The sequence below is a fragment of the Salmo salar genome, chromosome ssa22 (genome assembly GCF_905237065.1).
Source record: "Salmo salar chromosome ssa22, Ssal_v3.1, whole genome shotgun sequence".
Lineage (NCBI taxonomy): Eukaryota > Metazoa > Chordata > Actinopteri > Salmoniformes > Salmonidae > Salmo > Salmo salar.
This window is the reverse complement of record NC_059463.1, coordinates 47758936-47818743: the sequence shown is the minus strand read 5'-3', so window position 1 is coordinate 47818743 and position 59808 is coordinate 47758936. Positions and strand designations below refer to the sequence as shown.

The window sequence follows — 59808 nt, the reverse complement described above, 5'->3', positions numbered from 1 at the left end:
ATGCTCTAAATGACCATATTTTTATTTGGAATTTGGGAGAAATGTTGTCAGTAGTTTATAGAATAAAACAAAAGGTTAATTTTACCCAAACACCTACCTATAAATAGTAAAACCAGAGAAACTGATCATTTTGCAGTAGTCTGTTAATTTTTTGCAGAGCTGTATATAGAGAGATGTGGGGTCAAGGGAAAACTGGGCACAGACGTCAGTTCAACATCTAGTTTTGATTTACATTTGGGTGAGTTGTCAACTAACGCAAATTCAACCCCCAAAATATCCCCATGTCATTGGATTTAGGTTAAAAGTTTGGTAAAAAAAAAAGTTCAGTTTTTGCAAATCCAATCAGTTTTCCCTGTTAAATGGCTTAGAAACAATATTGATTCCAAACAGTTTTCCCTGTTAAATGGCTTAGAAACAATATTGATTCCAAACAGTTTTCCCTGTTAAATGGCTTAGAAACAATATTGATTCCAAACAGTTTTCCCTGTTAAATGGCTTAGAAACAATATTGATTCCAAACAGTTTTCCCTGTTAAATGGCTTAGAAACAATATTGATTCCAAACAGTTTTCCCTGTTAAATGGCTTAGAAACAATATTGATTCCAAACAGTTTTAGCCCAGTGGGTATTCTATCTTTATAATCAGACCATATGTCACTAAGCATATTCCTGAACTAAATGTGAATGATAGACGAGGTAGAAATGAAACATAATACCTCCACATGCCCTGAGGAACAATTTGACTTGTAATTCAGTCTTTCTAAAATGGGATTAACCCTCTAATATTTCTTAGTGCTGTTTAGCACAATTACTTATGAAATGTAATATTTTTATGGATGAGAAATACAATGTGAAATGATATCCCCCTCTTAGAAATAAGAAATATTGACGTTATGTTGTAGCAGTTGGTCGACACTGGTAAATCTACCAACAATGTTTTGAAATTGTCTACACCAGTGGTTCCCAAACTTTTATAGTCCCGTACCCCTTGAAACATTCAACAACTAAGCTGCGTACCCCCTCTAGCACCAGGGTCGGTGCACTCTCAAACGTTGTATTTTGCCATCATTGTAAGCCTGTCACACACACACTATACGATACATTTAACATAAGAATGAGTATGTATTTTGTTACAACCCGGCTCGTGGGAAGTGACAAAGTGCTCTTACAGGACCAGGGCACAAATAATAATATAATAATCAATAATTTTGCTCTTTATTTAACCATCCTACATATAAAACTTTATTTGTTCATCGAAAATAGTGAATAACTCACCACAGGTTAATGAGAAGGGTGTGCTTGAAAGGATGCACATAACTCTGTAATGTTGGGTTGTGGAGAGAGTCTCAGTCTTAAATCATTTTCCACACAGTCTGTGCCTGTATTTAGTTTCATGCTAGTGAGGGCCGAGAATCCACTCTCACATAGGTACGTGGTTATAAAGGGCATCAGTATCTTAACAGCGCGATTTGCCAAGGCAGGATACTCTGAGTGCAGCCCAATCCAGAAATCTGGCAGTGGCTTCTGATTAAATTCAATTTTCATAGAACCGCTTGTTGCAATTTTGATGAGGCTCTCTTGTTCAGATATCGGTAAGTGGACTGGAGGCAGGGCATGAAAGGGATAACGAATCCAGTTGTGTCATCCGTTTCGGAAAAGTACCTGCGTAATTGCGTACCCAACTCACTCAGGTGCTTCGCTATATCACATTTGACATTGTCCGTAAGCTTGAGTTAATTTGCACACAAAAAAAAATCATACAATGATGGAAAGACCTGTGTGTTGTCCTTGTTAATGTAGACAGAGAAGAGCTCCAACTTCTTAATCATAGCCTCAATGTTGTCCCTCACATTGAATATAGTTTCAGAGAGTCCCTGTAATCCTAAATTCAGATCATTCATGTGAGAAAAAACATCACCCAGATAGGCCAGTCGTGTGAGAAACTCGTCATCATGCAAGCGGTCAGACAAGTGAAAATTATTAAAGAAAAGTTTAAGCTTGTCTCTCAATTAAAAAAAAATATGTTAATACTTTGCCCCTTGATAACCAGCGCACTTCTGTATGTTGTAAAAGCGTTACATGGTCGCTGCCCATATGATTGCATAGTGCAGAAAATACACGAGAGTTCAGGGGCCTTGCTTTAAGAAAGTTAACGATTTTCACTGTAGTGTCCAAAACGTCTTTCAAGCTGTCAGGCATTCCCTTGGCAGCAAGAGCCTCTCGGTGGATGCTGCAGTGGACCCAAGTGGCATCGGGAGCAACTGCTTGCACGCGTGTTACCACTCCACTATGTCTCCCTGTCATGGCTTTTGCGCCATCAGTACAGATACCAACATGAGCAGCAGCTACATTTGGCTACATACGGACCGTTAGTGGAATTCCCACGAGAGAGTAACGGTTAATGTGATTGGATGATAATTATTTGACTAGGCTACCTGTATTTGACATTGTGTTGTTATTTCACTGAACACTAGATGGTTTCATTTTATTTTGGCCAGTGAAACAAGGCTACAGGGCTATCACCCAAATGTATAGCACTGTTGGAAAATATAAATGGACTGTTTGAAATTGTGGAGAAAAAATAAAGTCATTTTAATTTTTTATTTTATTACTGTGAATCACATTTTTATTTGACGTACCCCCGAAGGCATAGTTTGGGAATACCTGGTCTACACAATAGATGTGTTGTGTTCATGGACAATACTGGATGACAATTCAATGGAACTTTATGAATGATGATCTCCATATCAGAGCTGGAACAAGCGCCTTTTTCTAGTTTTCCTGATTCATTAAAATCACCAAGGTTTATACAGTAATATGACTGGTCTTTGCCTCTTACATATTCCATTTGTTAAATTGCTAATGCAAATGTACTTTGGTGGACTGTATCCAAGGGACTGTATCCAAGGGAGAGGGCAGGCTGAAAAGACAACGCCGGTCATGGAGGAACAAGTGAAAATTATTTTCTTAAACTTAAACACTTCCCTGTGGCTCAGTTGGTAGAGCATGGTGTTTGCAACGCCAGGGTTGTGGGTTCAATCCCCACGGGGGGCCAGTACGAAAAGAAGAAAAAAAAATATGAAAATGAAAAGTATGAAATGTATGCATTCACTACTGTACGTCGCTCTGGATAAGAATGTCTGCTAAATGACTAAAATGTAAATGAATCCTGGTTGGCATGTGTTTGTTTGTGCATACTTGCGTGTTAGACAGTTTCACACACCAATAATGATCTTCAATGGAGGTCTCCTGCCCTGTCTTGGACTAATAATAAGATAGATGAGGAGAACGACAAGTCCAACAGAGAGCTACAGGTGGTGGTGCTGTAACTTGAGGTTGGGCTGGGGATGATGACTGCAGGCATAGTTCTGGATGCTGTACAGGTGGGTGAAGGGATTGTAAGGGCTGCATTCAATCTGTATCGCGGAAGATCCACATTAAAATGTAAAGGTCACAGCTCAGAGAGAAGCTGGGACATTGTGGGGGGTCACAGGGACCTAAATGGCACGCCACCACTAGGAACATGTCAGTCTTGGCACAATGGGATGACAGAGGCCTATTAGTGTGGACATTTACACTTCTCTCCCTTTTTTCACCCTCATAAGACTGGCCCACCGGCCTAAACATGGACTGGCCCACCGGGCATTTGCCTGAACTATCCTTTGGCCAGTCCCTCTCAGGTTGGAAATGACAAACAGGCTATCTGTGTTTTTACTCAGTGTTGTTGTCCATCTTAATGAAGAGTTTACATATGTCAAAGCATTACACTTTTGACGGACCACAGTCCGACAGAGAAGGTAGTACAGTATAACATACACATGCATCACATTCGTCTCGGTCTGTACAGTTCCTAATAAAAAAATGCAACCACGTCTACAACAACCTCGGTCTAAAGACAAGCTCTGCATAGCAAGTGCCAGACAGTCTTTCATTATGTAATCCTGGATCCAACTCAAGGTGTGTAATGGGTTGTCTAGCCTGTCATATTGAGTCCCATAGACTTGCTATTTAACAACAAACCCGAAAGGCCATTGCTATCAATATGTCAGTGTGGACTACTACATGTATAGCTTGTAAGTTTCACTAAACTTGTTTTCACTGCACACACACTGAGGATTATATGGCTCAAATAGGCCAGGTTCACACTGAAGTTGTACAACTGTTGTACCGCACATTTGACAGTGGTTTTGATAGTTTTTCTTCACAAAAAGAATTACACAAGCATTGTGGAGACTGCACAATGGTTGTGTGTATAAAACTGAAAGCTTGTCTGCACATAAATGTATCACAAAAATAGCAGTTGTACCAAACCATTGTGTCAAATGCGCTGTACATTAGTTGTACAACCTGTGTGTGTACAGGGCCATAGATCCTAAAGTGGTAGGAATTTTGGCATTTCAGGTCAACAATTGGAAAATCAGAGCAGGCATTATCATATAAATAGAATGATTCATTAAGTAATTATATTTTTATTGCCATTATCTTCTGGGTATAAGCAACAAATAATCTCTCAGTTATAAACGTGTCCCATAGTCCTGAGTTTACAGTTTAGCTCCGTTTATACCTGGAGCTAGCTTTGTCCTGATCTTGTCTACATTCTGATTGTGCCCACATTTCCAGGATTGTGTCTACTCATCACTGGAGGTTGGTGGCACCTTAATTGTGGAGTACAGCCTCGTGGTAATGGCTAGAGTGGAATAAATAGAATGCTATCAAATACATCAAACACATGGGTTCCATGTGTTTGATGCCATTCCATTTGCTCCTTTCCAGACATTATTATGAGCCGTCCTCCCCTCAGCAGCCTCCACTGCTACTCATGGTATTAAACTGTGTCTGTTATCCATCCACTGTGTCTGCATTGTGACCAGACTTCCTGGTTCCTTCCTTTATGCAAATTTGTTCACAGCTATTCATTCAAAGTAATATTTATTTACTGTAAGACACTTATTGATGTAATCAGTCAATAGTGCCATCTGTCAATGATTTTAGAGGGCAGAATAATGATGATTTAAATGGTTTCTCCGTCCAGATTTGTCTACACTTGTAAGATATCCAGACACAATGCGTGTCTGACTACCTCCGGAGGTGGGCAGGATGATCTGATCGCAATGTGTCTTTTGATTGTGTCCACATTTTTAGACAGGTGTAGACAATCAAAATGTGTATAAGATCAGGACAAAGGACGCAAGTTAGAACCAGGTATAAACGGGGCTTCTAAATTCCAACAAGGTGTCAGTGGCGGAGCAGGAGGCAACAGACTGTCCACGTCACGTCTCAGGGACGCCTCAGCTGACTCACTTTCACTGTGTGTGTGTGGGGTGGGGGGGCTATAGGACAAGGAGGAATAAAGAGCTGAACTCGGTTCCTTCTCTCCTCTCTGGATAACAGCATGCAGGTCTCAAATGTCTGTCATGGTCATGAATGATTAAGAAGCTATTGATATTTACTTCACTTCCAGTGTTTGGCAAATATTTACTAAATGTCTCTCTAGTCAATGTAGTGTTTCAATCTGAATTTAAGTGAGAAGGGGGATAAATAGAGAAAAAGACAGGGGGTGAGGGGGGTGAGAGACTGGCTAATAATACTAACAGGTAGAAAGAGCCAAAACCCCATAAGCTCAGAAGGTGTTACACAAATGGAGAGGAGACAGTCAGGAAGGAGAACAGATGTCCTTTAGAGGGGACCAGGCTAAATCCACGTGTTGGTGACAGGTACAGCACATGCTGGCACTGAGGATGAAACAACGAGGAAGAAAAGAGAGGAGAGAGAGGAACAAGATGGAGTTATCATGAGACAGAGGGAAAGGTAGAAAGAATGAAAATAGAAAGAAAGCAAAGGAGAGAGAGGGATAGAAAGAGAGCTAGAGAGAGACCCCGTTTCAGTCTGATAGCCCTGCTCGCACAGAAGACGGCAGCACCCCTCCTTCTCTCCCACCCGTTTCAGTCTGATAGCCCTGCTTGCACAGACGACAGCAGCATCCCCTCCTTCTCTCCCACTTGCACAGAAATACATCACGACCCAATTTGTTTGCGTCCCAGAGGAGAGGAAACCCCTGCCAGCAACTGGACAGGTACTCTTAACGCTTCGCCTCGGGACTCACACCTCATCATCCTCACTCAATGTCACCCTGCAGTCCTTCGCCTTCCGAGCCTTAGAACCACGGACCGTCATCTATTATCACCTCGTTTCTCATCTGCGACTCACCAACCAGCGCCCCACGTCACGTCTCTCCAGCCCAACATGAGAAAGGGACTCCAGGCCAGCCAGGCTGCTCACACAGGGCAGTGGGACGAGCAGAGGCATCACGAGCAGCGGCTGGGGAGGGCAGAGAAAAAGTTAGCAGCCTTCTGGTTGTCCTTGTCGCAGAGGACGTGGACGTTTTTCAGGCCCCGCGGCGGCAAACGCACTGGCTGCTTCCAGCGGAGCTCCTCGGCAGCTCGCCTACTGAAGAGCGAAGTGTGAGGACTGTGTGTGTGAGTGTTTGTGTCTGTCTGTCAGCGGCGGGTGTCAGAAGAGTCCTGGCAGACACCCCTATCTGGAGGACCCATATCTGCGTGTGTATGTGACCTCCACCCCAGAGGTCAAAGGCAGTCTATGTCGTTCTTCAGCCTTCTCCACCATTGGCATTCTTTCTTTGTTGTGTTATCTTAGCAACATTGACTAAAGATGGAAGGACAAGCTGTCATTATAATGTCATTCTCATTCAGAAGGACAAACAAACTGTCATTCTAAAGCCTCTGAAATACGTCGAGCCCAGTGGATTGGTTAAAGAGCGTTTGGCGATTTGCTGCTGTCGACTGGAAGGAATCTCCCCTCTTGTTGTCGTCAAAACCAGGCTTCCCTCCTCAGAAGAAACTTTCATTCACTAAACTATCAAAGAGGAGACCATACCACAGAGAAGACATTAGTGGTGGAGATTAGTGTGAAAAGGGGCAACTGTCACTCCCTTAACCTCTACTGGTGACTTTCCAGATGGGGTAACTGGGACCTGCGGAGACCATGGTGGTCACCCATTTAGAGCTAGAGCTGTGCTACCAGGGGAAGAAGCTGAGGGGCTTCACCTGTAAGCTGACCCGCTTCCCCCATGGCTATCTGCCCGAGAGTGCCTGGCTCATCGCGGCTCAGATCCTACTGCCCTACCTGGTGGCTGGCCTGGGCATGGTGGCGGCAGGCATGGTCATGGACTTGGTTCAAGTATGGGCTAGCTTTGAGTGTATGTGTATGTGTTTGTTTGTGTGTTGTATTTAACAGGGCATGCTGTGATGTGTTGAGTAAATCCCCTTCAATCTAAGCAAAAAACAGGTGAGAGAGAAGCGCTGCCACAGAGGTTTAGGTGTCTACATTGGCAGATTGCTTTGTATTAGCGATCCCCTTTATAGTGCACTACTTTTGACCAGGGACTCTGGTCGAAAATAGTGCACTATATAGAGACTAGGTGGCCATTTGGGACGCAGACACTACTGAGTCATCTCCGGCAACGTGACGCTTGTGTCGCGAGAGGAGCCGAGCTGTTTGCTATGGAAAATGTAGGAAGAAACTATCAAGAAAGCATTGAGAACTGTGGGAAATGTAGCATGAAATGATAAAGAGGCCAATTTAAATGTAGGAGGTGGTTTGACATGCATGGTATGGAAAATATAGGAGAGACTGATAAACAGACGACAGGAGGATAGCAGCAAATCTATCTGGGGACTTCAAAGCTGTTTCAAAGAGCAGTCAGAAGACCCCTGACAGTGGCTATAAATGACAGCTAGAAAGAGCATCCACGACACGATTGGGCTGCAGCCATTTGGAAATGTGTGTCAATATCGAATAGATCATGCACTTGAAGTTTAGCCCGAATCCCAGATCTGCTTGTGCTGTCTTGCAAACTCCTATGTCATTGTCAATAGGAGTTGGCACGACAGCACAAACAGAACTGGGACTCAGGCTAACTTGTGGCTATACTCCGTGGTACATTTTGAGGATGGATGACCCACTTGACTGATGAGGTCAGTACCTTGCCCTTCAAAGTGCATTCTATAAAACATGCAGATAGGCATTGTGTATAGATAGTAGAGTAGCACAAATGACATATAGGCAAATAAGTTTAGAGCAGCAAAATAGCTTTTTCCCTGGTTCACCCTTTGGAAAGATCCCAGCAGTCGCATGGCGTGACTGACTCCCTGAATAATGGAATAGGTTAGTGGGTTGGGTAGTGACTTTGACTGAAGTCAGCCTTGAAAGCTCAGGGATTTTGTTCCTTTTCAATTGGAAATGAAAATGTGCAGAAAAAGAAAAAAAAAACATAAAAAATGTTCACCTGTAATCAACAAGAGTTATTGTATGCCACTAAGTTACAGTAAGACTGTCATTATAGTGTCACATACTTAACATGTTCAGATTATTGTTATTAGATTATAATGGGATGACAACAGCAACAGATTATGGTTTTAATCTGAATAAAGAAATGATATAATAGCGGTAATAGTCTTTTCCTGTTACAGTGAATTATTCTGGTTGCCAGATCTGTTTGTGCTTGATCCAACTCCCTTCTGTTTTGGCATGACAACGACCAAGCAGTTGGCTAAAGCATGAGTACTGTATATTTGGCAACCAGGCTGGCAGTGTTGGGAGGGATTGTTATGTTTCAGCACTGGGAGGTGCTTGAGGAGATCATTGTGTATGTTTCAGCACTGGGAACTGTTTAGGGAGATCATTATTCATGTTTTAGAACTGGGACATGTTTAAAGAGGTCATTGTGTATGTTTCAGCATTGGGAAGTGTTTAAGGAGATCACAGAGGTGTTTATCTTGGTGCCAGCCCTGGTGGGACTGAAAGGCAACCTGGAGATGACACTGGCATCCAGGCTGTCTACAGCAGTAAGTGTACACACACACACACACACACACACACACACACACACACACACACACACACACACACACACACACACACACACACACACACACAACACACACGCACGCGCACGCATGTAGGCATGCATGCACACAGACACTGCTGACACACATGCACACATTCAATGCTGCGACAACATGTTTGAATGTAAAACTAAAATTAGATTTTACATACAAACTCACACGCACACCATTTAAAATGTTAAATATTTCTCCTAACCGGTCTATGTCCCTATCAGGCGAACACCGGGCAGCTGGATGATCCAAAGCAGCAGTGGAGGATAGTGTGTAGCAACCTGGCTCTCATTCAGGTGACACTGACCTCTCCTTCAGCAAACACAGGCAATGGCATTTTATCAAACCAGTGCTGTCACTTTGGCTAGCCTGTAATGTCAACCACACGTTATTATAAAGTACGTTTATCTGTGAATCCAACAGAGGGCACAAGAGGGTTCCCTGTATCAAGGCAATGACATGTCTCAGTGTTATGCCTCGTTCTCCCTCCCTCTATCCCCCTACATCTCCCTCCTTTATTTCCTGCCCCCCCTTTCCTCTTCCCTTGCTGCCTCTTCTGTTCATTCTTTCTCCCCTTCGCTGCCTGCCTCTCTTGCTCTCCCATCCCTTCCCTTGCTCCCTTTTCACTCTCTCTCCCTTTCCCTCCCTGCTCTTTCTCTCTCTCTCTCTTCCCTTGCTGCATCTTCTGTTCTCCCTCTCTACCTGCTCCCTCTCTCTCTGCTCCCCTCTCCCTCTCTCTGCTCCCCCTCCCCTCCCCTCCCTACCTCTCCTATTCTCTCTCCCTCCATAGGTTCAGGCCACAGTGGTGGGTTTCCTGGCTGCAGTAGCTGCAGTGGGGTTGGGCGCGATGACCAGGGGTCGTGTAGACCTGCTGCAGGCTGCTGTTTTATGTGCCAGCAGCGTCACCACAGCCTTTGTAGCTGCCCTGTCATTGGGCAAGTCAACCAGACAAAACCACAATAGCTGTCATGCCACTAGCCAGTGATAGTGTTAGGTAGTGTCACTTCCATCGTTCAGATGTTAATTAAGTTAGTGTTTCTTAGCATAGCTAAATCAGAGTACAAAATTAAGATGGCAATCTCAGTGGGCATTTCAAAGAATAATGTTTAATATTTTGGCATTTTTGCAATTATTATGGATTCCTGAGTTTTGATTTTCACAATAGGGTTTTATCCAACAAATGTATCTACAACTAGATGATTCTAGATCTAAAGTCCGCTCTCTGTGTCGGTAGGCCTGGTGATGGTGGGAGTGATCATTGGCTCCAGGAAGGTGGGCATCAACCCTGACAACGTGGCCACGCCCATCGCTGCCAGCCTGGGTGACCTCATCACCCTCTCTCTGCTGGCTGGGGTCAGCAGCTTCCTCTTCCGGTTTAAAGGTCAGATCATTCACAGCAGAATAACTGGTATGTGCCGGAGTCTGGTCGAGCGGTAACACTCGACTCCCAGACCACACATGCTCCCCCGGCGACGGGGTTCGAGCCTCGGCTCAGCCATTGTTTGTCCCCTTCCTACCCGTCATTGCTTTGTCATTGTCTATCCCCCTGACTTTCTGTCCAGTCGAAAAAATATATAAAAGTAAGAAAGGATGTTTGACATCTAATAGGCCCAAATGTTATCTGAATCTTAACCCCTATCACTGACTCGGCCCATATTGATGATTCCTTGGGCTGGATGCAATATTGAGCAAAGCCTTGGTGGAGCCATTTCCATTATGCCTGGGTTCTGATTCCCTACACTTCCCCTGAAATGGGCACTTGTTCACTCCCCCTCATGGATTTAAACATTTTGAATTGATGTATGCTTGGGGTGGACTAGATAGAGTTTCCACAATATTTCTTACACCAATCCGTTCCATTTAAATCCATGAAGCACTCTTTGACGAGAAGGGTAAAGAATCAGACAGTAGGCCAGTTCTTTCAAATGTTCAAAGTATTTAGTAGAATGTGTTGGTTTGAAACTGATCTCTCATTATTTCTAACTGGAATAGACTATGAGCACCAACAAGATATCTTACAGAACTTCACCATTATTTCATTTCATTTCACATGCATTTTCCTTTCCAGGCATTAAAAAAATCATATTGATCTTTATAGTCAATAAAAAATCTCTTATTAGTTTCCAAATGAAATATCCTCAAATCTCACGAAAGAAAATTAATATTCGGTACTTCAATTGTGTCATCGATAGAGGGCAGCACAGTCTCTTTCACGACTAGTTATTTCAGATCTGCTTAATAAATGTCCAACACAGTACATTGGGTGGGCTCCAGAAAATGTACCCGGGCAATGTTCTCGAATGTCCAAATCCCTAACATTACTTGAGCAATTTCTATTCAGGTCTGCCCAGATTATAGGATCATTTTATCATGTTGACATACAATATTTCTTGTAACACTTCTTTTCTACCTGCATAGAAAATGTGAATGTGGAATGTGCCCACTTTCTTACACACACACACACACACACACACACACACACACACACACACACACACACACACACACACACACACACACACACACACACACACACACACACACACACACACACACACACACACACTTGCTACCTTTCCTGTCTTCCAGAGATGTGGTACCTGCCTGCTCTGGTGTGTGGCTTTTTCCTGGTTCTCATTCCGCTGTGGGTGGTCATCGCCCGGCACTCTCCTCCAATCAGAGAGGTGCTGAGGTCTGGGTGGCAGCCCGTCATCATGGCCATGTCCATCAGCAGGTAAATGCCTGGGGCTATCAGCATTCTATCAATGTTCAATCCATGAGCTTTCAACTAGATTTCGAAGAAACAAACATGCAGTATATTCACTTGCAGTTACGAGCGCAACTTGAAGGTCTTTTGTCACCTTTATCCAAACTGATTTTACAGAACTGGACAGGTGACAACTACTGGTCAGTAGGCTTAAATGAACCATATCACATTCACCTAACCTCTCCTTTCAGATCAGTGCAGATGGAGGACACAGAGTGGAACTTATCACATGCCCCTTAGACAATCTACAGCTTTGAACATGTTAAGTGACGTTTGTGTCCCATTGTATCCTTGTAAACCACAGTATTGGGGGCCTGATACTGGATAAGACAGTGAGCGACCCGAACTTTGAGGGCATGGCGGTGTTCACTCCCGTAATCAACGGTGAGTGGACCGAACCTAACTCCTCAGATCAAAGAGTGGGGCATGTGTGTAATTCAATGCTCGGATTTCAATTTTGTCTCAATATTATTTAAATGTTGAAGAGTTCTTACTTCCTCCTTACTAACAAATATCCTCAAGGAGCCATCTAAGAAACAGCTGCATGGGCAAAACTAGAAACAGGTTTACCCCATTTGCAATGCTGCTTACCATTGCTTAATATGTATCTTGTAAAACCGCCATGAAATCTCATTTGGACATGTGTACGAGTCGAGAAGCCATAGCTTTATTGGTCTCAAGTGGTTATGAAAAGAGCATTAAGTTCCACTCATCCCTAGCCTGTCCACTACTGTAACATATGATGTAAGCTTAAATGTAAAATCTGGTATTCCTTTCCTTAGAAGACAACATCTGGTTGTCTTGGTGGAAAGATAGATGGCATGTTTGACAAAATAATAGACAGGCGTGGTTCTTGTCCTGTTACATTTAAACAGTCTTTGAAGTATGACAGTAAATTACTATAACTTGTGTTACTAATTACATGAAGCCACTGCGCTATTGTAAACAATGTCATTTTAAAGTTTAATGTTTTAACGGCGGCAGGTAGCCTAGCGGTTAAGGGCATTGGGCCAGTAACTGAAAGGTTGCTGGTTTGAATCCCTGAGCTGCCAAAGTGAAAGAAATCTGCTGTTCTGCCCTTGAGTAAGGTAATTAACCCCCAACAACAACTGCTCCCTAGGCGCTGATGATATCGATTAAGGTAGCCCCCCCGCACATGTCTGATCCAGAGGGGTTGGGTTAAATGTGGAAGACACATGAATGCATTCAGTTGTGCAACTGAATAAGTATCCCAATTCTGATATTTCTCCCACTCATTGGTCTTTTGACCAATCACAGCAGATCTTTTCACAGCATATTTTTTCAGAGCTGATCTGATTGGTCAAAAGAACAATTAGTGAAAAAAAGATCAGAATTGGGCTGCCTGTGTAAACACAGCCTAAGACTAGCATGACAATGTTTGTTGCCCACGGTTAGTCACCATCGCTGGAGAAGACTAACAATAAGGTTTACATAAACCTCTTTAGAATGACAACTATGTACTGTCTGCTTCAGAGGATTTCCTCTATATCTTTGCCAGCCTCAGCTAACGCTAGCAAAACTTTTCGCATTCATCGGCATTTCAAGACAGGGAGTACATTTGCATTGCCATTCAGTGGGGTTTTTTCTCTCTTACGCGCTCTCTCTTTTTCCCTCCCTCCTTGTTTATTCTTCTCTTACCTTTCTCCCTCTGCCTCCCTCCCAATCTTGTTCTATCTTCTTCCCTCTTTCCTTCTGCCTATCAATCTTTCTGTCCTTCTCCACCTCTCTCCCTCCATCCTCCTTACCTACAATGGACACAAGATCATGCAATCTCTACGCACAAACTCACTTTAAAGATATGCTATTACATTCACATCAGAATTATCCCTACATAATTAACTAGAAAGAGTTGCAGAAAAAACAAAATCAACTAAAATTACCTTGAAGACGCTTCATCATAACCTTGAAAATACCTATAATTTACTAAACCCAAAGCTCAAGCCTAAATATGTAAATAACGAATTATAATATTTCATAGAGCAGACGCTTTTATCCAAAGTGACTTACAGTCATGTGTGTATAGATTTTACATATGGGTGGTCCCAGGAATCAAACCTAGTATCCTGGTGTTAGAAGCACCATGCTCTACCAACTGAGCTACAAAGGACCAACAGACAACTTCAACAAAATACGATTATAAAAATGCCTACTGGTATTTCAACGACTGTTTGGCTCCTTCCCTTCACCCAGGTGTGGGAGGTAACCTGGTAGCCATCCAGGCCAGCCGCATCTCCACCTACCTACACTACTGGAGTATGCCAGGGACCCTGCCCTTCCAGATGACACAACAATGGCCTGGCCCCTGCCTGACCTTCTGCTCCTCAGGTCAGCAGTCAAAACACACTTCAAATTAAAACGTACACAAACACACAAGATGACACAACACTGCCCTTGCCTGAACTTCAGCTCACAACACTTCCCTGACCCCTGCCTGACCTTTAGCTCACAACAATGCCCCTGCCTGACCTTCAGCTCACAACACTGCCCTGACCCCTGCCTGACCTTCAGCTCACAACACTGCCCTGACCCCTGCCTGACCTTCAGCTCACAACACTGCCCTGACCCCTGCCTGACCTTCAGCTCACAACATTTCCCTGACCCATGCCTGACCTTCAGCTCACAACAATGCCCTTCCCAGATTTTCAGCTTACGACAATGCCCTGACCCTTGCCTGAACTTCAGCTCACAACACTGCCCTTGTCTGACCTTCACAACACTGCCCTGACCCTTGTCTGACCTTCAGCTCACAACCATGCCCTTGCATAACTTTCAAACCACAACACTGTCCTTGCTTGACCTTCACAACACTGCCCTGACCCTTGCCTGTCCTTCACAACACTGGCCTGACCCCTACCTGACCTTCAGCTAACCAGTCAAACAAACTTAAAAGAAACACAAAACTGCACACATCTACACACAATATTACTATCCCGTAACAGTCGTCAGTACCCTGCCCTCTCTTGTACACTTCCTCCTAGACATTAAAAGGGTTTTGGAAGTTTAGCTTATTTTCTGCTTAAGATGTCGTCTAAGTCTCCTGTTTACATCAACAGGGGTCAACTCCAAGTCAGCGAGGGTTCTAGTCTTCCTGGTAGTTCCGGGTCACCTGCTTTTCCTCTACACCATCCACTTACTGAATGGCGGCCATGGCGCCCTCACGCCTGCCTTTGTCTGCCTTTACCTGTGTGCGGCCCTGCTACAGGTCAGAGGCCAAACTGATATGTACCACAGACATGACACACTGTACCATTCCTACTTTAAAAGGTGACATATGGCGAAAAATGAATTTAAAAAAAAGTAGTGACCTTGGTGAAGACTGAATATGGCCCCTGGGGAATTTATTTTGACACTTCTATGCTATAGTATTTTATTCTAAATAATTTAATTTAACCTAGTTATTCCATAGTGACACTGCAAAAATAAAGTCCTATGTCTGTATTGCCATAAACATGTGAACTTTGTGATAAATTAAGTGAAAGTTCATGTCAAATTTATGTCAATTATATTTATTTATTTTATTTTATTGAACCTTTATTTAACTAGGCAAGTCAGTTAAGAGCAAATTCTTATTTACAATGACGGCCTACCAAAAGGCAAAAGACCTCCGGCGGGGCTGGGATTAAAACATTTAAATACAATAAAATAAATAACATATAAATATAGAACAAAACACACATCACGACAAGAGAGACAACACTACATTAAGAGAAACCTAAGACAACAACATAGCAAGGCATCAATACATGACAACACAGCATGGTAGCAACACAACATGACATGGCAGCAGCGCAACACAACATGGGAGCAGCACAAAACATGGTACAAACATTATTGGGCACAGACAACAGCACAAAGGGCAAGAAGGTAGAGACAACAATACATCACGCAAAGCAGCCACAACTGTCAGTAAGAGAGACCAGGATTGAGTCTTTGAATGAAGAGATTGAGATAAAACTGTCCAGTTTGAGTGTTTGTTTGTTTGTTTGGGGGTCTTGCGACTGGGGTATAGAGAGATGACCAGTTTACAGAGGAGTATAGAGTGCAGTGATGTGTCCTATAAGGAGCATTGGTGCAAATCTGATGGCCGAATGGTAAAGAACATCTAGCCGCTCGAGAGCACCCTTACCTGCTGATCTATAAATTATGTCTCCGTAATGGGTAGGATGGTCATCTGAATCAGGGTTAGTTCGATTGAGCCTTGGGGTACTCTCTTGGTGACAGGCAGTGGCTGAGACAGCAGATTTTCAGACTTTATACACTGCACTCTTTGAGAGAGGTAGTTATCAAACCAGGCCAAAGACCCCTCAGAGACACCAATATTCCTTAGGCGGCCCACAAGAATGGAATGGTCTACCGTATCAAAAGCTTTGGCCAAGTCAATAAAAATAGCAGCACAACATTGCTTAGAACTAAGGGCAATGGTGACATCATTGAGGACCTTTAAAGTTGCAGTGACACATCCATAACCTGAGCAGAAACCAGATTGCAAACCCAAGAGAATACTATAGACATCAAGAAAGCCAGTCAGTTGATTATTGACAAGTTTTTCCAACACTTTTGATAAACAGGGCAAAATAGAAATAGGCCTATAACAGTTAAGATCAGCTTGATCTCCCCCTTTAAATAAAGGACAAACCGTGGCTGCCTTCCAAGCAATGGGTACCTGCCCAGAAAGGAGAGACAGGTTAAAAAGGTCAGAGAAAGGCTTGGCGATGACAGGGGCAGCAACCTTAAAGAAGAAAGGGTATAAACCATCTGACCCAGATGTTTTTTGGGGGTCAAGTTTCAGGAGCTCCTCTAGCACCTCGGACTCAGTGACTGCCTGCAGGGAGAAACTTTGTATCGGGGCAGGGCTAAAAGAGGGAGAAGCATCGGGGATAGTCGCATTATAAGGGGTGGGAGATGAGGAAATGTTGGACGGGCAAGGAGGTATGGCTGAGTCAAATAGGAATCCTGACTTAATGAAGTGGTCATTAAACAACAACCACATCAGTAACAACCACATCATCAACTTTAAGGGACATGGGCAGCTGTGAGGAGAAGGGTTTATTCTCCAGGTCTTTAACCGTTTTCCAGAACTTCTTGGGGTTAGACCCACAGAGAGAGAACTGCTCCTTAAAGTAACTAACTTTGGCCGTCCGGATAGCCTATGTCAATTTCACGGACAGATGTTCCTTTACACTACGCCTCTCTTTTGTTTGGATCTCACACATTGAGGGTTTGGGTCGAGTAAATCATAGTTTTACACTACGAGAGCCATTGCCGATATAAACAGCAGCCTTAGTAGAAATGTTAATAAAAGATTTACTGTTTTCAGGCCTCTTGCCAAACTCCGGCGCTGCAATTCAAACCACACGTCGCTGAAAATGCTGACCAGTATACCGATACATCTGTAGAACACCAGCCCAGTGTTTTAGTCCTGCTACTTATCAGATTAAACATATTTTTCAGTAGAGTTGATATGACCTGTGGTGTCATTAGCAACTTTTTAGATACTTGAAAAAACTAAAATAAATGTATACTGACAGTGTGAACCATGTATGCGTTTTTGCCCTTAATGTTTATTGTTCACATGACCTCAACTTCTTTTTACTTGTTCACATACAGTGTGTGTTGCCAGTAATCTACATAACAATGGGATGTTACTAGACAGTATAACAGAGAAGCTATTGAACATGGCCTATACATCTTTCCCAGGTTGAAGGGACATTGTGTTTCAGGTTCTGCACTGTCCAACTTCCCTCAGTTACCTGCACTAGTGGGTTACTCATCGTGCTGTCAACTGATTCACAGGTCGTGATTCTGCTGTACCTGGCTGACCTGATGGTGCGCTGGATGTGGCGGAGGGGGCTGGACCCGGATAACTACACTATCCCGTACCTAACAGCTCTGGGGGATCTGTTAGGGACCAGCTTCCTGGCCCTGAGCTTCAGGGCCATTCAATCTATACCAGCCCACCATGTCTAGTGCGACTGAAGTTAAGATTTAACAACGTGGCCTACACACTGTAGTTTCACAGGCCTCCGACAACCACCAAGCTTGACTTCACATACGGTCTCTTGGCTCCACAGAAGCCCTGTTTATGCCTGCCGTTAACATGCGTCCTTCGTCCTGATCTTGTCCGTCTACACTTATAAGGTCTGATCACATTGCGTCTTTTAAAAGTCTACACAATCAGAATGTGGAAAAGATCAGGGAAATGGTGGCATGTTAGAACCAGGTATAAACAAGGCTTAAGAAATTAATGCTGCTAAGGGAGTACCTGTATACTGTAGCTCGACAGTCTTTCAGCACCCAGTAACCACATAGAAGCTACCTGTTGAGATGTCCTCTGTAAACGCTTTAATGGTAAAATGGCAAATGCACTGTACTAAAGCAATAATGTTGTCTGCGCTTGTTTGCTTGCTGACTGTCTATACATTTATCCTCATGCTCAAAAATGGTTCACTTGTGAGTTTAGTCACAATAAATGTACTAATGCACTCACGGGATATACACACTATAAACCAATAGAGGACATGGGATTAATCCATGTATCACAATTTCAATGATCGACCACTGCTATTTTCATTTGTGCCTTCCAACCATTACTGTACAAACTACAGGAGTCATGTGCAGTATTTCTGTTTCTTATTATTAGTCAAGTAATGACATCGGCAATGTTGCTTGATCGGCAATTAGTCTGCTGCAGTGAATTGGTTTGAAAGTGAATGTTTGTATCAACGTCTCTAACACATACTGTACCACTGTTGCCCACATTTTGTTATTATTTTTTTGTGCCAAAAGTGTTATGCTTATCTCTTCAAATAAATGGGGCCTTTTAAGTCAATTAATATATACTTTTAAAAACAGGCTTAAACCATCTTTGATGCTCTGCAATGACACAAACAATATAACTTTCACCAAAGATTTCAACAGTTAGAATCATGTTTTCAATTGTACAGGACACATGTTGACTTAGTATGTATGCTACTGTGTTAACAATAGTCAGATTGTACCTAGTGAGCAAGTTATTTTAGTAACCCAATTTGTATCAATATGTTCCATTGTTGGAATAAAACCATTCACATACAATGTCGGTCTTCCATTTTATGACCCCACATATCTTACAGTAGAATCAATGCATGTCATGTGATTTTACAAAACAGATCAATAAAATGTGACCTCACCACCAGCAACATTCAAACACGTCCTTGTAGCGACCCTGCATTTCAACACCACGGCACCCTGGCTGGTCATCTGATACGGGGGGGGGGGCATAAATACCTGTGTTGAACACTCCAACCGTTATTTCTCACACACACACACACGGTAAAACGTTACCAAAACCACAGATTTCATAAAGCGATGCAGGTGCTGTAGGGATAGACCCGTGTCGGGGTCAAGGTTCGTGTCTTTCGGCTGTGGAGCACATACTGTAGAAGTGCTGTGTTGACATTGTGTCAGAGAACATGACAGGTATCCAGATTGAGTGAAGCCTGTGACAAATGGCTAGACCTTTACTTAAAGGGATAGTTTGGAAAAAATTACATGTTACGATATTTATTTATTTACCTTGAAAGTGGTTTGTGGACAAGGAGTGACAGCATTACACACTTTTGGTTTTGTTAAACTAGCCACTGCCAACAAATGTAATTTCACTGAACTATCAAAGTAAGCCCCATGTTGTCTTAGGTAGACTTTATCAGACAGGTGTCCAAGCCTCCAGAAGGGTCACTGTTGGTACTAGCATAATGTGAAGAGTATTGACGTCAAGACTGATAAAACTATTGCCTATACAATTGGACACAACTCTGTTTTGAATGCAGTGAAAGGGCTCTCTTCTCATACCTTTGTTCACAGGACCTATAAAACTGCATGATTTGACCTCAATATTTCAAACATACACAGTAAATTCAACATATTGCACAGATGGATTCTTACCCTTTGTGTTGACTGCTACGCCAGCATTCCAGACACAGACACATAAAAACTGCTTAAATGTGTTTATTTGACTGAGGTTATGGTAGTTATTCCAAATGTCTAAATGTGTGGTCTATCTGCAGTTTGTTGACATTGGGACACAAATATCACAATAAATAAACCGTCCAATGAGAGTCAACTCTCTACAGTATAAGGAAAACACTGATGTCATACACCTTTAAGTCATAAGGCCCACTCAAAGGCACTAATAAAGATACTTTCAGCACCCCTATTACTTCAGATAGCTTGTGTTCCTTTTAGTCTTACTCTAGAATGGTGGTGACTAAATAAACTTTGAAAGAAAAAATAATAATTGTAACCAAAGTTTGTTGGTGGTGTCAAAGTTTGGTCATTTTGAGTTAATGTGCACTATAGGTGCATTTTACACATACAGAGGCAATCATTTCATCTCCATTGGCTCATTGCTAACAGTACAAAATCTTCATCTTAAGTGTCCATTCCCGTTGTCTCATCTTAAAGCCACTCTCACTTTTGATATGAAAGATATCTATAGTTCCTTAGATTTCACCAGGTTAGTCCTCTCCGTAATAAACATTACTGTGCTTTGAAGAGTCCCGGGACCCATGTTAAAAGTGTCTGTACCACTTCTTTTGAACCCTCTGTCATAGGTTACAATGTCACGCTTCCAACTACATGACGTAGTGCTTATGATAGATGGTTCAAACTAAGGCTCCTCCTAAGAAGCGTAACGTCATCAAAACTTCAGGTACTCCGGCGTGGAGTAGTTGAACAGCAGGAAGTCCATGTGGTAGAGGTTATACAGCTTCTTCTGATAGAAGGGGCTGATGTTGTTGAAGAACTGAGCGGCCATGTCTCCCGTAGTCCTGGTGTTCTTGGCCGAGGAAGGGAAAGTCACCTGGCCCTCCACCCCAGCCAGCTGCAGCACGTAGCGGGAGTCCTGCTCCAGCGTCTCGTACTTGCCCACCACGTTGTAGTGGATGAGGCAGGGGTGGCAAAGCGAGTGCACGCGCGCCCAGTGCTCGTTGAAGGGCTCCTCGCGCTGTGTGGCCGGGTCCACCAGGTAGTACACAAACTCCTCGAAGGAGACGTCGTCTCCCCGCTCCAGCGCTTCGGCCTGCGGGTTGGGCCGGTGCCGGCGGATGATCTTGGTGCCATAGCGCTTGTGGAAGGCCGTGTTGTAGCTGCGTGTAAACTTGTTGCGGTAAGCCGAAACAAGCCGCTCAAAGGGCTCACGCACGAACACAAACTTTAGGTAGGAGCGCAGCCGCTGGTTGATCTGAGAGGTGGAATACTCAGAGAGGGTGCGCAGGTTGCCAGACACGTGGGCCTCATTGGCGGGGATGGAGAGGGGGTCGCGGTGGGGGCCGGCGGCACCTGTAAGGACCATTAGGACACGCTTCCAGTTGGTGCAGGCCACCTTGGGCACATAGCAGTAGAGCAGGCCGTGTTGGTCATCCACAATGACGTGCTTGAGGTCCTCGGGGATGAGCACGTGACGCTTGCGCGTGTACGAGCGGCAGGCGTCCTCCAGCAGCTCCCGCCGACCCTGGTGGGTCACCTGCACCGTCGACTGCTCCAGCTGTAAGAGAGGAGAGGATTCCAGACACTGACACAAATGGTAGACGGCTCAGCGTGATTTAACAGTTAATTGAGCTTGAGGAGAGTAGGAAATTAGATGGCTAGTGGTTATTGCTCGGGGATACGTTATTATATCCATGTCACTGAACACATTGACATATTTTAACATGTTAACACATGAACAAGTTTCAACATTTTACCTCATTAGATAGGAGACAGGAAACTGGTCTGGAGAACACCAAAAATATGTCATGTCAGGAGGCTGAGCACAAGCGCTGAACAATCTATAAAGGGTTTTGTATCCAGAACTAAAATGTTTTGTCTCCAGAACTAAAGTGTTTTGGCTCCAGAACTAAATGAGTTTGGCTCAGGAACTAAATAGTGTTGGCTCCAGAACTAAAGGAGTTTGGCTCAGGAACTAAATAGTGTTGGCTCCAGAACGAAATAGTGTTGGCTCCAGAACTAAAGGAGTTTGGCTCAGGAACTAAATAGTGTTGGCTCCAGAACTAAATAGTGTTGGCTCCAGAACTAAATAGTGTTGGCTCCAGAACTAAAGGAGTTTGGCTCAGGAACTAAATAGTGTTGGCTCCAGAACTAAAAGAGTGTTGGCTCCAGAACTAACCCCTATGGCCAGTCATGTACAGTGCATTCGGAAAGTGTTCAGACCCCTTGACTTTTCCACATTTTGTTACGTTACAGCCTTATTCGAAAATTAATTAAAACGTTTTTTTCCTCGTCAATCTACACACAATATCCCATAATGACAAAAAAATAAGGTTTTTAGAAAATGTTGTTAATGTATCATTTTTTTAATTGAAATATCACATTTGCATAAGTATTCAGACCCTTTACTCAGTACTTTGTTGAAGCACCTTTGGCAGCGATTACAGCCTTGAGTCTTCTTGGGTATGACGCTATAAGCTTGGCGCACCTGTATTTGGAGAGCTTCTCCAATTATTCTCTGCAGATCCTCTCAAGCGCTGTCAGGTTGGATGGGGAGCGTTGCTGCCATTTTCAGGTCTCTCCAGAGACGTTTGATCGGGTTCATGTCCAGGCTCTGGCTGGTGCACTCAAGGACATTCAGAGACTTGTCCCGAAGCCACTCATGCGTTATCTTGGCTGTATGCTTAGGGTTGTTTTCCTGTTGGAAGGTAAACCTTCGCCCTAGTCTGAGGTCCTGAGCACTCTGGAGCAGGTTTTCATCAAGGATCTCTCTGTACTTTGCTCCGTTCAGCTTTCCCTCGATCCTGACTCATCTACCAGTGCCTGCCGTTGAAAAACATCCCCACAGCAAGATGCCGCCACCACCATGCTTCACCGCAGGGATGGTGCCAGGTTTCCTCCAGGCATGAGGCTTGGCATTCAGAAAAAATAGTTTAATCTTGGTTTCATCAGTCCAGAGAATCTTGTTTCTCATGGTCTGAGTCTTTAGGTGCCTATTGGCAAAATCCAAGCAGGCTGTCATCTGCCTTTTACTGAGTGGTTTCCGTCTGGCCACTCTACCAAAAACGCCTGATTGGTGGAATGATGCAGAGATGGTTGTCCTTCTGGAAGGTTCTCCCATCTCCACAGAGGAACTCTGAAGCTCTGTCAGAGTGACCATAGGATTCTTGGTCACCTCCCTGACCAAGGCCCTTCTCCCCGATTGCTCAGTTTGGATGGGCAGCCAGATCTAGGAAGAGTCTTGGTGGTTCCAAACTTATTCCATTTCAGAATGATAGAAGCCACTGTGTTCTTGGGGACCTTCAATGCTGCAAAAATGTGTTGGTACTCTACCCCAAATCTGTGCCTCTCGGAGCTCTATGGACAATTCCTTTGACCTCATGGTTTGGTTTTTACTCTGACATGCACTGTCAACTGTGGGACCTTACAGTTGAAGTCGGAAGTTTACATACACCTTAGCTAAATACATTAAAACTCACTTTTTCACAATTCCTGACATTTATTCCTCATAAAAATTCCCTGTCTGTCACGGCTGTCGCAAGAACAGGACCAAGGCGCAGCGTGTGTAGAGTTCCACATCTTTATTCCAAAGTGAAACGAACAACTAAACGAGACTACGTGGGGCACAGGCAAAAACACAAAACAATATCCCACAAACACAGGTGGGAAAAATAGCTACTTAAATATGATCCCCAATTAGAGACAACGATTACCAGCTGCCTCTAATTGGGAATCATACAAAACACCAACATAGAACATATAAACAAGAACACAACATAGAAATATAAACTAGTCATGCCCTGACCTACTACACCATAGAGAAACAAGGGCTCTCTATGGTCAGGGCGTGACAGTACCCCCCCCCAGACCCCGGATCCGACCATGGCACCGGGCTGAACGCCATGCCTGGACTGGGCACCGGCGCAGAGGAGGGCTCCGGCCATGGAGTGGGACTGGACACTGTGCCTGGACGCCATGCCTGGACTGGCCACCGGCGCAGAGGAAGGCTCCTGCCCTGGAGCTGGACTGGACGCCGTGCTTGGACTGGGCATCGGCGCAGGGGAAGGCTTCGGCCATGGAGCTGGAGGTTCCGGACCGTTGACCGTCGCTGGAGGTTCCAGGCCGTAGACCGTCGCTGGAGGTTCCGCACTGTGGACCGTGGCACGAGGTTCCGGACTGTGGACCGTCACAGAAGGTTCCGGACTGTGGACCGTCGCAGGAGGTTCCGGACTGTGGACCGTCGCTGGAGGTTCCGGACTGTGGACCGTCGCTGGAGGTTCCGGACTGTGGACCGTCGCAGGAGGTTCCGGACTGTGGACCGTCGCAGGAGGTTCCGGACTGGGGACCGTCGCAGGAGGTTCTGGACTGGGGACCGTCGCCGGAAGCTCTGGACTGTGAACCGTCGCCGGAAGCTCTGGACTGTGAACCGTCGCCGGAGGCCGAGTGCGTGGAGCCGGTACAGGTGGCACTGGACTGGTGACACGCACTTCAGGGCAAGTGCGAGGAGCAGGCACAGGACGTACCGGACTGGGGAGGCGCACTGGAGGCCTGATGCGTGGAGCCGGCACAGGTGGTACCGGACTGGTGACATACACTTCAGGGCGAGTGCGAGGAGCAGGCACAGGATGTACCGGACTGGGGAGGTGCACTGGAGGCCTGATGCGTGGGGCCGGCACAGGTTGCACCAGACTGCTAACCGGATTCTCTGGTCGGATGTTGAGCAGAACACACTTGCACAACATCTCTCTCATCTCTCTCTCCCTCTCCCAACTTCCCCATTGCCTCCCTGATGGTCTCTGGCTCTTCAAGGCGAGTGCAGGGAGCAGGCACATGATGTACCGGGCTGGGGAGGCGCACTGAAGATCTGGTGCGTGGAGCCGACACAGATGGCACCAGACTGATGACCCAATCTTCAGCCCGCCTGCATTGCCGCATACTCCTAGCCAACTCCATCTTGGGGTTGTCCTTGGGCTTTCTGTGGCCGCGAACCCCGGCGTCGTCGCCTTCCTCCATCATTACCTTCCGTCTGCCGCCAAGGAAGGGTCTCGCATCCACCCATCACTTCTTCCCATGTCAAAAACACTTTCACCTGGTGAACACGCTGCTTGGTCCTGGTTTGGTGGGATATTCTGTCACAGCTGTCGTAAGAACGGGACCAAGGCGCAGCGTGTGTAGAGTTCCACATCTTTATTCCAAAGTGAAACTTCAAGCAAAAACAAATCAATCAAATAAACGAACACCTAAACGTGACTATGTGGTGCACAGGCACAAACACAAAACAATATCCCACAAAAAATAGCAACTTAAATATGATCCCCAATTAGAGACAACGATTACCAGCTGCCTCTAATTGGGAACCATACAAAACACCAACATAGAAAATATAAACTAGAACACATCATAGAAATATAAAATGGGCTACCCCTAGTCATGCCCTGACCTACTACACCATAGAGAAACAAGGGCTCTCTATGGTCAGTGCGTGACACTGTCTTAGGTCAGTTAGGATCCCCACTTTATTTTAAGAATGTGAAATGTCAGAATAATAGAAGAGAGAATGATTTATTTCAGCTTTTATTTCTTTCGTCACATTCCCAGTGGGTCAGAAGTTTGCATACACTCAATTAGTATTTGGTAGCATTGCCTTTAAATTGTTTAACTTGGGTCAAACGTTTCAGGTAGCCTTCCACAAGCTTCCCACAATAAGTTAGGTCAATTTTGGCCCATTCCTCCTGACAGAGCTGGTGTAACTGAGTCAGGGTTGTAGGCCTCCTTGCTCACGTACACTTTTTCAGTTCTGCCCACACATTTTCTATAGGATTGAGGTCAGGGCTTTGTGATGGCCACTCCAATACCTTGACTTTGTTGTCCTTAAGCCATTTTGCCACAACTTTGGAAGTATGCTTGGGGTCATTGTCCATTTGGAAGACCCATTTGCAACTGATATCTGATGTCTTGAGATATTGCTTCAATATATCCACCTAATTTTCCTACCTCATGATGCCATCTATTTTGTGAAGTGCACCAGTCCCTCCTGCAGCAAAGCACCCCCACAACATGATGCTGCCACCCCATGCTTCACGGTTGGGATGGTGTTCTTCGGGTTGCAAGCCTCCCCCTTTTTCCTCCAAACATAATGATGGTCATTATGGCCAAACAGTTCTATTTTTGTTTCATCAGACCAGAGGACATTTCTTCAAAAAGCACGATATTTGTCCCCATGTGCTGTTGCAAACCGTAGTCTGGCTTTTTTATGGCTGTTTTGGAGCAGTGGCTTCTTCCTTGCTGAGCGGCCTTTCAGGTTATGTCAATATAGGACTCGTTTTACTGTGGATATAGATACTTTTGTATCTGTTTCCTCCAGCCTCTTCACAAGGTCCTTTGCTGTTGTTCTGGGATTGATTTGCACTTTTCGCACCAAAGGACATTCATCTCTAGGAGACAGAACGCGTCTCCTTTCTGAGTGGTATTACGGCTGCGTGGTCCCATGGTGTTTATACTTGCGTACTATTGTTTGTACAGATGAACGTGGTACCTTCAGGCATTTGGAAATTGCTCCCAAGGATGAACCAGACTTGTGGAGGTCTACAATTCTTTTTCTGAGGTCTTGGCTGATTTCTTTTGATTTTCCCATGATATCAAGCAAAGAGGCACTGAGTTTGAAGGTAGGCCTTGAAATACATCCACAGGTACACCTCCAATTGACTCAAATGATGTCAATTAGCCTATCAGAAGCTTCTAAAGCCATGACATAATTTCTGGAATGTTCCAAGCTGTTGAAGGCACAGTAAATTTAGTGTATGTAAACTTCTGACCCAATGGAATTGTGATACAGTGAATAATAAGTGAAATAATCTGTCTGCAAACAATTGTTGGAAAATTTACTTGTGTCATGCACAAAGTAGATGTCGTAACCGACTTGTCAAAACTATAGTTTGTTAACAAGAAATTTGTGGAGTGGTTGAAAAACGAGTTTTATTGACTCCAACCTAAGTGTATGTAAACTTCCGACGTCAACTGTATATAGACAGGTGTGTGCCCTTCCAAATCATGGAAAGGCACATCTCATGAATGATCAATGGAAACAGGATGCACCTGAGGTCAGTTTCTAGTCTCATAGCAAAGGGTCTGAATACTTACGTAAATAAGGTATCTGTTTTTTATTTTGTATAAATTTGCAAACATTTCTAAAAACCTATTTTCGCTTTCTCATTATGGGGTATTGTGTGTAGATTGTTGAGGGGGGAAAATGATTTAGTCAATTTTAGAATAAGACTAACGTAACATAATGTGTAATTTGATAGATAAGCAATATGGTTGTGGCGCCACCTTGTCCTCAGATAGGCTAGCTGAGAGGAAGATATTGCAATATGGTTGTAGGGTAAAATTTTATTTGGATAGTCCATCTGTAGATGCTCTATATACAGACTATTAGTAACATTTAAACTATTGACTAACCCTAACCCTAACCTTAACTCTTATCCTAACCCTAAACTTAACCCTTCTTCTAAACCTAACCCTCAGATAGGCTAGCTGGGAGAAACAAAATGGTTGTAGCTCCACCTTTCCCTCAGACAGGCTAGCTAGGAGGAACATATTGCTTATACTCATCCAATCCTTTCTGATCTACCTATGCCTTGTAGAGGCTGGGGGTTATTTCTGGACTGGGGCCTTTGTCTATGACTACGAGAAGAAGAAAAAAAATCAGGCTTGGACCTCCTCTGTTTATTGACATTAGGAAGTTACTTACAGGGGCAGAAACACTCCTCGCATTCCATTGTCACTTCATATAATTAAATCAACACCTTGACTTTACCCTCACAGAAAAAATGTATTCTGAAAAGGAATTAGCTACATGCTTATGCAGTAGTATACATGTCTGGGAGATTAACCATAATGGGCATAATCTGTCCAATGTAGTTAATCTCCAGAAAATTGAGAGTTCAGGTGGGACTTCATGCTTCAGCATACAAAGGAAAGGAGGGGTGCTCAACAACAATGACAAAAATCATGAGAAGGGCTTAGCAAGAAACATTTCCAAAAGGACAAATTCGAGGTAAAAAGGAGTTGGAGCACTCATCAAAAAAAAGCAGAGATGTATTTAATTTAGCTCACTTAATCCATTGTACAGGATACGAACAGGTGACTGACGTTTTGACGTCATGTTGACATCCTCGAAGAAATTGAGAGAATATGAGGAGAGGCTGAAAATGTGTGCATTATGGAGTCTACAACGATCTTATTGTTTGTCAAACTTCATAGTTGAGTTTTATTGACCCATCTCTCTCCGTCTTGTAACACACATACAAACACTGCAGCTGGATGTCCTAATCACATTCCATCTCTCCCATCCACACACCGCTGTACTAACACTACAGTTCAGCCAGTTCAACGTGGCTTCCTTCCTGTACAAAACCTGTATTTACTCTCTCCTGTATTTACTCCTTCCATTTACTCAGCCAAATGCGGAGGCTCTCAGTTTGCCTCAGTGTCTGGTGGCATGTGTGGTCCTCTGTCCTGGTTTGAGAAGACACTGTTGACACTGAAATATCAAGGACACACTGGAGCAGGCAACACCGATGCTAACGGAGGCTTCACTCACTGTGTAGCTGGGTAGTTACATCTTTCAATCAAACAATATTGTCACGGCAGAAGTTAAAGTAAAACCTCAAGTAAACTATTACTTTATCTTTGTGAGGCACAAGGTAACTTGTCAATGTCATTCATTATCACTGATAGTGTAAAGACGATCTTCCATAAAAATCTTGATCTTAATTTGTGGAGAAAAATGTATTTTGATGGTGTCACGTCCTGACCAGTATAAGGGGTTATTTGTTATTGTAGTTTGGTCAGGACGTGGCAGGGGGTATTTGTTTAGAGTGTTTCGGGGTCAGTTGGGCTATGTGTTTATGTAGAGGGGTGTTTGTTTAGAATGTTCCGGGGGTTTTGGTTATTGTTCTATGTTTTGTATTTCTATGGTTTTTCTATGTTGTGTATTTCTTTGTTGGCCTGGTATGGCTCTAATCAGGAACAGCTGTACTTCGTTGTTGATTTTTGGGAGTCATACTTAGGTAGCCCTGTTTTCACCTGTCTTTTGTGGGAAGTTGTTTTTGCACTGCTAGGGGTAGCCTGCAAAACTGTTTAGCTGTCGTTCGTTTTGTTATTTTTGTTAAGTGTTCAAGTTTATTAAAATAAAACGTTAAAATGAGCACTCAACCCGCTGCGCCTTGGTCTACTTCATACGACGGCCGTTACAGAACTTCCCACCACCAAAGGACCAAGCAGCGGGGTAAGGAGCAGCAGAGGAACTATATGGACTATGGGGAATCATGTACATGGGAGGAAATTCTGGATGGGGCTGGACCATGGCACCAGGCTGTTGAATACCGTCGCCCACCGGAGGAAATAGAGGCAGCCAAGGCGGAGCGACGACGTTATGAGGCATTATACACGCCGAGGGGCAAGTACGAGAGGCACCCCCAAGAAATATTTTTTGGGGGCACACAGGTAGTTTGGCTGGGCCAAGGGTGAGCCCTAAGCCAACTCCCCGTGCTTATTATGGGGAGTGTATGAAGTGGAGAGCGGCGGAGTATGCGGAAGTGCGCACGATCTTGCCCATGTGCACGCACAAGTGCCGTGCTAGAGTGGGCATCCAGCCTGGAAGGAGGATGCCTGCGCAGCGCATCTGGCCACCTGTGCGCCTCCTAGGCCCAGGCTACCCTACGCCTGCTCTACGCACGGCAACCATCAGGCTTCTACACAGCCCAGTTCGCCCTGTGCCAGCACTCCGCTCGTGCAGGGCTGCTATTACCATCCAGCCAGGATGGGTTGTGCAGGAGGTGCGCTCCAGACCTCCAGTGTTTACCCATGGCCCGGTGTATCCAGTTCCTGCTCCTCGTACTAGCCCTGAGGTGCGTCTCTCTAGGCTGGCGCATCTAAAGCCAGCACCATGCACCAGGCCTCCAGTGTCTCAGCCCAGTCTAGTACGTCCTGTTCCCGCTCCTCGCACTAGCCTTGGGGTGCGTGTCACCAGTCTGGTACCTCCACTACCAGCCCCACACACCAGGCCTCCAGTGCGTCAGCCCAGTCCAGCTCGTCCAGCTCCTGCTCCTCGCACTAGCCCTGTGGTGCATGTCCTTAGTCTGGCGCGTCCTAAGCCAGCCCCACGCATCAGGCCTTCAGTGCGCAGTCCCCGTCCAGAGCTTCCGACGGCAGTGCCTCGTCCAGAGCTTCCGACGACAGTGCCTCGTCCAGAGCTTCCGGCGACAGTGCCTCGTCCAGAGCTTCCGGCGACAGTGCCCCGTCCAGAGTGTCCGGCGACAGTGCCCCGTCCAGAGTGTCCGGCGACAGTGCCCCGTCCAGAACTTCCGGCGATAGTGCCCCGTAGAGAGACGGCCCACAGTCCGGAGCCAGCAGAGACGGCCCACAGTCCGGAGCCGAGAGAGACGGCCCACAGTCCGGAGCCGGCGCAGCCAGAGTCACCCTACAGTCCGGAATCGGCGCAGCCAGAGTCGCGCTTCAGCCCGAGGTCTACAGCGACGCGCTTCAGCCCAAGGTCTACAGCGACGCGCTTCAGCCCGAGGTCTACAGCGACGCGCTTCAGCCCGAGGTATTCAGCGGGGGTGGACAGGTTAGGTGGGGGACTAAGGCCAGAGCCTGAGCCACCTCCACAGTAGGAGGATTGGGGAGGGGGGGGTGTAGCACAAGAACCGTCGGTGACGGTGGCCACCCTCCCTTCCCTCCCTTTAGTTTGTGTTTATTTTTTATTTTGTGTTTATTTTTGTGTTTTCTGTAGGTGCATCCGGGGTCTGCACCTTGGGGGGGGGGTACTGTCACGTCCTGACCAGTATAAGGGGTTATTTGTTATTGTAGTTTGGTCAGGATGTGGCAGGGGGTATTTGTTTAGAGTGTTTCGGGGTCAGTTGGGCTATGTGTTTATGTAGAGGGGTGTTTGTTTAGAGTGTTCTGGGGGTTTTGGTTATTGTTCTATGTTTTGTATTTCTATGGTTTTTCTATGTTGTGTATTTCTTTGTTGGCCTGGTATGGCTCTCAATCAGGAACAGCTGTACTTCGTTGTTGCTGATTGGGAGTCATACTTAGGTAGCCCTGTTTTCACCTGTCTTTTGTGGGAAGTTGTTTTTGCACTGCTAGGGTTAGCCTGCAAAACCGTTTAGCTGTCGTTCGTTTTGTTATTTTTGTTAAGTGTTCAAGATTATTAAAATAAAACGTTAAAATGAGCACTCAACCCGCTGCGCCTTGGTCTACTTCTTACGACGGCCGTTACAGATGGCACATACTCTTATCTGGAGTCGTCTCTGTCGGCTACGATTTACCTCAAGTAGATTCAACGTGCTCCTTGTAAACCTAGATGTAACTTACGCATGCAAGGTCAACTCTACATGCATTGTAAAACATTTGCTTAGGTTAAACTTCTTGTAAGAAGTAATTACACCCTTTAGTGATCCAACAAAATATTCTCGTAGGCATATACAGAGAAGTAAAATGAATACAATTGGTTATAATGATCTTCCAGTTTTGCTTGCTGTCTTCATAAATTCAAACACTTTCCTCAGAGTATCGCAACACCACGGGGTTCCACTTTGGACGAGCTAAGTGCAAAATAACAAATAAAACCGCCAGCGATTTAAAGTAAATTATGTCTTTAGGAGTTCTTCAGTCCTTTGGCATGGGCCTCGGACTCCCCTCCCTGAGATATAATTGGCAACAGCTCACTTTTATAGAACAATTTTTTCTGGACCCTAGCCAAGCTAATTTCTCTCACGCTCTCTCCAAGTCTTAGTTCTGGAACAGTCCCTATGTAATGTCATACTGTATAATTGTAGAGAGTTTGTGGGCCAGGGCTTATCCTTTGGCCTCAGTTGACACCAAAATTTCAATCCATCGTAGTGACACACTGACTGTACACATTTGTTTTGAAGTTGAATGACATGGTACACTTAAGTAGTCTATTCAACTCTATAGGCTACATACACGTAGTGTATAAAACATTAACAACACCAGCTCGCTCTTTGCATGACAGTGACCAGGTGAATCCAGGTGAAAGCTATGATCCCTTATTGATGTCACTTCTTAAATCCACTTCAATCAGTGTAGATGAAGGGGAGGAGACAGGTTAAAGGATTTTTAAGCCTTGAGATAATTGAGACATGGATTGTGTATGTGTGCCATTCAGAGGGTGAATGGGCAAGACAAAATATTTAAGTGCTTTTGAATGGAGAATGGTAGTAGGTGCCAGGTGCATCGGTTTGAGTGTGTCAAGAACTGCAACGCTCAACAGTTTACCGTGTGTATCAACAATGGTCCACCACCCAAAGGACATCCATCCAACTAGATACAACAGTGGGAAGGAGAGGCGAAAGATAGAGACAAATCCTGGCAGAATTACAAAGTCAGGGTTATAATTTTTTATAAGAGACAGTTTTATATTTTTCAATCAAGTGCCTGTCCAAAATAATAGCAATTATACTCAAACATAACAAAATCAGCTGGGGCCCCATGCAATGAAATGTTTAACATTTTAGATTCTCCCTGACTGTCTAGTTTTTATTTTGGTGATTGTTAGTTCTCAAAGATGATCTTATTTAAAAAATATATTGCTCCATTATCTTTATATATACTTTATATCTGGTTTTAGTCATTTAAGTTTACACTGAAAATGTTTCACCATCCCAAAAATTATTTATTTATATATAAAATAAAACATTTATAATTTTTTGGAGTGGCGGCAGCTAAATTAATATAGGGGAAACACTGATAAGAGACTTTCAGCAAGTAAGCAGTAAGTACTGAATAGCTTACCAATGATTGTATTTTCACAAATCACCTATTCTAACTCATAAAACATGACCAAAACAAGTTCAGTGGTCATCAACGTGAATCCTACCTGGTAGTGGGCAGGACTTACCTGGTCACTGTCATAGAGCCTCTGGAGTGGACTCCTCCATGACTTCACCTGGCCGCTGCTCCTCCCACTACCCTGTGCTGAGGCTGAGAAAACGCAGACGGTACACACGTCAAGGTCAACACAGGCAAATTACCTACAGTACACACTCAAGACCATCTCTGCTGCATTCTGATTTGGTATACAGTCCATGGAATGCCATTGTGGCAACCCATGAGGTGATTATCTCACCTAAATGCAAATGTCATGTCAATTTTATGTTGAGCCAAATGCTTGATAAGTGAGCTAAATTACAACTTCCTAAGGGGGATAATCATTAACCATGTTAAATGTAAAGGTATGAATGCAACAACAACCAGACAATTTCATACATCCTAATAACAAAGAAGTCACAAGACAAGTACCATTGAGAATCTCACGGAAACCAGAGGAGAAACTCGCCAATGGGTCATTTATTTAATATTATAAACTGGGTGGTTCGAGCCCCGAATGGTGATTGGCTGACTACCGTGGTATATCAGACCGTATACCTAGGGTATAACAAAACATTTCATTTTACTACTATAATTACATTGGTAACCAGTTTATAATAGCAATAAGGCACCTCAGGGGTTTGTGGTATATGGCCAATATACCATGACTAAGCTCTGTATCCAGGCACTCTGCATTGTGCCGTGTCTAAGAACAGCCCTTAGCCGTGGTATATTGGCCATATACCACACCTCCTCGGGCATTATTGCTCAACTGTACACACCTGAGGGTCATTAAACACCAACACACAGGTGCACACCCAAAACAACATCTTATACAACACTACAGGTTGTCATAGAAACACACAGAAGAGAAAGAGAAGAAACCAGGCCTCAAAAAGGACTGTGCATCCATTCAGACTACTAATGTACCTCTTACTGTAGCGCTCCGCTAAACATACAACGCAGAAACACTGCAGAAAACAGCTCTCCTTTATGGAAGTAGCTGAGGAGAGGGAAAAAAGGGAAGGGAATCCCGAAACCACATGGGTACTGAAGCATAGCAATGAGAGAAAACCAAGAGGGCAGATGGAGTATAAACAGAGGTAGAAAACCTCTGTGACTACTTTAGAGTTCCTTTAAGAAACATGACATGGCGTTTAGATTGTTGTTGTTGTCGTTTCATATGCTGTTGCTCTTTTAGTTCCTTGGTAGTTGTAGGAGCGTAAGTTTTTGGTTTCCCATTGGTTCTAGGAACGAAGCCATGAGTTTCCTGACCAGTAAAACTGTATATTTTTTAAACGTTCTGACAATGGAAGTTAAAATTTGGGACTTTTGTTTTTAGGTTGCAGGGAGGTTCTGAGAACATTATAATCTGGTTCCTTTAAAGTTTTCCTGGGAGGTTTTAATAACGTTCTGAGAATGAAAATTATAGATTATTTTGAGTGTTTTGAATATCTTAACTTTCTTTGAATGTTTCAATAAGACTTTCAATAACACTGCTAGCTTACAGTACGTTCTGCTGAAGTAATGAAATATGTTATTTAACGTATTTCAAAATAATGTAATTTTGTCAAGTTTCTTAAATGTGCTGAGAATGTTCCAAAGCTAAGCAATTATCGTGCACCATTCCCAGAACGTTGTGAGAAGGTTATATGCAAAATAACCAAAGGACAACCATGCTCCCACCAAGCTCTTATTTGCTAGCTGGGAAGAGACAAAGAGTCACAGATATGGTCCCTCAAGGCAGGGGAGGGGTAGGTGAGGGTGCAGACAGACAGGGCATGGCTGAGATCATGTTCTGCATCAAGCATAACTTCAAAAACCCTACATAATAAATGGCATAGAAGACCAAATGTGTTACCTTTAAGGGAATGTACAACAATGGAGAATTCAGCTACTGACATGCTTATGATTTAAAATGAAATTAGTTAGCAAGACTTCAGTAACTATACTGAACAAAATTATAAAATGCAAAATGTTTTTACTGAGTTACAGTTCATAGAAGGAAATCAGTCAATTTATATAAATTCATTAGGTCCAAATCTATGGATTTCAGATGATTGGGCAGGGGCGCAGATATGGGTCGGCCTTGGAGGGCATAGGGCCAGCCACTGGTGAGCCAGGCCCAGCCAATCAGAATGAGTTTTTCCCCACAAAAGGGCTTTATTAAAAATCAAATCAAAGTTTATTTGTCACGTGCGTCGAATACAACAGGTGTAGACAGTGAAATGCTTACTTACAGGCTCTAACCAAAAGTGCAATTTCTAAGTTAAAAAAAGGTATTAGGTGAACAATAGATAAGTAAAGAAATAAAAACAACAGTAAAAAATAATAGCGAGGCTATATACAGTAGCGAGGCTATAACAGTAGCGAGGCTACATACAGACACCAGTTAGTCGGGCTGATTGAGGTAGTTGGTACATGTAGGTATAGTTAAAGTGACTATGCATATATGATAAACAGAGAGTAGCAGTAGCGTAAAAGAGAGGTTGGCGGGTGGTGGATGGTAGATGGCGGGACACAATGCAGATAGTCCGGGTAGCAAATGTGCGGGGGCACCGGTTGGTCGGGCTAATTGAGGTAGTATGTACATGAATGTGTAGTTAAAGTGACTATGCATATATGATAAACAGGGGTTGGGGGGGCACACAATGCAAAAAGTCTGGGTAGCCATTTGATTACCTGTTCAGGAGTCTTATGGCTTGGGGGTAAAAACTGTTGAGAAGCCTTTTGGTCCTAGACTTGGCACTCCGGTACCACTTGCCATGCGGTAGTAGAGAGAACAGTCTATGACTGGTGGTTGGAGTCTTTGACAATTTTTAGGGCTTTCCTCTGACACTGCCTGGTGTAGAGGTCCTGGAGGGCAGGCAGCTTAGCCCCAGTGATGTACTGGGCGGTACGCACTACCCTCTGTAGTGCCTTGTGGTCGGAGGCCGAGCAGTTGCCGTACCAGGCAGTGATGCAAACAGTCAGGATGCTCTCGATGTTGCAGCTGTAGAACCTTTTGAGGATCTCAGGACCCATGCCACATCTTTTTAGTTACCTGAGGGGGAATAGGCTTTGTCGTGCCCACTTCATGACTGTCTTGGTGTGTTTGGACCTTTCTAGTTTGTTGTTGATGTGGACACCAAGGAACTTGAAGCTCTCAACCTGCTCCACTACAGCCCCGTCAATGAGAATGGGGGCGTGCTTGGTCCTCTTCTTCCTGTAGTCCACAACCATGTCCTTAGTCTTGGTTACGCTGAGGGATAGGTTGTTATTCTGGCACCACTCGGCCAGGTCTCTGACCTCTTCCCTATAGGCTGTCTCATCGTTGTCGGTGATCAGGCATGTGCTGACCAACTGTTGTGTCGTCTGCAAACTTAATGATGGTGTTGGAGTCGTGCCTGGCCACGCAGTCGTGGGTGAACAGGGAGTACAGGAGGGGACTGAGCACGCACCCTTGAGGGGCTCCAGTGTTGAGGATGAGCGTGTCAGATGTGTTGCTACCTACCCTCACCACCTGGTGGCGGCCCGTCAGGAAGTCCAGGATCCAGTTGCAGAGGGAGGTGTTTAGTCCCAGGATCCTTAGCTAAGTGATGAGCTTTGAAAGTACTATGGTGTTGAACGCTGAGCTGTAGTCAATGAATAGCATTCTCACATAGGTGTTCCTTTTGTCCAGGTGGGAAAGGGCAGTGTGGAGTGCAATACAGATTGCATCATCTGTGGATCTATTGGAGCGGTGTGCAAATTGGAGTGGGTCTAGGGTTTCTGGGATAATGGTGTTGATATTAGTCTTTACCAGCCTTTCAAAGCACTTCATGGCTACGGACGTGAGTGCTACGGGTCTGTAGTCATTTAGGCAGGTTGCCTTTATTTTCTTGGGCACAGGGACTATGGTGGTCTGCTTGAAACATGTTGGTATTACAGACTCAATCAGGGACAAGTTGAAAATGTCAGTGAAGATACCTGCCAGTTGGTCAGCACATGCCCGGAGCACACGTTCTAGTAATCTGTCTGGCCCAGCAGCCTTGTGAATGTTTACCTGTTTAAAGGTCTTACTCACGTCGGCTACGGAGAGAGTGATCACACAGTCATCCGGAACAGCTGATGCTCTCATGCATGCTTCAGTGTTGCTTGCCTCGAAGCGAGCATAGAAGTGATTTAACTCGTCTGGTAGACTCCTGTCACTGGACAGCTCGCAGCTGTGCTTCCCTTTGTAGTCTGTAACAGTTTGCAAGCCCTGCCACATAAGACGACCGTCGGAGCCGGTGTAGCATGATTCAATCTTAGCCCTATTGACGCTTTGCCTGTTTGATAGTTCGTCGGAGGGCATAGCAGGATTTCTTATAAGCTTCCGGGTTAGAGTCCCGCAGCTTGAAAGTGGCAGCTCTACCCTTTAGCTCAGTGCAAATGTTGCCTGTAATCCATGGCTTCTGGTTGGGGTATGTACGTTCAGTCACTGTGGGGACGACATCCTCAATGCACTTATTGATCAAGCCAGTGACTGATGTGGTGTATTCCTCAATGCCATCGGAAGAATCCCGGAACATGTTCCAGTCTGTGCTAGCAACACAGTCCTGTAGTTTAACATCTGCTTCATCCAACCACTTTTTTAATAGACTGAGTCACTGGTGCTTCCTGCTTTAATTTTTGCTTGTAAGCAGGAATCAGAAGGATAGAATTGTGGTCAGATTTACCAAATGGAGGGTGAGGGAGAGCTTTGTATGCGTCTCTGTGTGTGGAGTACAGGTGATCTAGAATGTTTTTCCCTCTGGTTGCACATTTAACATGTTGATAGAAATGAAGTAGAACTGATTTAAGTTTCCCTGCATTAAAGTCTCCGGCCACTAGGAGCGCCACCTCTGGGTGAGCGGTTCCTGTTTGCTTATTTCCTTATACAGCTGACTGAGTGCAGTCTTAGTGCCAGCATCCGTCTGTGGTGGTAAATAAACAGCCACGAAAAGTATAGCTGAAAACTCTCTTGGAAAACAGTGTGGTCTGCAGTTTATCATAAGATACTCTACTTCAGGCGAGCAAAATCTAGAGACTTCCTTAGATTTCGTGCACCAGCTGTTGTTTACAAATATGCACAGACCGCCCCCCCTCCCCCATGTCTTACCGGAGTGTGCTGTTCTATCTTGCCGGTGCAGCGTATATCCCGCTAGCTGAATATCCATGTCATCATTCAGCCACGATTCCGTGAAACATAAGATATTACAGTTTTTGATGTCCCGTTGGTAGGATATACCACTTACCTCTTCTAATTTATTGTCCAATGATTGCGTGTTGAAGAGTAATATTGACGATAAAGGCAGCTTTCCCACTCACCTTCTGTGGATCCTTACCAGGCACCCTGCTCTGTGTCCTCTGTACCTGCGTCTCTTCCTCTTGCCAATAACGGGGATGTTGGCCTTGTCGGGTGTTAGCAGTATATCCTGTGCGTCCTGCTTGTTGAAGAAAAAATCTTTCTCTACTTTGAGGTGAGTTACCGCTGTCCTGATATGCAAAAGCTATTTTTTGCCGTAAGATACTGTGGCAGAAACATTATGTACAAAATAAGTTACAAATAACGTGAAAAAAAACACATAATAGCACAATTGGTTGGGCGCCTGTAAAACTGCTGCCATTTCTTCTGGTGCCATTTTATCTTTAAAAGACAGAAATACACCAATGTTGGAGGCGGCTTATGGTAGATAAATGAACATTCAATTACCTGCCAACAGCTCGGTTGGACATTCCTGCAGTCAGCATGCCAATTGCACGCTCCCTCAAAACAACTTGACATATGTGGCATTGTGTTGTGTGACACAACGGCACATTTTAGAGTGGCCTTTTATTGGTGGTGCACCTGTGTAATGATCATGCTGTTTAATCAGCTTCTGGATATACCACACCTGTCAGGTGGATGGATTATCTTGGCAAAGGAGAAATGCTCACTAACAGGGATGTAAACAAATAAGGTTTTTGTGCAAATTAAACATTTCTGGGATCTTTTATTTCAGCTCATGAACAATGGGACCAAAACTTTACATGTTGCGTTTACTTATTTTTTCAGTATAATTAAATACTTTCAGAGGGAAGAAACTTCAATAACTAATCTTACTAGGTTCTGTCAGATCCAGACATATCCCAATTTACAAGATCTTTTTCTTTTCTTTTGGCCCATCCATATTACAAGGTGAAATGTTGTTGAAATGGACAGATTCCACCATTCTTCTGCGACTGGGAAAAAAAGACTGATGTGTCACACACACACTGTACAAGATCAAACAGAGAACAACATCTCCAACTCATGCACCCTACAGTACACACCAGTCTGGTGGAGAGATTTAGACTGAAGAGCCTGCTACTGATTGCACAAGGTCTTCCTACATACCCAACTGTCCTCTGACCCAACCACGGTAGATTGCTCTAAAATGAAACGTTATCATACTAATCACTAGTGCTTGATTCAACCAGTATTGCATGTGTAGTCTACTCACATCACACCCGAGATCCATCAGCACAAGAGGACATCAACATTCAGAAAATATGTTTATATAGTCATCGCATATGTTCCTATATGTTCGGCTCATTTGGCAAAAGCAAGACAGTTAATGTTATGTTAAGTTTGAAGGGTATTGCAAACAGCGGAAGCCCATACTGTAACCAGACCATGAAATCTAGCAGTACAAAGGACATATGGTGTGGTCTATATCCTTTTATAAACTGGGTGGTTCGAGCCCTGAGTGCTGATTGGCTGACAGCCGTGGTATATCAGACCATATACCACAGGTATGACAAAACATTTATTTTTACTCTTCTAATTATGTTGGTAACCAGTGGCAATAAGGCACCTCGGGGGTTTGTGATATCTGACCAATGTACCTCGGCTAAGGGCTGTATCCAGGCAATCCGCGTTGCGTCGTGCATAAGAACAGCCCTTAGCCGTGGTATATTGGCCATATACCACACCTCCTTGGGCCTTATTGCTTAAGCATAGGCTTCACAAAAAGTTCCTAAATTATTATCAGCTCGTTAGACAGGTACACATGCTTTCAGATGCTTTTAATATCTTCTCCCCTGCTTTAATGACCTGCACTGTTCCTGTCAATATGACTGGTACTAACTCAGTCCTGTTAAGACTTCAAAAGCAGTCAGTCTCAAGTTCAAAGGCAAAGAGTTTCAACTCTAGAGGAACGCTATACAGAGGCGCTTCTCAAACCTGCCATGTTTCAACTCTAGAGTAAAGCGATACGGAGGCACTTAAGGCTTGTTCACAGTGCAGGCCTTAATGCTTGTTATGGCTTGGTAATTGTGGAGGAGGAATGAGGCGCAGGAAGCAGCGAACACAGGGTAGTGGTGTTTTTAATATACACTCACAAAAAACAAATGTTCCCACACACAGGGGAGAAAATACATACGGCGTACAACAACGTCGACATGAACACAAGCCGTCTCACAAGAAACAATCATTAATCCCGCACGAACAGGAGCGGGCCAGCTAAACTAAATAGCCCCTCTAATGGCTAATTGACCACAGGTGTCACAAAATAAAAAAAGGGAAAAGCAAAAGGGAATCGGTGGCAGCTAATAGGCCGGTGACGACGACCGCCGAGCGCCACCCGAGCAGGAGGGGGCGCCACCGTCGGTGGGAATCGTGACAGTACCCCCCTCCTGACGCGCGCCGACACCGGCCTCGAGGTCGACCCGGAGGGCGAGGGGCAGGGCGATCCGGACGGAGGTGGTGGAACTCCCTCAACATAGATGGGTCCAGGACGTCCGCCGCCGGCACCCAGCACCTCTCCTCCGGGCCGTACCCCTCCCAGTCCACGAGGTACTGTAGGCCCCTCGCCCGGCGTCGCGAGTCCAGAATGGCCCGTACGCTGTATGCCGGGGACCCCCCGATGTCCAGAGGGGGCGGAGGGACCTCCGGCACCTCATCTTTGTGAAGGGGACCAGCTACCACCGGCCTGAGGAGAGACACATGAAACGAGGGGTTAATACGGTAATAGGAAGGGAGTTGCAACCGATAACACACCTCGTTTATCCTCCTCAGGACTTTGAAGGGCCCCACACACTGCGGCCCCAGCTTCCGGCAGGGCACGCGGAGGGGCAGGTTTCGGGTCGAGAGCCAGACCCTGTCTCCCGGTGCGAACACGGGCGCCTCACTGCGGTGGCGGTCAGCACTCCTCTTCTGCCGTGCACTGGCCTCCTTTAGTGAGTCCTGGACGGCTCTCCAGGTCTCCTTGGAGTGCTGGACCCAGTCCTCCACCGCAGGAGCCTCGGTCTGACTCCGGTGCCATGGTGCCAGGACCGGCTGGTAACCTAACACACACTGAAAGGGTGATATGTTAGTAGAGGAGTGGCGAAGTGAGTTCTGGGCTAACTCAGCCCAGGGAATATACCTCGCCCACTCCCCTGGCCGGTCCTGGCAATACGACCTCAGGAACCTGCCCACCTCCTGGTTCACCCTCTCCGCCTGCCCATTGCTCTCGGGGTGATAACCGGAGGTCAAACTGACCGAGACCCCCAGCCGCTCCATAAACGCTCTCCAGACCCTGGATGTGAACTGGGAACCTCGATCAGAGACAATGTCCTCCGGCACCCCGTAGTGCCGGAAGACGTGGGTAAATAGGGCCTCCGCAGTCTGCAGGGCCGTAGGGAGACCGGGCAATGGGAGGAGACGGCAGGACTTAGAGAACCGATCCACAACCACCAGAATCGCCGTGTTCCCCTGAGAGGGGGGAAGATCTGTCAGGAAGTCAATGGACAGGTGCGACCATGGTCGTTGTGGAACGGGGAGGGGCTGTAACTTCCCTCTTGGTAGATGCCTAGGAGCCTTACTCTGGGCACACACCGAACAGGAAGAGACATAGGACCTCACGTCCTTAGCTAAGGTGGGCCACCAGTACTTCCCCCTTAGACTCCCCACTGTCCTCGCCTCATCAGGATGACCAGCAGTAGGTAGCGTGTGCGCCCACCGAATCAAACGATCACGAACACCGAGCGGCACATACATGCGCCCCACGGGCACCTGCGCAGGCGCAGGTTCCAACACCAATGCCCGCTCGATGTCCGCGTCCACCTCCCATACCACAGGTGCCACCAGCCTAGACGCTGGAATGATGGGAGTTGGATCGATGGGCCGGTCCTCCGTGTCATAGAGACGGGACAGCGCGTCGGCCTTAGTATTTAGGGAACCCGGTCTATAGGAGATGGTAAACCTAAACCGGGCGAAGAACATGGCCCACCTCGCCTGACGTGGATTCAGTCTCCTCGCTGCCCGGATGTACTCAAGGTTTCTGTGGTCGGTCCAGATGAGAAAGGGGTGTTTAGCCCCCTCAAGCCAGTGCCGCCACACCCTCAAAGCTTTAACCACTGCTAGCAACTCCCTGTCCCCCACATCGTAGTTACGCTCCGCCGAACTGAGCTTCTTCGAAAAGAAAGCGCAGGGGCGGAGTTTCAATGGCGCACCCGAGCGCTGTGATAGCACGGCACCCACCCCAGCCTCGGATGCGTCCACCTCCACTACGAACGCTAAAGACGGGTCCGGGTGCGCCAACACGGGTGCGTCGGTGAACAGCGTCTTCAATTTATTGAATGCTCCGTCCGCCTCCGTCGACCATCGCAAACGCACCGCCCCCCCCTTCAGCAGTGAGGTAATGGGAGCCGCTACCTGGCCAAAACCCCGGATAAACCTCCGGTAGTAATTGGCAAAGCCTAAAAACCGCTGCACCTCCTTCACCGTGGTTGGAGTCGGCCAATTACGCACGGCCTTAACGCGGTCACACTCCATCACCACCCCTGTGGTGGAAATGCGATAACCCAGAAAGGAGACGGCTCGTTTGGAAAACTCACACTTCTCAGCCTTGACGTATAGGTCATGCTTCAGCAGTCTACCAAGCACCTTGCGCACCAGGGACACATGCGCGGAGCGGGTGGCGGAATATATCAGAATGTCATCGATATATACAATCATGCCCTGCCCGTGCAGGTCCCTGAGAATCTCGTCAACAAAGGCTGGAAAGACGGCTGGAGCATTTTTCAACCCATACGGCATGACGAGGTACTCATAATGGCCCGATGTGGTACTAAAGGCGGTTTTCCACTCGTCTCCCTTCTTGATACGCACCAGGTTATACGCGCTCCTGAGATCCAGTTTTGTGAAGAACTGCGCTCCGTGAAATGATTCCACCGCCGTAGCGATGAGAGGTAGTGGGTAACTAAACCCCACCGTAATAGCGTTTAGACCTCGGTAATCAATGCACGGACGCAGACCTCCCTCCTTTTTCTTCACAAAAAAGAAACTCGAGGAAGCGGGTGAGATGGAGGGCCGAATGTACCCCTGTCCCAGGGATTCCGTGACATATGTCTCCATAGCCGCCGTCTCCTCCTGTGACAAGGGGTACACGTGACTCCTGGGAAGCGCAGCGTTAACCTGGAGATCTATCGCACAATCCCCCTGTCGATGAGGTGGTAATTTAGTCGCCCTCTTTTTACAAAAAGCGATCGCCAAATCGGGCGTATTCAGGGGAATGCGCACGGTGGACACCTGGTCTGGACTCTCCACCGACGTGGCACCTATGGAAACTCCTAGACACCTACCTGAACACTCCTCTGACCACCCCTGGAGAACCCCCTGTTTCCACGAAATACGGGGATTGTGACCAGCCAGCCAGGGGACCCCCAGCACCACCGGAAACGCAGGCGAGTCAATAAGGAAAAAACTAATGCGTTCCTTATGATTCCCCAGCGTTACCATGTCCAGTGGCACCGTAGACTCCCTGACTAGCCCTGACCCTAATGGTCGGCTATCTAGGGAGTGCACAGGGAAAGGGGAATCTATCGGCACCCGCGGAATGCCCAGCTTAATGGCAAGTCCACGGTCCATAAAATTCCCAGCTGCGCCTGAATCGACTAGCGCCCTATGCTGGGAAGAGGGAAAAAATTTAGTAAACAAAACAGGTAAAAACACATGACCAACAGGGGGTTCTGGGTGAATCTGGTGCTGACTCACCTGAGGTAACCGAGAAGTGTTCTGCCTACCATCTCGACTCCCAGACTGGCTCCTCCGGCACCGGTCGGCCGTGTGTCCTCTCCGACCACAGCTGGTGCAGGAGGAGCCACCTCCTCCGGTGCCCCTTGGCACGGCCCCCCCTACCTCCATAGGGGTAGGGGCGGGGGTGCACGGGGGTGGAACGGGCAGGACCCTCTCCGAACGCCCGCGGGCAGCCAGCAAGTTGTCCAGTCGTATGGACATATCTATCAGTTCGTCCAGGGACAGAGCTGTGTCCCGACAGGCCAGCTCCCTGCGACCGGAGACTGCAGCAGTAGTGGTCTATGAGGGCCCTGTCGTTCCACCCCGCCCCAGCAGCCAAGGTCCTGAAGTCCAGCGCGAAGTCCTGGGCACTCCTCGTCTCCTGCCTGAGGTGGAACAGTCGTTCACCCGCCGCTCTTCCTTCCGGAGGGTGGTCGAACACGGCCCGAAAGCGGCGGGTGAACTCTGGGTAGTGGTCCCTCGCCGAGTCTGGACCGTTCCAGACCGCATTAGCCCACTCCAGAGCTCGGCCCGTCAGGCAGGAAACGAGGGCACTCACGCTCTCCTCCCCCGTGGGAGCAGGTCTGACGGTGGCCAGGTACAGCTCAAGCTGGAGCAAAAACCCCTGGCACCCAGCCGCCGCCCCATCGTACTCCCTCGGGAGCGCCAGACGAAGCGCGCCAGAGCCAGACGTCATGGGAGGCGAAGATGGCTGTATCGGGGGAGGTGGAGGTGGAGAGAGGATACCACTTCTCTCCCATCTGTCCATCCTCTCCATCATCTGGTCCATTGCCGATCCGATGCGATGGAGGACTGTCGTGTGGTGGAGTACGCGTTCCTCCATCGAGGGCAGAGGAGTGGCCGCTGCTCCCGCTGATTCCATGCCTTCTATCAAGGTGCGGGATTCTGTTACGGCTTGGTAATTGTGGAGGAGGAATGAGGCGCAGGAAGCAGCGAACACAGGGTAGTGGTGTTTTTAATATACACTCACAAAAAACAAATGTTCCCACACACAGGGGAGAAAATACATACGGCGTACAACAACGTCGACATGAACACAAGCCGTCTCACAAGAAACAATCATTAATCCCGCACGAACAGGAGCGGGCCAGCTAAACTAAATAGCCCCTCTAATGGCTAATTGACCACAGGTGTCACAAAATAAAAAAAGGGAAAAGCAAAAGGGAATCGGTGGCAGCTAATAGGCCGGTGACGACGACCGCCGAGCGCCACCCGAGCAGGAGGGGGCGCCACCGTCGGTGGGAATCGTGACAATGCACAAATCAGTTTAGTTTTTTAAATCAGTTTTGGAATACTCATTTTCCAAACAGCAAGTTAGAAGTGACTAACGCTAGTTGCCATAGTAACCATGGGTGTGGCGCAATGGGGTAGGCTGATTGGTGGAGGTGCTACTGTTTATGATCCCTCAAAAGTCATGTAGCAAGCTATGGTGACAACAATACCTGTCATGGATGCAGTGGTGTAAATTACTTAAGTAAAAATACTTGAAAGTACTACTTTAGTAGGCTTTTGGGGTATCTGTAAATAACTATTTATATTTGACAACTTTTACTTCACTACATTCCTAAAGGAAATTATGTACTTTTGACTCCATAACATTTTCCTGACACAAAAAATACTTTTCACATTTTCAATGATTAGCAGGACAGGAAATTGTCTAATTCACATTTATCAAGAGAACATCCATGGTCATCCCTACTGCCTCTGATCTGGCGGACTTACTAAACACACGTGCTTCATTTGTAAATTATGTCTGAGGATACCCCTTGCTATCGGCAGGTAGCCTGGCGGGGGCAGCAGGTAACCTGGTGGGTAGGAGCGTTGGGCCAGTAATCCCCAAGCTGACAAGGTAAAAGTCTGTCGTACTGCCCCTGAGCAAGGCAGTTAACCCACTGTTCCCCGGGCGCTGATGACATGGATGTCAATTTAGGCAGCCCCCCACAAATCTCTGATTCAGAGGGGTTGGCTTCAATGCGGAAAGAAACATTTCAGTTGAATGCATTCAGTTGTAAAACTAATTAGGTATCCCCCTTTCCCTATCCGTAAAAAAAGAAAATGGATGCTGTCTGGTTTGCTTTATATAAAGAATTTGAAATGATTTAATACTTAAGTATATGTTAGCAATTAAATGTACTTTTGATACTTAAGTATATTTAAAACCAAATACCTTTACTCAAGTATTACAATTGGGTAATTTTTCCACCACTGCATGGATGGTTCCCAGTTGCTTTGAATGTTCAAAATCATAGTGTAAGAACACTTTTAAAGCCTCAAAGGATAAAAGCATCCTACTTTCAGAATGAATCCTTTTTGGCTAGCCACAGCAGTCAGCTAGCTAGGTAGCTGTTTAGCTATCTAGAACATTCACTCATTTGTTCATTAACTAAACAATTAACAAGGTAGTTAAATACCATATGTTCTTCTAAAACTGTCAACAGAGTAGCTAGCAACCAATAAGATATGCCAAATAAGTCTAAAAACCACTTGAGGGCAAAAAAAAAAATCAGATTTGAGTCACATGGCAAGGAATCAGATATCTATTCATAGGTGGTTTGAAATATCTGATTCCATGTGCTTTTTGGCTGTTCAGACCACCAGAAAAAAAACAGATTAGAATTGGACATGCAAAAAAAAAAGATTTGAGTCACTGCCAATGTAAGCAGGGCTTTAGGGACCTGGCTTATATGATATGATGCAAAACTCATCATAGTGGCTATATTTCTGCCTCCTTGAAAAGTAATCGCTCAGAGACGCACAAAAAAGATAAAGGAAAGATTCCCCCATGTTTAATTAAGTGGCATCTGTATGTGGACCCAACGCTAGCCTTGATTCCACGCTTGTGAGTATGGTATGCAATTTACCCGTATTAAGAGCAAACTTTATGAGCCTTGCTTTAACTTTCACATAAAAGTTATCGGAAGGCAGTTATTGCATGAGTCAGGGTATGATTTCATGGTGACTGTTGTGTTCATTCTGGAAAAATTACTTTCGGACAAGATAAACCCGCAAAGCCCCAAGGATTTCTCAAATGGACTTTTTACCTCAACAGTTCTGTAAACAAAGCAACTCAATGTGCTGTAGACGGATTAACCCAAAAGGCATACATTCAGAGAGAGGGAGGAAAGTGACACCTAACTGCTGTGTGGATTAAGTTAAACACACACAGACAGAAGAGGAAGGGCTGTGTGCATCAATAATTCATATAGATGTTTTATTGTCACATACACCGGATAGGTGCAGTGAAATGTGTTGTTTTACAGGGTATGCCATAGTAGTACAGTGCCCCTGGAACAAATGAATATGTGAAATGAAATGTTGCTTAAAAAAGAGCTAAGGACAATGTTAGTCTTGTTAGCATTCATGCTATCACATCGAATGGCCCGGCTCTGATAGCAACCATAATCTTCCCGAGCCCAATCCAATCAACCATTCGCATGCCATCACAATATTTACAACACAGTTGAACTCCAAGCTCTTTAAATACCCATCAGGTTAAGTACCATTATATCCAATTGGATGATGCTGCTGTGACATGAAAAAAGTCAATGACTTAAAACAGTTCTCTTTTCAATGGGAATTGAGTCATATTTTACAATGTAAAACTGTCACAATCAATTGAGCTATTTGCCTTCTGAAAACTGCAGACAATTACTTTGGACTATCCCTGGTAAATGCTGAACATACTATAACAGTTAGTTCAAAACTGATTTGAGTTATTAGAGGGTAACATCCAGCAGACCAGGGTTTAAACCAGCAACCTTTGCAGTTATGCACACACACCACCTTTTGGCAGAGGCCAAATTAAAGGTTACAATAGCACTGCCAATGATAGACTTTTGTTTGTAAAAAGATTACAATTATGGCTTGGCATGTGGAAATGTTGTATAATGACCCTTTAACAGAAAATCCCCTTCCGGTGTAAAAAACATGGGGAAAAAAAATAGACATTTTAAGTGAGAAGTAGGCATTGGTTTAATGCCAAAAACTAAAAGAAATTCACAAGCACCACAATGCCTACTCCACCCATGCTCTAACAAGGTTTTCCAGTACACAGCTTTTACATAGTACAGTAGTTATGTTGGTCTAGTGTACTTCAAATAATGTGTATGCAGGTTGCTTAGGATTCAGATATTCTCAAACAGCCTAATTCAGAGAAATAATGGACTTTACAGTGTCCTATTAAAATAATGTATATACACTGAACAAAAATATAAACGCAACATGTAAAGTGTTGGTCCCATGTTTCATGAGCTGAAACAAAAGCTCACAGAAATGTTCCATACACACAAAAAGCTTATTTATTTAAAATGTTGTGCACAAATTTGTTTACATCCCTGTTAGTCAGCATTTCTCCTTTGCCAAGATAATCCATACACCTGACAGGTGTGGTATATCAAGAAGCTGATTAAACAGCATGATTATTACACAGGTGCACCTTGTGCTGGGGACAATAAAATTCAAATCTAAAATTTGCAGTATTGTCACACAAAATAATGACACAGATGTCTCAAGTTGAGGGAGCATTTGAGGGAGCATGCAATTGGCATGCTGACTGCAGGAATGTCCATCAGAGCTGTTGGCAGAGAATTTAATGTTAATTTCGCTACCATAAACCGGCCTCACAACCGCACACCACGTGTAACAACGCCAGCCCAGGACCCTCCACATCGGATAGATGATGAAACTGTGGGTTTGGACAACCGAAGAATTTCTGCACAAACGGTCAGAAACTGTCTAAGGGAAGCTCATCTGCGTGCTTGTCGTCCTCACCAGGGTCTTGACCTGACTGCAGTTCGGTATCATAACTGACTTCAGTAGGCAAATGCTCACCTTCAATGGCCACTGGCACGCTGGAGAAGTGTGCTCTTCACGGATAAATCCCGGTTTCAACTGTACCGGGCAGTATGGCGTCGTTTGGGCAAGCGGTTTGCTGATATCAACGTTGTGAACAGAGTGCTTCATGGTGGCGGTGGGGTTATGCTATCGGCAGGCATAAGCTACGGACAACAAGCACAATTGCATTTTATCAATTGCAATTTCAATGTATTGTTTAGGGTTACGTGACAGACACCGTGGTCTACAAGGCTGTTTAAGCCTTTTGTGGTAGTTCCACCATGTATAAATGTAACGTAATACTATTTGTAAGATCAATAGAGAGTGTGGAGGGAAAATGTAGTATGTGTGGCACACTCGTGTGAGACTTGGCAAGTCTGAGTGCCAAGCCGCGTGTGAACAGTGAACCCACTGACACGCTCCATGCCACAGCAAGGCATGCATGAAATATATATACTGTAAACTGTAACCCACTGTACCTGGGGATAACCTGAGCTATGCACCACCATGAGGGAGAGGGGAGAGTGTGAGAAGCAATAGATGGAACGATACATATTAAACCAAGTCTCTAGATTTGCCATCTGCTGTCCATCTGCATACAACCCGACAGCTGCTAATTTGGCAAACTAGATCTGAATAACTGCATGACAATTTTAACTTTCTCATTGTACAGATCTCTTACTAATAGAAATGAAATGTTATTTGTGTAGAGAAACAACTATTTCCATGCAGAAGACCGTTTAAAGGTTACTTTCTCAACAGACATGGGTTTACTATTTGTTGGCTAATCACAAAAACATGTTGCCTCATTGTCAATGGAAGGGGCTTTGTCACTTCAGTCTGGCCCTTGCTCAGCATTTGCGAAAGTGTGGGGCATTTTGTGGTGAAGTGTTGCTGTACATACATTTTTTTATCGTGTTTTCTAAACACATAACCAGTTCCTTATGGAAACTGCGGCTGTGAGTCAAGGCAGCAGACATTTTAAATATGACCACTCCCAAACCTTTTATTTATTTTTTCTAATTAAAATGCCAGAAGTACAGGCAACGTCAGTACTATTTTTGAATGTACTGTCAGTCTAAATAACCTGGCAGAAAGTGACTTTAGCTACTGTACTCCGGGAACAAGCAGAGACGACACATTGAACCAATAAGTACTCTTAGTACCTTACCTTCCTGTTATTATCATTCAACAACCATGGAAAATTACACACAAAAAACCTTCAAATAACTGTTTGTAGCTATTCCTCTGATGCATCAGCTGATTACAGAGTAGGTACACATTAGAGCCTAGCACTTACAACTGTTCATATGTCGTTTCATTGGCAAGCATTGCAAGCCAAACTGCTGAAGATCTAAGTCACGGACTGTCACTCATAATAAGATCCATCTGCTAGCTAGTGAGAAAAATGTAAACAGTGAAAGCCAAGTAGACACCCGTCTACCCTACAAGGGGGTTTAAAGCACTCCCCCTAAACCTATTTAATGCCAGCTGTTAAGTGCTATTGTTTTCCTCTTGACTAGATCTCATGCTGATTCCCTCTTTCCTTCTCTGGTACATTAGCAATGGCTTAGTAGATGAATATAGAAAGGCCAATGTGCGCTACTCCTGTCCCTGCCATGAACACTGCTCTGTGTGGAAGTCCCTCGGGAAGCAGAGGCCCTCCTCCCCTTCCACAGGCTCTCCAGGTCTGCCAAAGAGAGTGCGCTTTAGTGAGAGACACACTGTGCTGTGTGGAGGCCGATCCCTGCTGTTGCCGCAATGTGTGTGAAGGGTGTTCGTGCGTATGCATGGGCGCGTGTGTGGTATCTGTTTAACAAGAGTGAGAGTCTTAAAAGAGAGTGTTAGCAGATGTGGTACAGGTATCTTCTTGGTCTTGGTCCTAGAGACACACTGTGTAGATTACAGAACATGTGGGGGCTGTTTTCCTATAAGCAAATTTGCGGGGGTAAAGAGTAGCAAAGCTGCTAGGCAGGAAGAAGCCCAAAAAGCAAATCAGGCCATGGTGTTCCACAAGGAGGGTCATCTTCCAGGTGGTGATTGGGTCATCACCAAGGTTTAAGTCTTTAATTCATGGATTAATTGCCCGCCAGGCTGTCCTGGGAACACCATGTGTGCTATGCCTGTCATGTGCTGATCAGGAGTCAAGTGTTTCGCAAAGTGAGGAGAACAAGGCTCTTAACCTCTTAAAATGTATCTAAATGTAATCGAAAATATAATCTATGTAATCCACCAAAGTAATTATTTATCATGAGAGGTCTATAAACAATAACTAGTAATGTTGCATACTCCAAGAAAGGTTAAAATCTTAACTTTCTGGAATTTTTTTAAATAAATTGCTGCGATGTACTATCTTTTGAGGACACAAGCTCAAGTACACAGTACAAATATGATAAAAAATATGAAAATAACATCTTTTATGATGTATTGCCTATTTAACAAAACTGTAAAAATAACGCTTGAAATTACATAATTTTTCTAAATACAACATAATCAATTTATAAATGACTAACTATACAATTTCACCTTCCATATAACTGTAAAATACATATTTCTATATTTAGTGTTAGAGAAAATGTGCATATTTTCTAAAGGTCTCTCGATCAAAACGTCTGTCCCCACAGCTGTGAATGTCACACAGAGCTTTAGCTTAGCTTCCTGAACTCGTTAGGAACTCGACTTTCATATCATATTAACCTTGTCCGTCTATGCCAAATGTATGACTTATTTTAGATGAATGGCTATAAATCGATCTCTGAATGTGCTACAGCGACAAAACCACTATCTCCTGTTTCGTTACGATGTAAGGATTCCAGGCATATGCGTTGTTGGTGGCTGTAACATAAGGTTCAGCCAGGAGTTGAAGGACATTCAGAAGAGTGAATGAAATGGTAGGAGGGACATCCCAGCTTCAAGTGGTGTCAGATTTCCCATCCTGCTTTACAAGGGCAGAAGAGATATACTCCTGTGTCCATGAGAATCTATGGTGTCCACATATCGATTTATACTGTAAGTGAAAATGTCAGACAGAACAAGTACCAGAACCACGCAGGTCCCCAAAACAGGGGAATTTACATCTAATTAACGCACTCAACAATTTCCCAGATCAACGTTAAGTCAGCATGGGCAGATAAGGTGACCACAGATCTTGGGACATTTTGAACGCCAAAACTAACATTTGGGTGACAGTGCAAGACTGACCGTAGATCAAAATAAAAAGCTTACGAAGCACATACAAATTATGCATTCCCAGTAGTCCTCTGTGTGTGAGAGGATAATCAAATCCTACGTGGGGTTTGTGCCTTGGTGAGAGCAGCTGGAAGTAATGGAGGCCAATTATGAACCAAGCCTAGAGTGAGGGAAGAAATACGTCTTCCGGAATCACAAAATAATCTAATCCTGGAGTGCTTGGTCATCATGAATATGCAGTTGGCAGGGGGAAAAGAACAGCGAGGCCTAATCGAGCTGTCATCAATATCCCAAGATGGCTACAGATCTGACGGAAATCCCAGGCAGAAATGATTTCACTTGGGACACTGAGTGCCATCGAGATCACCTTAATGAGAGACAGTCAGTCGTTATCGCTTCTGGGACACTACATTCTAGACTGAAGTCAAACAATGCCAAACACTTCAAAAATGAGAAACTGGAGCATATTTCAAGACTGTGCTCCTACTCTTCTGACAGGAAACAGAATGTACAGATTAGCCCCTAAGGGGATTTTTATTAGTCTGGGGTGCTGTAGTTGTTCTTGACACTCGCGTGTTGAGCAGGTACATCTTATATAACTGCAATGCCCTTGAGTCAAGCCCAGGCAAGGCATGTATGAAGTGGGGACCAGCTTTATTGTGTAAGCTGATAGAACCAAAAAAACAATAATAATTGGGGGGGCATCCCAGCAAAGCCACTACACAACACATTAATTGCACTATAACGGTGACAAACGGTGCCCACCAACTGTTGGGGCCTACATAAAGATGTCCCAACAGCAGAGCTTTCTTTTCAACACCATGGAATGAATCCTTACCACCGCTACACCTAGCTATCAGCGGAGCCTTGTCTGGCAGCGAAAAAGTTAATTCAGCCTCATTTACTATTTTTGAAAAAAACATAGCTGACAGGGCAGACTTGCTTAAACAAATGTGGTTTATACAGGAAATTGAGATGTACATAGTACATACTATGGCATAAGGGAAGGATGAGTGGATAAGAGGCAATCAGTAATTTCGATTAAGACATTAATGAGTGAGCTAAGATGTATGTAGTAAATATAACTATTTGTTCAGCACTTTTGTACTGTATAGCAACAGAATTCAGAACATGGGCTGTTCTTACAGTATTATCCCTGTACACCAAGTCAGAACCGTAGGATAAATAAAGGGGGCATATAAGCAGACAATGAAAGCTCTTACAATATTCGATGATTACATTTCTCTAAAACAGGTTATAGGCTACATGTGCACCACCAAGTCAAAACAGTAGGCTAAGTTGTGAGGGAAAAGTGACAAAATTATTAGGGTGAGGCACATGGGCTACTAACGGCTTACTACACAACATACACTTAGTATTACTTTCTTAGCTACAATATACATATCTCCCTGGCATATTACATAATTTATGCAGCAGCATACAATACATTTTTGAACTCCCCTTGTTGTGCTGTAATCACTTTAACAAGAAGGTGGAAGGTGGTCCATATTGTGGGCAAATTTTGTCATCAAACTTTGTCAAAGTCTGGCATTCTTTGGATTTATGGTGCTTTCAAGAGAACTGAAACCTCGAGAGAATAAAAAACAAGGTTGAATCATGACGTCAGTGATCTTCAGGTCAGAGCTCTAGAAAGAGGCCAGAGTTCACGACTTGGAATTCCGAGTTGGATGACAGTTCAAAACATATTTTCCAAGCCGGAGCTAGTTTTTTTCCCCCCGAGTTCCCAGTTGTCTTGATCTCACTTGAAGTCTGAGATTTCCCAGTTGTTTTGAACGTGGCAGAAGTCATGCTGGTTTGACAGCATGGCCAATGTATTCAACCTCTTCTGGCCCATGGTGTTGCATGTGAATGTTTATCCTTTTAAGCTTGGAAAAGAGACCCTTAAAACCAGACTGAGACCACACACCCTCTCCACTGAATAGCAGGCTAGTGATTGCTTTGCAACACTTGCAATTAGCCACTGATTCCTTCCAAACCACTCGATTTCCAACTTGTTGTGTAATGTTTATGTCCAATGGCCGATGAGCACCGATACGTTTCATCTATAATTTCTCTTCATATGACAAGGGTTGAAAAGGATTTGCCAGGAGATTGTCGACTTGACTCATGATGATAACTGCTTGTCTAGCTTGCTAACTAAGATTTTGAAAGTATGATGTTGACATGATCAGTCCAATTAAAGCTACAGTAGAAAGATGATTTGACATCATTTTATCTGTGGCCAATGATCTTGAATCTTCTTGGGATGGGCACTTCTAACGTAAATCTATGGCAACACCCAAGGGTCTTGAATTTTCAAGCTATTACCGTAGATTTTGTGGTGATGTTTGAGGACCCATGCCAAATCTTTTCAGTCCCCTGAGGGGGAATAGGTTTTGTTATGCCCTCTTCACGACTGTCTTGGTGTGCTTGGACCATGTTAGTTTATTGGTGATGTGGATACCAAGGAACTTGAAGCTCTCAACCTGCTCCACTGCAGCCCCGATGAGAATGGGGGTGTGCTCGGTCCTCTTCTTCCTGTAGTCCACAATGACCTCCTTTGTCTTGATCACGTTGAGGGAGAGGTTGTTGTCCTGGTACCACATGGCCAGGTCTCTGACCTCCTCCCTATAAGCTGTCTCGTTGTCGGTGATCAGGCCTACCACTGTTGTGTCATCTTCAAACTTAATGATGGTGTTGGAGTCGTGCCTGGCCGTGCAGTCATGAGTGAACAGGAAGTACAGGAGGAGACTGAGCACGCACCCCTGAGGGGCCCCTGTGTTGAGGATCAGCGAGGCGGATGGGTTGTTACCTACTACCTGGGGGTGGCCCGTCAGGAAGTCCAGGATCCAGTTGCAGAGGGAGGTGTTTAGTCCCAGGGTCCTTAGCTTATTGATGAGCTTTGAGGGGCACTATGGTGTTGAACGCTGAGCTGTAGTCAATGAATTGCATTCTCACATAGGTGTTCCTTTTGTCCAGGTGGGAAAGAGCAGTGTGGAGTGCAATAGAGATTGTATTATCTGTGGATCTGTTGGGGTGGTATGCAAATTGGAGTGGCCCTAGGGTTTCTGGGATAATGGTGTTGATGTGAGCCACGACCAGCTTTTCAAAGCACTTCATGGCTACAGACGTGAGTGTTATGGGTCGGTAGTCATTTAGGCAGGTTACCTTAGAGTTCTTAGGCACAGGTACTACGGTGGTCTGCTTAAAACATGTTGGTATTACAGAATCGGACAGGGAGAGGTTGAAATTGTCAGTGAAGACACTTGCCAGTTGGTCAGCGCATGCTCGCAGTACACGTCCTGGTAATCCGTCTGGCCCTGCGGCCTTGTGAATGTTGACCTGTTTAAAGGTCTGCGTAGAGCGTGATCACACAGTCTTCCAGAACAGCTGGTGCTCTCATGCATGTTTCAGTGTCATTTGCCTCGAAACGATGATAGAAGTAGTTTAGCTCACCGGGTAGGCTCGTGTCACTGGGCAGCTCTCGGCTGTGCTTCCCTTTGTAGTCTGTAATAGTTTGCAAGCCCTGCCACATCCGACAAGCGTCAGAGCCGGTGTAGTACGATTCGATCTTAGTCCTGTATTGGCGCTTTGCCTGTTTGATGGTTCGACGGAGGGCATAGCGGGATTTCTTATAAGCTTCCGGGTTAGAATCCTGCTCCTTGAAAGCGGCAGCTCTAGCCTTTAGCTCAGTGTGGATGTTGCCTGTAATCCATGGCTTCTGGTTGGGGTATGCACGTACGGTCACTGTGGGGACAATGTCATCGATGCACTTATTGATGAAGTCAATGACTGATGTGGTGTACTCCTCAATGCCATCGGAGGAATCCCGGAACATATTCCACTGTGCTAGCAAAACAGACCTGTAGCTTAGCGTCTGCTTCATCTGACCACTTTTTTATTGAGCTAGTCACTGGTGCTTCCTGCTTTAATTTTAGCTTGTTAGCAGGAATCAGGAGGATAGAATTATGGTCAGATTTGCCAAATGGAGGGCAAGGGAGAGCTTTGTATGTGTCTGTGTGTGTGGAGTAAAGGTTGTCCAGATTTTTTTTCTCACTTTGGTTGTACATTTAACATGCTGATAGAAATTTGGTCAAACGGATTTAAGTTTCCCTGCATTAAAGTCCCCGGTTACTAGGAGCGACGCCTCTGGGTGAGCGTGTTCTTCTTTGCTTATGGCGGATAACAGCTCATTCAATGTTGTATAAGTGCCAGCCTCTGACTGTAGTGGTATGTAAACAGCTACGAAAAATACAGATGAAAACTCTCTAGATAGATAGTGTGGTCTACAGCTTATCATGAGATACTCTACCTCAGGCGAGCAATAGCTCGAGACTTCCATAGATATTGTGCACCAGCTGTTATTTACAAAAACACATAGCCCCTTGTCTTACCAGACGCCGCTGTTCTATCCTGATAGTACAGCGTATAACCAGCCAGCTGTATGTTGATAGTGTCGTCGTTCAGCCACGACTCCGTGAAGCACAAGATATTACAGTTTTGAATGTCCTGTTGGTAGTTTAATATTGCGCGTAAGTCATCGATTATATTCTCCAAATATTGCACGTTTGCTAGTAGAATGGAAGGAAGTGGGGGTTTATTCGACCGACTACAAATTCTCAGAAGGCAGCCCACCCTCTGGCCCCTTTTTCTCTGCCTCCTATTCATGCAAATCTCAGGGATCTGGGCCTGTTCCCGAGAAAGCAGTATATCGTTCACATCGGGCTCGTCAGACTCGTTAAAGAAAAAAAAGGATTCTGCCACTCCATGGTGAGTAATCACAGTCCTGATATCCAGAAGTTATTTTCGGTTATAAGAAATGGTAGCAGCAACATTATGTACAAAATAAGTTTAAAAAAATACATTACAAACAATGCAAATAAACGAACAAAAAACACAATCGGTTGGGGACATGTAAAACGTCTGCCTTCTTCTCTGGCACCATTTTCACTGATAAATGGGAAAAGTTCTTAAAAACAATGTTGTAACAAGTAGAGCAACAGGCAGAGGTGACCATTCTTTTCGAAAGTTTGATAAAAAGCGCAAAAATGTACTCTTTTAGGCTTACTTGGTCTCAGTATGGCTGGGCATGTCTGAATATGGCAATTGTATTGGCAAAGAAGGACCAAAGTGGGATAGGCCTTGCAGTAAAATAAATGCAGCAACAGCTGGAAACTCTCACCACGTTATTCCACATAGCAGAGGAAACACTGAACCAATCAGACTGGTAATCAAAGTTTTCCTTCATTCTGGTCCACATCCCAAAGGCAAATGGAGACAGGTTTTGCCAGGAGGTAAAACATTAATGAAAGCTGTTGAGAGTGGGGTGGAGACGCAATACAACAATAACACACACTGTAAACAGTGTGGTTTACTCACTAACAGCAAGGCATTGGAAGATGTGTTTATATCTGTAGTGTGGTGTAGGCCAAGTCTGCAAAATGACCAAATTTCTCACTTAAGTCAAATTACTAAGTAAATGGGCATACAGTCGCTATTTAAAGTCTACACCACCCTTGCAGTCTTCACATTTTTCTGCCTTAAAATTAAATCTAAAAAAGGGATTACATTAGATTTTTTTCCCTATAGATCGACACAACCTGCTTCACATTTTCAAAGTAAAAGAAAAATGATAGAACATTTTCCAAATGACTAATAAATACAAAATGAGGATGCATTGATTGAGTGTCTATACACCCCAGAATAAACCCTTTAACTGGCACACCAAGAAAAAAAATATCTGACAAATATTTTTTCTGTAAAGTGTGTATTTAGCCTCAGTATAGGTCATAAATGAAGACTTTTTGTTTGCATGCCTTAAACTTTGATAAATAATGCATCGCAAACATCTCAACCAGCAGGCTGAGTTGCCCAATTAGAGTAAACAAATGTTGTATTGGAATTTGCTTTAAATCATCTCAAATATGACACATTAATTTACATTATGTCTGCTTCATGTAGGCCTAGTAAATGAGGACAGACTTCAAATAATAAAATTATAAATTTCTGTCAAAATATAAATATTAGAAAGCATGTAAATTAATGTGTTTACATTTTATATGCTTAGAATACCAATAAAATGACATGTACTGAACGATATTGTGAAACATAATGAAGATAACAGGCAGACAATGCATAATGATATGGATTTGAAAGGATTTTTGTATTTGCACAAACAAAATCTAATTACAATATTTCTCCTTTATCACTAGATTTGACTCAAAGCTGCAATATGTACGTTTTTGAGCGACCCGACCAAATTCACATATAAATATTATTTATAGATCTGTCATTCTCATTGAAAGCAAGTCTAAGACACTACATCTGTTCTTTGTGCCTAATTTCTATGCTTCCTGTTCTTATGTTTCGTTTTTTTAAGCCTTTTACTTCTGGTTTTATACACCAGCTTCAAAGAGCTGAAAATACTATATTTTTGGTTATGGAAAATATATTTTACAGCGGTTTAGATGGTACAATGATTCCCTACTCAATATTTACTTGTTTTGTCACAAACTGAAATTAGGCGAACTTAGAATTTTTGCAACCAGGAAATGGTGGAGCAATTTCTGCATAGCGCACCTTTAATAGCATTCATTTAACCACCTAGGAGAGCATATTTTTCAAAACTTCCTAAAATTGTAAAACAACATTAAGTAATTTAATCAATCTTAAATTATGTAATTTAATTTAATCAATCTTAAACATTTTACAACGTTGTATTTTCCCATTTTATACACAATTATTACAAAAAACGTGGTAAATTAGGTTACGTTTTTCTCATGTTCACTTACTGGTTTTGAACGATCTTTGAATGTGGGAGTCCAACAATGAAAACCACATGATCATTTTACCAAATTGCATTATTTTACCTTTATTTAACTAGGAAAGTCAGTTAAGAACAAATTCTTATTTACAGTGACGGCCTAGGAACAGTGGGTTAACTGCCTTGTTCAGGGGCAGAACGACAGAATTTTACCTTGTCAAATCGGGGATTCGATCTTGCAACCTTTCGGTTACTAATCCAACGCTAGTTCCACTAAATAATGTGTAATTTAATTAAAAAAATGTAAAAAGAGCAGCCTGCTAAATACTTGGTGGCAGCACCTTTGGCAGCCATTACAGACAGCTGTGAATAATTTTGAATACGATTCTACCAACCTTTACTCTCTTAAAGCAACATTTGTTTTAGTAAACATTGCTCAAGCTCAGTACATTTGGTTAGGAATCATTCATGAACAGCAATGTTCAAACATTCTCTTCACTTTTTTAAGCAGATTGAAGTCATGGCTGAGACTGGACCATTCAGGAACACTATGAGAACACGGATATTTGCCTATTACTGTACAATTAGGATACTTATTAATATGAAGAAGAAATAAAAATATCCCAATGTAGGGCATGCCATTTGAGAGCTTTAAATATACATACTGTATGTTCCAAAGTTACTCTGTATGCACAACACATGGTGAAACTATGAACCCATATTAACGTATAAATATAAAACGCTCGTGCAGGGTATTCGACTCACCTGGTTTCAAGTTGCTCTGAAAATAGAATATAACCATTATAAAACACCCCAAGCACATCGCAAGAACCATCCGATTAACTTTGGGTTTTCTCATCCTGAATCTTAAGGAACGACAAAGCCGACCCAAATCCGTTTGTAATTCATGCGAAAAAATGACCGTTCCACGCTCAAGTAATGTTAGGGATTTGGACATTCGAGAACATTGCCCGGGTACATATAGAACAGCCTCTTCTTCAAGTAAAATTGCTGGTTGTTACTTGTGCAATTCGTCATGTTGATGTACATCCACGCATGTTCTGCGCCGTTGAAAAGTTGCAACTATTCAACCACAAAAGGAGCGACACTTAACGGTATGTGAAGCCAGCAAATAATTAGTTGCAGACACAACTGGCCAGGGGAAAAACATACATGTATTTTTATGATGAAGGGTTTTATATGCCCGTTGAAGCTTCTTTCCAAACGCTTGCTTTTTTTAACTCTTTACTTTCCAGAAACATGGCTGGCACGTGGCATGGGGTGAATCATATGCTATACTGAACAAAAATATAGCAACATGAGCAGAATAAAGCCATTTTGTGGGGGGAAATGAATTCTGATTGGGTGCACCCCTGCCCAGTCATGTGAAATCCATAGATTAGGGTCTAATACAGTTATTTAAATTGACTGATTTCCAT

General features: G+C 44.5%; 2 protein-coding genes across 2 annotated transcripts; one reads left to right on the top strand and one right to left on the bottom strand.

Moving 5' to 3' along the window:
- The first annotated feature begins 5978 nt into the window (after positions 1 to 5978).
- Positions 5979 to 18716, top strand: LOC106583640 (solute carrier family 41 member 3). The gene is made up of 10 exons (XM_014168051.2): positions 5979 to 7196; positions 8756 to 8863; positions 9139 to 9210; positions 9705 to 9849; positions 10149 to 10295; positions 11504 to 11648; positions 11986 to 12065; positions 13893 to 14027; positions 14756 to 14904; positions 17496 to 18716. Exons 1-10 carry the CDS (start codon positions 7002 to 7004, stop codon positions 17667 to 17669), a joined length of 1350 nt encoding a protein of 449 aa, XP_014023526.2. The 5' UTR covers positions 5979 to 7001; the 3' UTR covers positions 17670 to 18716.
- A 956-nt stretch (positions 18717 to 19672) lies between these two features.
- LOC106583641 (carbohydrate sulfotransferase 11) lies at positions 19673 to 59595 on the bottom strand. The gene is made up of 3 exons (XM_014168052.2): positions 59135 to 59595; positions 32593 to 32675; positions 19673 to 21225 (listed from the first exon to the last, which is right to left on the bottom strand). The coding sequence occupies exons 1-3, from the start codon at positions 59325 to 59327 to the stop codon at positions 20380 to 20382; spliced, it is 1122 nt and encodes a 373-aa protein (XP_014023527.1). The 5' UTR covers positions 59328 to 59595; the 3' UTR covers positions 19673 to 20379.
- Positions 59596 to 59808: the final 213 nt, after the last annotated feature.

Coding starts and splice junctions, on each gene's coding strand:
- LOC106583641 (XM_014168052.2), bottom strand. CDS start 59,327: ATGTCCAAATCCCTAACATTACTTGAGCGTGGAACGGTCATTTTTTCG. Junction 32,676..59,134: donor TCAGAGCAACTTGAAACCAG/GTGAGTCGAATA, acceptor GCGTTTTCTCAG/CCTCAGCACAGGGTAGTGGG. Junction 21,226..32,592: donor GGCTCTATGACAGTGACCAG/GTAAGTCCTGCC, acceptor CCTCTCTTACAG/CTGGAGCAGTCGACGGTGCA.
- LOC106583640 (XM_014168051.2), top strand. CDS start 7,002: ATGGTGGTCACCCATTTAGAGCTAGAGCTGTGCTACCAGGGGAAGAAG. Junction 8,864..9,138: donor CATCCAGGCTGTCTACAGCA/GTAAGTGTACAC, acceptor TGTCCCTATCAG/GCGAACACCGGGCAGCTGGA. Junction 9,850..10,148: donor TGTAGCTGCCCTGTCATTGG/GCAAGTCAACCA, acceptor CTGTGTCGGTAG/GCCTGGTGATGGTGGGAGTG.